Raw genomic sequence first — 72,089 nt, forward strand, 5'->3', positions numbered from 1 at the left:
AAATAAATTTTAATAATTTTAATAAGTTTTCATTAACAAACAATCAGTAACAAGATTCACTGATACTTTATTCATAAGTAAATTCCATACACGAAGTGATATAAATGTTGTTTTCATTTTTTTTAATCACTATCTGCCATCCCGCAGTAACATGTGTAAAGAACGTTAAAAGTACTATTTCAGAATGTCGACCCCAGATATACTCTAGATAATCCACTTTAGATACGAAAGTTAGGTGTAGGAGTTTGTATGCTGCAGTTCGATATATTAGTACTGAACAAATTTTGTGGAAATACAATGGAAATATATAATGTAACAATAAATACTTTCAACAGAAAGTAACATGTGGTTTCTAAAAACGATTTTTCTCTTCGTCATCTGCCACCACGCGGCAAGTGTGAAAACGTACGCGTGGTGCAAGTTCAAAAAGCACGGGTACACGTACCTGGTGGAGGAGGGCGGTGACGTGGTGGGGTACACCTACCTGAAATTCAGGAAGAACCAGGTTCAACAAATCGACTTCGATGTGTACGATTCGTATGTTAACAAAAAACTCCACTGCAAGAACGATATCGAGAAGTGGGTTTTTCGATTTTTGCTAACAGCTTTTAAATTGCTTTTGCCTGTTTGGTGTTAACCAATCAGCGTTTGCACCTGACTTAGAACTTAGAACCGTTAGTTAGTTTTGATAGTTTTAAATGAAATGTTTTTAGTGCTGTTAAATTTATGGATTAATTAATATTGTTTTAATAGTATTATTAGCTAATAATATATGGCTTATTACAGGACTAAACAATTAAAAATTAAAGTAGCTTAAAACACTATGTACTATAAAAGTATTTTCACTAAAAAAATGTATTTATTGTCTAAAAAGCTAGCATATATAACTACGGGTAGTTTATATACTACATTATTGAAAAAACAGACAAGAACACTTAGGTAGAGTTTCTAGCTTCACGCCAGACGAAAGTAACAAAATAGTAAAAAGTGGCTTTGTCGTAAACAAATTAAGTCGGCGGCTGGAAGACCTTCAAAGTGTAGCCATCATGATGCGGCTGAAAGACGGAAGGAAAAAGTGCTGCCCCATCATGCTTCAAAAATCTGTTGCGAAACCGGCAATTAAAAAGTTAAAAGAAAAGTTTGAAATAAAGTTCAACACTTCATCTGCTGTCGTAAAAGATGAAACGGAAGACGTGACAAGATCTGTGACAACTACAGTTGCCATGACTACCGTTGCAAACAGAATTACGGCAACTTTTGGCGTAAGTAAAACTTCAGCCTCGTCTGCGGAAGACAGTGCGAAAGAGACCTACGCGAGATGTAACTTTGGAAGATTTGGGTATTTGTACTTCAAGGAAAATGGTACTAACCTGTTCAGATCCGGAAGTATTTATCTGGGCAGAGAAGAAACTGGATCTCTTGTTTTTAACTTGTTCGGATCCCATTTAAATGAACACTATAACTGTCGACAGAATGTAGATGAGTGAGTGGCAAATTTTAATTTATGAAGATAAACTCTATCAAAATTTTAACAAATTTAAACTTTTTTAGTTTTCACTATTTATTTCTTTTTTAGTACAGTGTTAAAGATGTATTGAAAACATATTGATAAATGAAAGATCTTTATTTAAATGTCTTAAAGTAGTGTTATTCTTAGTAACTTTCGGGTAATAAAATAACAATAAAGAGTACATTATTAACCAAGGCACTTAGTTTTATAATCACAGTACACTCTTAGCAACTACGGGTTTCATAATCTACGGGTTTGGTGAAATATCCAGATATAATTTGAACGGTAGGAGAACAATAACTGAAACGAGCTCAGCCACGCACCTCAACGTCACAGTGAAAGAAATGAGCGGGTTGATTGTTCAAGCGAGTTTTGAGAATGAAGTCAAAGAGTGCTGCACTGTCGAAGTCGGTAACTACAAAGAACCAATGGTAATGTTTGACAGCGCGTTCGCGCCTGGAACCACTGCAGAGTCCGTTACAGCTCCTAGTTTTGAGGCTCCTGACGCAACCGATGTGCATCTCACCGCCATAGAGGCTAAACCGAGTGTGACAGGCGTTCATGGCGAAAGCAACTGTTCAGAGGCAATCTCAAACGCTACCAAATGCGAAGATGCTGAGTGCTACGTCACAATGACGAATGTTTTAGCTAAAATGAACGTTGAAGTAGACCCCTGTAATGGTTTGTTGATGTTTTTTGCTAAAAAAGTTTGAAAAGTTAATTGAGAAAAAAATACACTAAAAAATTTTTCAATGCTAATGAAAACTTTCAGTTCTTATTTTTCAATAAAGTCTGAACTAAGCTGCATATAAAATGGATAAATTTTTATATATATTTTATCGAAGTTACACTTTAACTGAGGGATAAATGCAAAATTGTACTAAACTTTGTAACTTACAAAATTCTCAAAGCTTATAAAGTTAAATTTCGTAGATTTTTATGAGTTTTCCTGTGGTGGGTGGTTAAGATCTTCAGAGATTCCCCTTGATCGAAACAAAATTGGTTCGGAAAGCGATGTTCATGCAAAAACAGAAGATAAATTGGTAAATATGCTTGTCGAAGGAAGGAAAAAAGAAAACTTGACGCTTGTTGAGCAAAAGGTGACTTGAAAATGTTTAGTAATACCGTGGTTATAAAATAATTAAAAAAAGGTTGTTTTGTGTTCTTTAGCTTGCAACGAATATTTTTAGTTAGTTTTAATTATGTTTATTAAAACTCTAAGTCGTAATATGTTATATAAACACAAGTAGTTGGTTTTGATACATATTTTTTATTTTAAACTAAACTCATAAATAATATAAAAACAATACTTAAGTTAAATGTCAAACTAGTTTTTTAAAGGACTCTAAAGATTTAAAACTTTTGTTTCTTTTTATTATTAGATTAGATTAAATTATTACCTTTATTTACTTTGCATTAAGTCGATATTACTTTTTAGGCTAAATTAATCAAAGTACAAATTTGCTTAAATAATAAACAATATATTTTCTAACCAAACTACACTGCATAACAAAAAGTTCTAAAGTAGTTTCAAGATTACTTTGTTAATGAGAGACAATAGACTACCAGATTTTATATTTGTTTAAAAATGTACTATCTTAATACAGATGGTTGATTTCTTTACTTCATGTTGTAGCAACCGAAATTTGAGAGGTAATCAAAACCTGCAAATTCATAATCTTCTTAGAAGAGTATTTCCTGAGTTATTCGAAAATCAAAACGAGTATGAAGTCATAAGAGACGATGATTACGTCATAGATTGGAGCGACTGGGATATTCAAGCATCAAGTTGCGCATCTCTCGATGTAAGCTGTCTTTTCTCCTTAGATGTCAAAATTTTACCTGGAACTGAAACAAAAAATGGACAAAGTTATGTTGCTGAGGTTTATTTTGTAAAATTATAAATTATATTATAAAAAACGTTTTACTCACTTTTAACTTTGAAATAATCTAAGTGCTTAATCAGAATTTAAATTCAAATTAAATCTAAAGTTGTGCGTTTGGATATGTGTAGGTATAACTTGAGAACTGCATTTCATTGAAAAAATAAAGCTAGTAATAAAATTTAAGTTTAAAAACAAATTTTAAAAATAACTAACGGTTAAAAGTAAAAATAAATGTTTCCAGCACTTAACATACAGTAAATTGTCGAATAACTTTCTATAACAGATTTCTTCAAAAAACATTTTGACGTTGCAACACAGTTTGTACTTTGAAGAAATGCAGCAGGTGAAAATAAAGTGTTTGCTAAAAGTAAAACAAACAAAACAACTAACAATAACTGATTATGAATTAAGACTATAAGACGAGAGTTTCGAAACATATTGAAATAATACAGTCCTTGATTTTAGTGCCATAAATATAAAATCACTAAAATTACATTAGCCGTTATCTAACAAAAGTATATAATAAACAATGAACTTGACCGCACGATCAACAACAACATCATCATCCGAGATTACATACGACCGGTTTCGTCCTTGTTAGGACTCATCAGGCAGGCATAATCGCAAGAAACCGCTGTTGTGATCCAACCAAGCGGGCATATTTGCATAAGCACTGAAGCGACCGTTTGTAGGTTGTCTCGGGTGCTGTTGTTATTTATCGTGCGGTGAAGTTCATTGTTTATTATCGATGGCAAAAACATCTCAACTTTGTTTATGATGGCCGAAATAAATACTGCTAACAAAAGTATAAATGGCACAAAATTATATAAAAATATTATTTTAACAAATTTAATATTTTACAGTTAAATTATTGTATATTAATATGTTTTCAGCTTTAAAGCCTTCAAACTAAAAAAGTTAATATAGCTAAGTATGTTTAATGCATTTTTTAAACGTAAAAATAAATAAAGTGATTGTATAAGCAGGAAGAAAACCAAATATATACGTGTAACTAGTCCAAATATATTTTTTTAAATTGAGACTAATATGCAAAAAATAAAGATGTTTTGTCCCTGCTTTTATTTCAAATTATATGTCAAATCAACTGAATGTTATTGCTTGGAACTATACCAGAAAAATCAACTTTATCTTGTTTATCAAGCGCTGAAATTTTTTAAATAATAAAATTATATATATCGCGGTATCAACTGTAACTTTTTCTTAACACATATGCTTTTATTTCAAGTACAAAGGTCAATCCTATTAACAGAATACTTTTTATATACTTGTTACGTTTGTTACTTCTAGAAAACAAGCTACATTGTTTTTTTGTTAAACATTTCAAATTAACTTTTAAAAAAGATTGTATTGAGTTTGATGTTTGTAATAAATGTTTCTATAAAACAGGAAGTGAAAATAGTTCATTTAAAACAATAAAATGTTCTGTTTTTCAAGAATATGAAATTATTTACAGAGAGATACAAAGTTTTTATTTTTTTATCATGTTTAAATTATAAAAAAATAATAGGTTTTGTTTCAAAAAGTACATTTCTCACTGTTTAAGAATAATTGTTGAATTTTAAACTGTCCTTTAAGAATAGAAACAACCAGTTAATAATTTTATTAACTTGTTATAATTAAATAAAAATATTTTTAGTTATGATTAATTGTCGTTAAACTATAAAAGACTAAATGTACAACGACGTACACCTAATTATTACTATATATTCCTTATAAAAAATACTTTTACTATTATAGAATCATATTGAATACAAATCCAAAATGAAACACTTTATGGAAAAAACTTATAGAATATTGGAACTTCCAATTACAGTTGAAACAACAGCTGTATATCTTTTTGAGCAAAAACTTGCAAAGGTTTGAAAAAATGATGAACTATTTAAAAATTATACATTTCCTAAAGAAGGTTTTAATTCTCTCCTGAAATTCAAATCAATTAAAATATGTAATTAAAATCAAATGCGTTTCAAACTTTGTTTATAGTTTTACATTGTAATCGTTTACTCTCAAACTTGTTAGAATGTAACTTTCTATGCTAAGCATGTATTGAGGAATGTATGACAATATGAGCAAACTTTGTTTTAGATCATTCCAACATCATATGAAGTTAGAAATGGAAATTATGAATTTGTAACAATCAAACAACTTAGAATAATATGTCCAAATGTTAGTTTGTACTTATTTAAAATGACTAATCGCTACCTATAAACAACTTATTGCAAAACATTTTTTAACGTCTGTTTTGTATAATCAACTTTGCTTTGATTACTTAAGATTTACTTGAATTTTTTTTATTTACACTAGAGACAAAACATAAACAACTCAAAAGTTAAACAAAAACAAACATCGTTACAGTTATTAGAAAACATTTTTATTTTCAAAAAACTCTAACAAAACCTTATTCAGAAATTTATTAAATAAACACTTTTTATTGTAAGTTTGTACTTGTTTAAAGAAAACACATTTATTTAGGTTTGAAAAAACTAAGTTTTTTTTTATTTGTAGACATTATAGTTTCCACCTGTTTTTTACTAGTAATGTTTTACCAAGTAGTCGTAAAAAACTGTCTGAAAGTACGTACAAACACTTAAATATTTCAGATATATTTAGACCTTTTAATGTAATTAAGTACCATTTAACTACAAGACAAACAAATTTTTTCATTATAAACTTTATTAAAAACTTAAGCGCTTTCGGAATGTCCAAATTCCCTTATCAAAATGCTAAACACTCCCTAGTTAAACTAACACAAAATAAATTGAGTGAAATTATATCATTTGTAAAAAACACAACTAATTAAAACGACAAGTAATTAACAAAAATGGATTTTTATAAACAATTAAGACAAAATGGATTATTTAAATACATTAATAGTTACTCTTGATCCTTTATCAGGACCAAGCTGATTATTCAAATTTGGCTGGAATTTTTTAATTAGTAGAGCTTCTGAAGATAATAATTCATTATACGAATTGCACATTTTAATAACTTTGAAACAATTATAAATATTTTTAAAATTAGTACAAAGTACACAATTTTCAATATGTTTAAACACCGCACTGTTGGTTGGAGTCGCATGTTCTTTAATTCTGACGAAAAGTTGTCTTTCTGTCTCACCAATGTACTGGTTGTTCAGATCACCTGGACACGTAAATTTATAGACAATACAACTTTGATACAAGCTACTTATTGAATCTTTTAGAGAGAAATATTTCCCTACTTTTTCTGATCTATAAGTAATGCGTACTTTTACCCCGATGCTTTCAAATACTGCTTTTATGTTCTTGGCGAATTTCTCTGACGTCTTTTTAACATATGGTTTTGTAATGTATTGTTTCTTATCATCTTTATTTTCAATTAATTCTGTCTCAAAGGTGTCTTTCTTTTGTATTTGTTCATCGATAAACTTGGCCGGAAATGAGTTTTTAATCAACAGCTCTTTTACCTTTTGCCACTCGTCATTTTGTAGATCTTCTGTAACGAGATTTTTTATTCTGTGATTCAGGTTTTTTACTAAATATCTCTTCCACGACTGCGGTACACACGAGTTAAAATTCATGAGCACGCCCGTGCTTGTTGGTTTTCTGAATATTGATGTTATAAACTTCTTGTTTTTTATTGTCACCTGTGTATCGAGATATGGTAGTTTACCTTCTTGGCAAGTCTGGATTACAAATTTCATGTCTTGATGCATATTGTTGAGTTTTTTATCAAACTGATCTATTTGTTCTTTATTTTGGAAAATGCAGAAAATGTCGTCAACATATCTGCAGTACATTCTAGGCCTTGCAGTTTTGTTGAGCAGCTCTGTCTCCAATTGGCTGAAAAACCAGTTGGCCAGTAAAGGGGCAAGAGGTGAGCCCATTGATAAACCGTTTGTTTGTTGATATATGGTCCCATTGAACACAAAGATGCTTTGTGAGCATGCTCTTAGAAGATTTTTAAATACTGTTTGAGTCATTTTTGATCGAGCAAATATTGAACTAGGATTGTCTATGTCTATGTATACTTTCGTAACTTTATTAATAGTCTCCTCCAACGGGACGTTGGTATACAAATTTTTTACTATATTTATTTTACTTACAATTTTATTTATTCAAAGTTATATAATACAAATGAACAGATAAATTGGATGAGAGTTGTGTCAAAGTTAACAAATAAAGTTAATGTTGATGACAACACAGTTGTAAGAGTTGAAAATTACAATTCATTTTTTGCAAAGTTATCACAAGTACTTGATCAAACTCCACCAAAGTTTGTAGATGGTATAGTTATAAAAATAAACATAAATATTAATTGTTTAAATCTTGTTAAGTTTTATCTAATGTTTATTTTTAGTTAGGTTTTTAAAGTTTTATTGTGTATTGAAGCTTATGTGAATTATATCTACAACCTACAATTACAGTTGTTAAAAATAAATGTATTAGACATGTTTTAGGTTTTCTAAATAAAAATGAAAATCAGAGTTAGTTGCTTTTTAGAAATACTGTTAGATTTAATTTATTAAAGTTTTGATGAGCTAATAAGTTAGTTTATATTATTAATCTATTAAAGTGTTATAACATAATGTTTTTCTTGTATAACTACATTTTAAAAACATAGTTTCTAGATAGACAAGCTTAAGAAATAAGTTGAATTTTAAAGAAAATATTCTTTAATTAAAATTTATATTCGTTTGTTTTTTGTTCTTTTTTAACATTACTAGACTTATGTTAACTTACAATATTTTGAAATTAGTCTCGACATTTTTTTAACCAAAACACAAATAAGTTATGACTTTTATTCGTCTTTGTAATTTGGTATCTTTAAAAATTAAAAAAATTATGAAACTTAAACGTTTGTTAGGTTTAAAAATAGTTTCTAAAAGCGACTAACTGAAAAAATAAATCTAAAAACTTTTGATGTAAACCAGTTAGCTATACATAAATAAAAAGAAAGTTTTGTTATATCCATCAAGTTCATAACATATGATAATACTTTTAGAGTTATTCAACAATACTTTATCTGGAAAATAGTTTATAAATTTGCAATGAAAACTTCGTATGAACAGAATGAAAATTACAAAAGATATCTAAATAACCTATTTTCAAATGTGAGTTTTTTTCAAATTATTTTTAAGATTTTTTGAAAAATATGTTCAGTAAATGAAATAAATGTCTGCAAGTTTTAGATGAGATTTAAATACAGGTTTAACAGTTTAAAACTTAGTTAACTTTTGCTTATAATAGTAAACTCAATACTTTAGTTTCAACTAAACTAAAGGATTTATATTTTATTATAACTAAACAATTTTAAGCTAACTAAATTTTTCATATATAAGGAGCATAAAAAATTACAAGAATGTAAAATAGACTTAAACTACATTAAAAAACTACTAAAATACTGTAAAAAGTAACAACTTAAAGCTAGTTAGAAAGTAAAAACCTAGCACATGTGTATATTTTGTTATACTACTTTTATTTTTAAAGTAGACATTTTTTTCGATTAAGCAAATATTCAGAAATAAATAAAAAGAAATTGTGACATTAATGTTTGTAATCTTTTGGACAATTTTGCATAGTTAATAATGCAACAATTTTGTTTTAATTACTGTTGTAAATTTTACAGTGGAAATATTTCCACTATCCGAAGTACAATGGGTTCGTTCAGCAAAAACTAGAAGAGTGTTTGTTTCTTGTAAAGAAGTTTTTCAGACTTCCACTTGGCATAATGTACGCAAATAACCATTTCAACAGCGTTCAGAAAAATCATGTAAGTTTAATAAATAATGTATTTATGAAAATTTAAAGAAGGAAACAAAATATTGAAAAAAATGTATACAAAGTATAAATGCTTTTATAGCTAGTTTAAAAAGGTCTTAATTCTTTTTTAGTGATTTTAACTAAAGCATTAAACCTTTTTTAAAAGAAAGGATTTAAGAAAAATTGTTTAAGGTCACTTTTATAGATCTTATTTATTAATTATATCTATAAAAAAAAGTTAGAGTTAATCTCAATTTAAACAGGTCGATTTAAATTTAACGAAAATAGTTTTACAACTCTAATCAAAAAAACAATTAACTTAAAAATAACAAAACCTACGTTTTAAGAAACCGATTATAATGATGTTTTTGATTATAAAATAAGCAAAAGTATTTTTTATAGTTTAAAAAACTATTAAATTAATCTACTTTAGCAAGTTAAGAAAACAATTGTCCTCTTTTAGTAATTTATGAAATTTAATCAACTTGCATGTATTTAAATAAAACTTATTTAACTAAAGTAATTTCTTTATTTTATGCTCACCGATTAATGATTAACTACTTATTTAGATTATTGAATTAACTACTAAAAAACTTAGCAGCAGTTTAGATAGTATGATACAAACTAATTTTATTCTATATTCTCTAACATGACTATATAAGGTACTTTTCGATGTTAAAATTGACTTGTTAATTTTACTACAGTATTTAATTTCTGTTTAGAAACTAGACTATTTCTTAATTTGATATATACACAGATTTTTTAAAGTATAAAATCATTCTTTTAAGAACCATATTATCATGTTTTGTTTCAGGTAAAAGGTCTCTCAGACATTGCGAAGAACATGATGTACGAACAAATACGACACAATGACTGGCTGAGTGAAAAACCGAGACAACTTTTGCTTGAAAGGGTATGAATATATATATGTATATATAATTTATTGTAGAAGTAAGATTTTAAAAATACTGGTACATGTGTTTCATAAAGCTTTAATTTTTATAAAGATCTAATCATCAGCCAGTTCAATTCAAAAAAATTAAATAATAATAAATAGATTAAATAATAAATTATTTAAAAGCCGAATTTATTTAAATATATATGTATACAATATATTCATATACATCTATATGTATGTATATATTATATTTATATACATATTGAAACAACGGAGCAAAAAACTAAAACGAACAATAAAATAAAGCGATATATATTGTTTGGTACAATCCCTCATTCTGTAGTTCAGTCAAAACAAATGTCGGCAGAGAATTTATAAATCTAGTAAACTACATTTCAATAAAAATAACCCCTTATTAAAGACCTTCAATAAATACAATACACAAATTAATTTTTATTGTATGGCGAATTTGGAGAGATTAAATAAGTCACACAAACAAAGGATTTTTAACAAAAGTAAGATAATCAAATATCAGTGTAATTGCGCTAGTGGCTGCAAATATCATTTGAAAGGGGACAATTGCCGATCGGGAACATTATTTACAAGGCAACAGATAACTCTGACCTTGAAAAGAAGTTCGAAATCGGCTTATGCTCAACTCAGTTCAGATTCTAGTATGCTAACCATAAAAACTCTTATAACGATGGTGTATACGAGATGAGAATGAGCTTTTAAAGTTTATTTGCAGCCGAAAGCGCAAAAACATTGATTTTGAATTAACTTGGGAGGTGATAAAAAGAGCACAGCCAATAGCAGATGGTAATAACCCTGTTTGTAGGCTGTGCTTAAAATAACCAATAGCCGTTGTGTATTCGTTGAAAAAGAAAGATTGTTTAAATAAGAGGAGTGAATTCATATCGTCTTGTCGACATATGAAAAAACGTTTGTAGTTTTAGTGAATTTTAGTTGTTTGTTTAGTTAGATTGAAGATCAATTTTTGCACCGAATATTTGTAATGTACAATATCAACTCTTACATCATATTATATTTTGTTTTTTTGTATAACATTTGCATCTCTGTTTAACAAAGTGATTTTTGTTTTATATTGAACCAGCTGAAGATAAAGACAATCTTTTTTTGTCTTTATGGAACATATGTTCTGGAATTTTTTAAATCGCATTTTCCTAATAAATTATTTAAAAGCCCTTTAAGTGGGCTAAGTAGAAATTAGTTGAGTTTAAATAATCACCTTATTTTTTAAATGTATGTATATATACATATAGAAAAAAAAATGTAGTTAAAAAAACTTAAACATTTTCCACAGAGCCCACTTTAGAAGGGCTTTTAAATAATGTATTAAGAAAAGTAGAATTTTAAAAAACCAGAACAGACGTTTCATAAAGCTAAGTTCTTTAATTATCAGCTAGTACGGTTTGAAACATAATTTCTGTTTTTTTAATCTACTTTTCTTAATAAATTATACATATATACTTAAAAAATGTTACTGCAAACTCATTATTTTACTTTTTTTCAGTTAGAAAACTTGCAAGTTAATATTGGATATGATGATGTATCGTTACCACTGTTGAATGAACGTTATTTTGTTAGTAAAATTTTAAAAACTTTGTTCGTAAATATACTTTAATACGCTTGAAACTAAACTCTAAACATTATAAAACATATTTCACAAACTTTTAAATGCTTAAATTTTACTAACTGTCATAACTTTACTATGCAAAAACAAAAAAATGATGAAATAAGTTTATTTTAAATTTTAATTTTAACTTTTGTAACGCACAGAAAAATAACATCTTTAGTAAGTAAACTTCATAACATTTGCTTTTTTTCTTCATTAAAGTTATACTTAGTAGTCAAGAATGATGCATTGTAACAAATATATAAGAATTTATTGTGAATGTTCTTACTGAGTAAATATTTTTCACTAAATATTTTGTTGTATATATTAGAACTAGAAAAAACTTTAACCAATTAATTGAAAGTAAACAATAATTGAGTAGATATTATTTGTCTTAAATATTTCTTAAATACGTTAAACTATTACAAACTTTGTAAAATAACGATGAATGTTTTCAAAACACTTTTTTATAAGATGTACATAAAAATATAAAGTTAGTTAGTTTGTTTATTTTAAAGTATTTTGTAGTATGACTTGTTCAGTTTTTCAAAGCTTTAGTCAAACTAATTTACATTAAAAATATAAGTATCAAGTACATAGCTTTGATTACAGTTGTAAAAGGTGTTCCGTAAGAATATATTGAAAATTTATTAAGTTGTGACTTTATAATATCGATCCTATACGAGTACATTAATTAAAAAAATATAAAAAACTGCTATACATGTTAGTTTAATTATTTTCTACAAAAAACATCTACACTATCACTTTTCAGATTTTTAAATTTTACACTAAACCAGACCTCGAATAAGTTTAATTGTTAGTACAACTTCCGTCATTTATAAACTTTTAGTATTTTTTAAATATTACTAATTTTATAATGCCTTATAGTATGTGACCAAACAATTAAGGTTATTCTAAAAACTTAGATTCATATTTCAAAAGATGAGTTTTTTAGCAACTACATTGCTTTAATTAGATGGAAAAGAAGCCAGAGAATTGATAAAATTACCAGTGAATCTCTGAGTACAGATAAGTAAGTCAACACAAATCAATTAATATCTTCAAAAACTCTTGAAAATTACCTTGTTTTTCAAAAAGCAAAAAATTTCAAACTTTCATATAAAAAATCAACAATGTTATTACTAAACGTATAACAAACTTATTTGTGTAAATTTATGCTAACTTCTTATCAACAAACAGTTGGAAAATTCCGTTTTATTCGACGACTCCATATTATGACAGATTGGAAAACGCTGCTTATATTCCAGCTGGTTTCTTTCAACCTCCGTTTTATTTTCAACATAAAAACATGTAAGCTATTTTTGAAACGTTGTTTTTTTATTTCCCTCATAAGCTAATATTTTGACAAAATTACTACATATTGTCTGCTGGATAATGTCTTGACAAAAAAATACTTTTTTTAGAATTATTTCTTTTGTAAAAACTATATATTTACAGTTTATGCAAGAAAAACAGTGTTCGTGACTACTTTACCTGTTTAATTTTCACTAAAAAAAATTTGATTTTGAACTAAGCTACTTGTTAACATTTCTTGTACTAACAGTGAACAAAATTATGGTACAATAATGACATCACTTGGACATGAAATATCACACGCTTTTGATAATTTGGGTTGGTTCAATGAACTTTACTGGAAGTTTTAATTAAATACTTTGGTATTTTCATAAAGAGTGGGCAAACTTAGTTTGCTATACAAGTATAGTTTTAAAATTAAACTTTAAACAGTTAAACTAATGTTTTGTATTAATAATTTTTAGCACAATGAATAAGTTAAAAATTTGGTAAATTGTCGTAAAACTCTTTAAAGCTTCTAATCTATTAAACGAAGATTGGTTTGATGAATATAATGGAAATTACGCTGATAAAGCTGATTGTTTTGTGAACGCTTACGGAATTCATCCTGAGGTTTAAACATTTTTTTTAACCTTTAAACTTTACTTTTTGATTTTCACTAAGGACTTTTTAAGTTAGAAAAGTAAAACTAAAACAACTATTTTACTAAACATATTTTTGAGACTTAATATATAGCAAGCGAATAAATTTGAAAAATAACAAAAACAACTATTGAGAGTTGCTTTATTGATTTAGTTCCTACATTTTTTTACTCACTTAACCTTAGCAGACAGTTATCATTGTTATGTTCTTAATACATTTTTTTTGTTATACAGGTAGACGGAGGTTATACTTTATATGAAAACCTGGCTGACTATAATGGCTTAAAAATTGCGTACAAAGTTAGTTTGTTTTGTATGTAGAAATGTGTTTATCGATAACATTTTATGTTTAAAATGACTAGGTTTGATCAAAATTTTTAAAAATACTAAAAAGTTTAGTAACTATAAAGAAACTAGTGTTATGTAACACTTTAAAAGTTCACTTATAAATACATAAAATTTGTTTTGTTTAAAAATCATTAAATAAAATTCTCAAATCACTCGCTTTTTTTTAACAATTACTTAATAATCGTTGTATATATACAATAGACTAGAGCTAAAAGGGTTTTTGAATACAAATGTACTTTTGATTTTTAAGTAAAAACATTAAAATAAAGAAAAGTCGTATTTTAAACCAAGGATGTACATAACTTTTTATTAGTAAACTTTTAGTAATACTTTATACTAACATATATTTAGATGCAATTGTTTATTAACTATTTATTGTTTTACTAAACTGCTAATAGTGGTACATTTTTGTAATTAGAAATAATATGCGAAACTGTTTTATTTTCACAGCTAATTTATTTTAAAAATTAAACCAATTTTAAAGAGATAAAAGTACTAAATTTTTAATGTTTAAATTTGTGTGTTATGTTTTTATTAAATATTTGTTGTCTAAACTTAAAACATAAACTTGCTAAATACTACAATATTTTAAAAAACTAACATTTACTGACAAACAAGTTCATAATACAAGTTCTAATACATATAGAAAAACAAATAAAATTTCAAGGCACTCCAAAAATTAAAAGCACCAAATTTTAAACCAAACGAAATTCTCAACTTGACGAGAGAGCAGCTTTTCTTCGTGTCTCACGCCCAGAGCTATTGCTCCAAAGAGAGAGATCTGTACAGCGGAAGAAGAAAAGCAGGCCCTCTTCCCACCCACTCCCCGAACAAAGTTCGAGTTGTGGAGACGCTTTCGCATTTGCAAAAATTTTCCGACGCGTTCCAATGCTCAGTTGACAGTAAAATGAACAAATCTGATAAGTGCAGCATGTGGTGACGAAAATTTTTATATGGAGAAAAGTACTGAAATGTTTCTTGAAACTATAAAATAAAATAGTGTAAATTTAAGCTATCAATCTTAACGGATTTTTTTTTTCAGTTATGCATCAAAAAAAAATTAAAACGTTTAAAAGCTAGTTTACTTTTTTAGTTGTTTAATAAATTATCTTATTTGACTAAATGTTGACTATTTAGTACAACTATTTGTTTTTCTAGATTTTCTTGCTTTAATTTCAATTTCACGCTATTAGCATTTTGAAATATAATATATGAGAATATTTTTATAACCAGTAAAAAAATATACGTATTTTTCGTGGTTTGCTTTAGACTAAAAAAAAGGCCAAAACGTCCCACTTTTTATGGGCACTAGCACTGACCCAAAAAACCCAAACTCATAAAAAAACACAGAACTCATTTTAGCTGTATCAAGTTCTGTAAAAAATATTTTTTAAGAAAAAATTAATATTTGTGTGTTAAAACTTTTCAGCCAAGAAAAATGCTAAAAAAGAAAATTTCCCCTTGTTTTTGAAAGGTTGTCGTTTTTACTAAACTGTTTTAGAACTTTTGAAAGATCTGCTAAAGAGGATTTTTAAAGTAAGGTGTTATAACTATATTTAAGTTAGATTTTCTTGTCAGCTACGTAGCTTATTCATTTTTAATGTTAAAGTAAAACATTTTCAATAATGACCGGGTTAGAAAAGATCGAGCCAGATGTGATCAGGTTAGAAATGATCAGGTTAGAAAAGATCAGGTTAGAAATGACCGGGTTCGATATGACCGGGTTCGATATGATCGGGTTACATATGACGGGTTATAAGTGATCGGGTTAAAAATAATCGGGTTATATGTGATCGGGTAAGATATTACCTGGTTAGAAATGATCGCGGGTAAGAAATGATAGTAAACCATATATTACTACCTCAATGTGTTTTCTTAAACACTTAACTTGTAATTCAAAAAAGTATTTTTAGTAACTTAAACAATTTTTGATATGTTAAAAATATTTATCTATTTAATGAAATAGGCAAAAACTTTTTTTTAGTTGCGTTTTACAACTTCTATTAGATAAATGTTATTAACTCAACTGTTATTTCAAATACTGAAAATCATAATAGTTTACAAAAATTTGATGCGACCAGTGATTCTACCTGGAATTATTTTGTTACTAAATGTAAACTTGTTTTAGAAAAGGCATTTTGAAAATAACTTTACAAAATTCTAGCGGCTCTTAAAATTATTTTTACTTGATTATTTCTACATGGACGCATTTTGGTATGTGTAAAACACCCGTAACATTTTCTACAGGTAGGTTTACAAAAACTCTTAACATAACTATTTCTGTTTCTAAATGAAAACGTTTGAGCGTAGTAGTGTAACTAATCCCTGAATAAGACAATCTCTTCGCTTTAATTTCAGCGGCAAGAACTTTACGATTAAATTCAGTCCAATCTGTTAATTAATGATAAAGCGTACAAACACTCAACTCAAGTTGCTCTATTACTTGCTTTAACTGCTTAAAAATGTTTTAAACAAATTGTAAATTGTGTTCTCACAAATAAAATTAAAAAACTTAACGAGCTTAAATTCTCGAACCATTTAGCAAGTAATTTAAGTTTAGATAAGGTTTTATTTCACCGTATTTCCGTAACCAGACGACGAGCTAAAGCTGTAAAATGTTTTAATACTTCTAGATACAGCAGTTTTTGAAAACACTTTTGACTAAGTCATTTATGCTGCTTACACAAGAAAAATAGCTGTTTAAATCATGTGCTTATATAACATGTGTTTATATTTATATATACTGTCTATTCATATATTTTCTTGTAATATTTATATGTGATATAGTGTTACGCGCTAAGTCTGCTTCTATTTTTGTTCCATTTTCAAATTCTCGGATGAGACTGCGGCAAGTAGTGTTTGCTTCTTCTACCCAGCTGTTTTCTGACCTGATGAAAAAGTAATTTTTTGCTTTATATGAAAATGGTGATAGAATGTTACACAAGCACCACTTTGAGAAATATACCTATTTTTGTACTTTTTTTTACCATATTATTTAAATAAAAAAGATTATTAATAGTGTTTTTTAAAAAGGCGTAGAATATCTTTAAATTTAGTTTATGTTATTATGTTTACATCTACTTCAAAAAAAAAAAGATTTAGACTGTAAAAGTCTCTAGCTGGAAAAATATTTAAAGTGCTAAAAAACAAGATGTGAGCTTATAAATACTAATTATCGTTATTATCGATAACTACTATAGATTATAAAAAGAATTAAATCATTGTTTATTTATTTGTACCTTAGGATCTGTCCAGCCGTGAAATTTAGTTGTACCAAATAAACGTAACTGACCACCAGTATCAAAAAAATTTTTATTTCTAAATTATTAAAATACAAAAAAGTTCTATTTTCAAAGCATATCAGAAACATTTCAAACCTTAAATTTGATTAAACTATTTTGCTCAAAAATGTTTTTATATTCAACCAATACCATTTATAATTATAAACCGATTAACTCACTCGTCACAATCCTTCCATTTACAAGGTACAAAATAACATTTCTTACTCCGTCATTTCTTCTTCCAACAATTCTCTCAACATCATAATCCATATCACCTTTTTCTACTTCATTAGCTAAAATGTTTTTTTGAAATAAAGTTTAATTAAAAACACTCACGGTTTTTTAAAGTTGAATTATTGTGTTTTTGGGAATGATACTAGCTATCATACAGCAGTAAGTACTAAGTAGTTAAAAAGCGAAAATTTAAAAGTGTAGTGTATAGAAAATCATAACTATTTTTTTAGCCAAAAGGGGGATTTTGAAAATGAGTTTTGGAAGCCCTGCCTAATTAATTACTGAAAATTTAATTACTAACTAATAACAGCTTTTTTATTATTAGTATAACCAACTTTAGGTCAAAGATAGTTTAGTTTAGATATATTTTTGGCTTTTGTTTTATTGAAATTAATTAACTTAACTAAATTATTTTATATTAGTCAGTCATGTTTTAATTTTTATTTTACATTCATTATTGATTATAAACTATAATATGTTATACCTTAAAACTGAAAAAAAATCTAACTTGAAATATGTTTAACATAAATTTTTAACTTGAGCTTATATCAAACAATGTTTATAAGTGTTCCTTATAACAAGAATAATGATTAGAATTTAATCTTTTAATTTATTTCACAACAACCAAATACTTTTTATCACTTATTAAATATATTTTGATTTAATTTATTTATCACTTTTTTAGTATTTAAACAGTTAGTTATAAAAATTACCAAAGCAATAGCATGAGCTTAAAATTTAAATTCTAAACTGATTCAACGTATAAAACTATTTTTATTTGACATGTTCTTTTAAAACATTTATTTAAGCTCTCGAAACATTATTAAAAATATTTTTTTTTTGATTATCAGATATTAAATTTTTTAAGCAAATGTGCAGTTTCTAATCATTTTTTTTTATACTACAAAATACAAATATTGAAATAATTTTTACTTAAGTGTTCTTGCTTTTATATAGTATTCTAAGTCAATAATTTTCACTCATTTTAATTTCTTCATATTTTAAATAAGCTTATGGTTAAGTAAATGTTTAAGTTCAAAATTTAAGAGTTTTCCAAGTGTTATTGTATTCTTAGTATTTATTTTAATGTATATCGTTTGATTCCTATGAAAAATAAGAAAATCAGTTTATCAAATGCGATAGATTAAACGACGCTCAAATTTTCTACTTAAAGAGCTTGGTTTGTAGAAAGACTATAGATATTTGTTTATCGAGCTACAATTTAGTTTTTACCTGATCTGTCTAGTGCTAAAATAATATTATTTGTAACTGTTTAAACTTTTTTAATAAAATTAAAACATATAAAAGATAAATAATATACACTAAAAAAGAAACAGAAAAAAAAAACTCAAAACAACTTTATTTTTTTCTTTATTACTTAACTTAATACAGTACAACTTTTGACAAAATAAATTAAGTTTATTGAGACACTTCTTGTTTTTTATAAATTTTCTTATTTTTGGTTAAAAAATAAAACATTTAAAGTTCAAAGACAATAAAACAAACACAACAAAATAACAATCAGGTCTAAATTTTACTTAACTTGGCCGAGGCGACCCTATTTTAAACTATATGGTCCTTGATAATATCAAAGCTACTGTACAGAAAATAAAAATAGTCCAAATTCACCCAAGCTAAAAATCTGTTTAAATTTAACAATATTAGTCAGGAATGGAATTTTTGACCATTTAAAAATTTAAAGTTTTTGGTTAATTGATGTTTGTTTATAGACCAAAGAAAAAAAAAAAGCTATCAAATATTTGGTCCAAGGACCTGGTGTACGAAAAAACCTTTCGGTTATCGAGTCATACACCAGGATACAGTTTAAAGTCATGTACCCTACTGCAAGTAGACCTATTTGGGTTATTGTTTTAAATAAAATCTCAAAAGGTTAAAAATAAAAAAGAAATATATATAATTAAATATTTTTACAACCCAAAGTTTCACCAAAACTAAGGTTCCCATTTTAATCAAAAATTTTACAGTTTATTGAACCACAAAAAGAAGACACTCAAGATATTTGGTCATACAAGTTGGTGCACAAAGAACCTTTCGGTTATTGAGTCACACACCTCTTTGATACCTTTTAAGGCCATAGGGGGGGTAGGCCATGTTTTTTACAAGTTGATCTTATTTTATAGAGTTTTTACTAAGCTTCAAGTTGCTTTTTACCGTTTTTAAAAATTTGAATTAGTTTTTAAGATATGACCGGCCAAAGTCGGGCCGCATAACAGGTTCCTTATGGGGAAGGAAAAACTAAAACGGCAAAAAAAGACTAATGCATTCAAAATCTATCTCCTCCTTCATTTTTTAAGCAATCTTCTTCAAACTTTCACAGTCTATTCTTTATACAATAACAAAAAAACGTTATTTGTGACTTTAAAAAATTTTAAGTAAAAATACCTTTTTTTTGAAAAAAAAAAATTTTTTTGATAAAAAATCACTTTTTTTTTTTTATTGTTGTCATAAAATTTTTATTTTTTAAAATTATTAAAATTCACAAATAACGTTTTTTTCTCATAATGTAAGGAACATTTCCTGAAAATTTGAAGAAGATTGCTTGAAAAATGAAGGAGAAGATAGATTTTAAAGCCCGTTTTTAAAAACTCGAGAAAAACGGCTTTAAAGTTACCCTTTATATACCCTTTATATAAACAACCCTTTATATAACCGGTCATAAAAAAAAAGTTACTTAATATTTATAAAATCTAAAAAAAGCATCTGAAAGATTATGAAATTTACTATAATATAAGTCTATATGTTATTTTTGGTCAAAAAATGGCTTCTACCCCCCCTATGGCCTTAATGTCTTGTCCAGGACACATACTCCAGATATATTGAAAATTGGGGTTACCCCTCATGCAGATTTGACCCTTTGTACAGAGGTGTCGTTGTGCATGTTTGACCTGTCCCCTTATATGTACACCAGGGTCTTTATGCTGGGTCTTTATGTTTTATGATTATCTGGTCAATAAAAGAGTGATAAAAAAAATTGAAACCAATTTGATATAAAACTGTATTTTTTTAACTTTTTTTATTTTTTTATTTTTTTACTGAGTTATATTTTAAGTTAGTTGATTATTTTAATTATTTTTTTTACAACTAGAGCTAAAAGTAAAATGTTAATTCAAGTTTAGTTTTACTTTATTTTTTTGAGTGTTATGGTAAGATATTACTTAGAAACTTTTAAAGTGTTTTTTTTTCTAGTTTTTTATATTTATCATGTATAAATGTTAATATAAATGTTAATAGTTTATTATTTTTCTTTTTCTCAGTATTTCATTATTTACTAAATCTATTTACAAATTAATTTATTTACTTAAGTATTTGTTTATGTAAATTTGCAAAAGCAGATAGTGAGTTCACAATGGTGGCAGTTACCACACAATTGGATTGTTGATGTATTATTTTTCTTTCAGTGTTGGTAGATACTTGCTTGGAGATCATGATTTTGTTATTTTTAGTGATGAGATTTCAACCTTGTGAATGTTTGCCAAATGATGTATCACCAAGGTTTTTTAGTTCAGTTAAATAGCTAGTAATTTAATTTTAATTTTTTGGTCAGTTTAATGTTTATTTTAAAGGGCAGGTAGAATTACAGGTGATGACAACTTGCTTGCTTGACCTTCATAAATCGTTTATTGCTTAGAGGGAAGAGTAAAGCTGATTTTTTTTCTAATACCATAAAAAATATGGGATTTACTTTGATAAAGTTCACAAAATCAATACTTTTTAGATTTCATACTTTTAAAGTTTTATTAAAACTATGATATTTTTATGTTTTTATAGTAAAATTAATAGTTATATAATAATTATTAGCAAATAAGCAATTGCCTAGCATCAAAACTATAGTAAAAAATATTTATCAATTTTCATAAAAATATACTTTTGTTAAAATATTTGTGGAGTTTTTACTTTTTTGTTTACTATTTATATTTTACTATAGTTTATTGAACAAAAAAATGAGCGCTCAAAAAGTTTGGTCCAAGGACCTGGTTTAAGAAAAAACCTTGTGGTTGCCTGCTAGATATTAAAAACTAAATATTTGTTGGCCTCAGTTATAGTTTTTAGTCTTCATAACAGATCCGAAATATCAAGTGTAATTTATAAATTCTCTGTAAATTGTTTCCTTTTTTTTTTTTTCAAACCTTAGTATATTTAGGGTTAGTTCATGAATTTTATTTGTAGATCACACTTTTACCCTTCATTGATGGAGTTTCCTACCCTTGATTTACATACTAAGTATACCCTTAAATTACTGTTTCTTTATTAATACTTTAGTAACTGCTATTAAAGTTACTTCTGTTAATAACTTGTGTCAAATGGCTACCTTCATATAACAGACTGCTACACACTAAGTCTGAAATCTTTAAAAAACTCAGGCTAGTTTTGATAGTTGTTTATAAATCTCAGACTAGTTTTTGTTTGACTTTAATTTTACATTTCTCTAAAGCTATGATTTTATTAGGTCCTTTTGTTTTTATGTTAGTATTTTTGGTATTTAAACTTGTTTAAGGGAATAGGGGGAGGTAAGGGCTTTTTTTTACAAAAATTAACATAAGCTTTTATATTAAAGCTTGTAGTATAAATAAAGTAAGTTTTTTAAAAAGTGTTAAAATTTGTTGTCATTTTTGTGATATGTTTTTGATACAAATGTATGGACATCAGTTTTTCATTATTCATTTACTTGGATATTTAAAAGTTCACAAAAAAATTATCTTCTCTTTCATTTTCTAAGCTATTGACCTTAAATTGTCAGGAATTGTTCCTTGCACTATAAGAAAAACCATACTTCAACAATAAAAAAAAGTTTAAAAAGAAAAGATAAAATGAAATTAGTTTTTATTTTATTATAAAAAAAAAACAGTATGTAATATGTCAACTAAACCTTTTTAGTTGTACATTTTATTTTATAAAAGTAACCGTAAATTCTATAACAAATAAGAAACAATAGTATCATATAAAAGCATCCAACAAAAGTAACTTAAAGATGAAGATAAACCGGAGCTTACCTCAGTGTTTCTCTTACTCATTAAAATTTGTGCCTAGTAGATTAAAAAATGTAGGGCACTGATTATTGTAAAAATGATTAGAGTAAAATCTCAAGTTTTTTTTTTTTAGCCTAACTCATTAACTCGTTCAAATCAAGCTAGTTTATTATGTTTTTTTTTACTATATAAGTCAACTTTATACAAATAGCTGAATTAAAGGTTAAAAATAACATAGTTAATGTAACTTTAAAGTTTTACCTTGAAAATTAGGGTAGTATAGGTATTCTTGCAATCTAAATTTTAACTTACCACAGCTAAGTCAGTGAAATGTTCTTATGTTTCTAAAAATATTTGTTTAATAAAAAAAAATAAAGAAAACATTGGGAAACATCCAACAGAGCTTAAGCTTATACTAATGTGTGCTGTAAGACAAGCTCAATAATCCTGATCTCAGTCTACCCAAAGCTTTTGATCTGATGATCAAAGTATTATAATCAAACCTTTTATATAAAAAATTATTAGAGTTGATTAAAATGTTAGGTATAAGAGTCAATACTTCTGTTTGTTGTGTAATATTTAAAAGGAATAACTTAAGTATTTAAATTTATTCTAATTGTTATCATTTAGTTTGCTTATAATTTAAGAAAAATTTTATTTACCTCAAATGTTTATATAACTTTCAAAGTAAAGTAAAACTAGAACATAAATTATGCATTTTCATTGTTAATTGTTAAAAATAAGTTATTTTAGAAAACAATATTTTATCAATTTTGTTAATTTGTTATAAGTAAATGACATTTATTATTTTATACTTTACTAAAAAGTGATTAGTTTAAGTTTGAAAAATATACTAATATTTGTTTAAAGTTTCAATATAAGATAATTTTTATATATTTTCAAAAATTGTACTTCAATAAAGTCTGTTTTTATAGCTTAAACTTGAAATAAAAACTTAAAGTCAAAAAATATAAAATAAAGATTTTAACCACCTTAGTTGTAATAAACAAAATATATTTTTTTGATAATCAACTTCAAGTTTTTTAGGTCATTAATTTACAAAAATGTCTCAAGTTTCCAAAGCAAAGGCGAATTTACAAAAGATAAAATTGAAAAAAAGTATTTTTGATGAAAACATGGATGTGCTACAGCGGCAATCCAAAGACCCTTATAGCGCTGGACTGCAGCTTTACAACTCCTCCTTTGTTGACCCCAACATTCTGTACTCTGATGACAGAATGCATAAGATAAGAGCTGAAAGAATGGTCAATGAGGTGGTTTCAAATTTGTCCCACCAGGTTCAGAAAGAAATAAAACAAAAACGTCCAGAGATAAGTAGACAAGCGTATAACTATATAAACCGTAAAAATAATGTACCATTAAAAAATATAAATAAAAAAGCAAAAGAAACAAATAAAAGAACATATTTGTTCCCTGCTAAGCCACTAATCACAAAAAGCAGACCAAGGCCTAAACAGATTAAAAGTGAGGAAGATTTGAATTATGTTTATGGACAAGCTGCTCATTCTAACAACAGACAAACTGTGTTTAACCCTTACATTCATCTAAACTCACCAGAAAAAGAAACCAAATACAGACAAAAAAAGGTTTTAGAAACTCTAGAGGTAAACAGGGTCAGATCAGAAAAGGTACAGACAGAAATTGCCCCTACAAGTCCAAAAGATGCAAAACCCAATCCTTATAAAGTTACCCATTCAAACAATCTTTTAACATCAGCCATTCCTATTGGACCACCTCAAATAATGGACAATGGTGAAGAGGCCGTTGTTATTGATGCCGTCAAGTATTCCTGTCACATGAGCACTGAGACTGAAAGCTTATCCACTCCACCATGCTCACCAATATTAAAGCAGAAAAAATATCATGATAGTAAAAAAGTTCCTAAAGTTGCAGCTGGTATCAGTAATGATGAGTTACCCGGAAACTTCACAAATAATGATGATGATGCCTCAAACAAGAGTTTGCCTGTCCGTATCCAATTAACAGGTGATAGTTCTTATTTGTTAAATTTTGACAACCAAATTTTAATGAATAAATGTGATACATCTTTGCATCAAGTAATAGATTGAATTGTGTATGAAAAATATATTTTAGTATCTTCTTACTTGTCTTTCTTTGTAAATTTTCTCTCAGTTACAAGATTGTTTTAAGGCTTAGCATAATTTAAAGTAGATTTTGTTATAAGAAATCAAAGCTCATGACTTCAGTATGAAAGATCAAAAATGTTTAAAAATTATATTTCTACTACAACTTTTAATCAATTTTTTTACCTTTCATAGTTTTTTAATTATTTTTTAGTTACATGAGGAAATTTATAAAATTATGAGAAAAAGTCAACCACTTTTCGAAGTGAAAATATTTTGGGAAACTTAGAACAAAACATTTTAAGTTTTTTCAAATGTCCAACATGTGAATGAGTTAAAGAAATATTTCATTAATAGTTTCAAAGTTTTAATAGTTTCAAAAAATAGATACACATTTTAAGTAAGTTTTTATATTTCCATAAAAAATTAAAATCTATATTTTTTGAAAGTTACTATACCTAAAAAACTAATCAATCTTTCTAACTAATTTTGTAAAATGTAACTTATACTTTAAGCTTTTGAGTAAAAGTCAGTTTGATATTTTAAAAACATATAACTCCTTTATGATCATAATTGTTGTTTGAGTTAATTTAAAACACACAAAAAAAAAGTTTTTAGCGTGTTTAAACTTTAGTTTCCTCAAAATTTTAGTTAACTTTTAGGGAAATTTAAGTAATATGACATTTTAAGCGTTTAATTAAAAAATCTTAATTAACTTTCTGATATCTAAATCAACATAAAAGTTATTTTTAATGTTTTGAGTAAATTTATTTGTATTGTTTTTTATAAGCATTTTCACTTTTATACTAATATTAAATAAAAAAATTAACAATTTCTTCCTCTTATTATTTATTAATTTGATACAACAAAAGTAATACTTTATTAGTAATGATGTTCAATATTAGTGTTAAGAGTTAATAAGTTTCCTTTCAACTAATCAATTAAGACACACCTTTGTTTAATTCATACAATTAATTTGAAATATTAGTATTTGAACTTTAATTTATTTGAAAGTTAAACTGTTATGAGTAAAAAGTAGTAATGTTTAAAAAACATTGTGAAAGTTAAAGTTTTATTTATTTCAAATTTAATTTCTGTACACTTAATTGTTCAATTAGCTTTTCAAATTAAAAAATGTATCTCTAGAAAAATAACTTGAATTTGATATTTGCTAAAAGGACAAATATTTTCATTATAACAAAAAAAAGCTTCATTATCATTACTATAGTAATTTTTTAATTTTTACTGTAAAATGTAACTTTTATAATCAACTTCAAATTTTGTGTAGTTTCGTACAGTAAGCAGAATATCAAAGTTGAATTTATTTAATTTTTTTGAAGTTGTGACAAAGCTTAGTTTCAAATCATTACTTTTTACTGATTGAGTTAAAAATTGTAAATTCAAATAGGAATAATTAGTTTATAGAATGAATATTTTAAGAAGTAGAAAATTGGTAGCTTGTCTTAAGTAAACATTTTATCACAAATAAATGCTGAACTTATTAGTTTTTATTTTATATTTTGTAAGTTTTAGGGTTGCTGGAGAAGTTAGGTTACTATTACAAGTTGCTAAAACATTTGTAAAATTTTCAAAACTTGTTTTATTTTATCAAGTTATATATTATTATTTCATGTTATAACAGTGTTAATAATTTTGTAAGCAATTTTTAAAATTTTTATTTTATTCTAACATATAAAAAAGTGTTAAACTTTTGAGATCGTTTTAATTTTTGGAAGCTTACCTTTTTTCTGTTTACAATGCTTTTAATCAGTTTTATGTGTTATATTGTTGATGGTAAATAAGTTTGTTTTAAAATAGTTTGCAGAGAACTGTTTTTAAATATTATTATCATTTGTTTTTATTATAAAATTTGAAATTTTAGTCAAGCACAATAGAAAATAGTTAAAGACTTAATAAATGTATTTTCTCTTATAAAAATATAAAAAAGTAGAATCTTGGTTTTGGAAATTAAAATAAACCTTCTAAGTAGTTTTGGGCGTAAGAAGGTAAATTATTTTTTGTAAAATTTAACACTAACTCTAATATAAAGGCTTAAATATAATTTAAATAAAATTTACATTTTAAAAATTAGATGTAGTTATTTTGTAAAAAGTTTCTGGTACAAACGTATTGACCTTAGTTTTTTGTGATTTCAAAAATTAAAAAACCTACTAAAAGTATATTCTCTGGGTTATTTTTTGAGCTAAGGATTAAAAATTTTTAGAAAACTTTTCTTATGTAGTTTAAAAGATGTTGAATTATAGTATTAAAAAAAGTATTGAAACATAAAATACTTAAATTAAAAACTGAAAAAAGTAGTTCTTGTAAAAAAAACTTATTTTAAAAATAAAAAATGTTTTTACTTTCAAAAAAAATTTAATATTGGTTTAACATTTAACAAGGACCTAGTGTGAAAACTTGAAGATAATCATTTTGAAAATAAAGGGAAAAAAAGATTTTTAGTAGAATAGTCTTTTGTTAATTTGTGACTTCCATGGTTAAACTCACTGACTTTGATGGCTTATATCTCAAAAGATACTTTGAAGCTTGTTAAGCCGTTAAAAGTTTCTGATCGCTAAGATATAGCTCTACAGAACAAGCTAGAACCCTATTTTATGCCCTAAATGCTTTAAATTTTCATTAATGAAATATTGTGTTAGATATTTAAAAAGTTATATTGAGCTTTAGTTTACCTTTACAAATATATTGATGTTTTATAATTTTAAACTATTAAAAAAGAATTTTCTGAATTGGCTTTAAAATTAATAAGTTTGAAAATAGCATAAATGTTTATATTACAGTTAGAAGTTTAAATATCCTTTGAAACTTCACAAAAATTTCTTGAAAACCAACTATTTTCCACGATCTGATTATAAGTTAAAAAAAATATTTTAACATTAAAAAAAAGTAAATAAAAAAAGTATAAGTAAAATAACTAGGTTTTGTATGCTCAAAACGTTTTAATACGTCTTACTAACTAACATAAAAGTTTTATTTGAAAAAAGTTAACTAAACACGAAGAAAAAAAGTGTTTTCATTTCTATATAACATAATTTAAGTAGTAATTGGTGGTCTTTTGTTTTTCTATTAATTACAGTTTTTTAGTTTATGTTCTTGAATTTTGAATAGTTACAGTGTATTTGAAATTATGTTATAAAACATTTGTGTTCTTTATGCTTTTTCACAGCTGAACTTTGTATTTTAGCAAAAGTATAGTTTTGTTTTATAAAACACTTTTTTTTAGAAAATTGATTTAACTTTAAATTTACTTATAACTCATAAAACACTTAAAGTTTTACATTGAAAAAAAAGTTGTTCTCATTTTAATATTGCGCATCTAACCTTTCAAAAATTTGATACTGTTCTTAGTAAGGGTAAACTTGTTTATTAAATTTGCAGTTTCATAAAAAAAAGAGTATGCTAAAAACAAACTATAAATTTGTTTTTTGGTACAAAAGTTGATTTATTTTTTATTTGGAGTTCCAAGTTTAAAACTATTCAAAACTTATAAAAAATATATTGTAATTAAAATATTTTAAATAAAACCCCGTAAAGATGCTGTTTGAATGACTAATGAAACACTTAAAAAATCATTTATATCGATTATAAATTTTTGAAGAAGTTAAGTATCAAAAATTGAAAAACAACTGTTCGCTCTTACCTTCAGTAATTATCCTTAAATTTAAATATCATTTAGTAGTATGTTTGTAAATATTGAAAACAATTCTAATATCTGAAGTTTTAGTTCTGCTTGTAATTATTCAATGCTTTGATTATAAATGTCTAAATTGATTCACAAATATATTTTATCAAAGTACTGCACTAACCACTTAACTTTACATATAATCGAATCATACTTTATACTACTATAGAAATATAAGGCTAACATTATGAGTAAGGCAACCAGTAGTTATAATCTTAGGCGTTTTAATGTTAGTGCATAAGCTTTTAGGTTTTAAAAAGCATCATAGATTATTCGCCCCACACATAAACCCCACCTTCATACTTTTTAAACTTTAACAATAACAATTGAGAAACTCAAACGTTTTCCAACAGGCTCGCAGCAAAGAGAAAAAGTAATACTGGAATGCCCCAACATGCTGTGCTCTGTAGCCCCACCCCGCGGTGAAAATAAAAACGAAGACAACGTGCCGATAGTGAGGAGGTCAAACAAGGTTTACAGGGACCCGTGCGAGCAGGAGACGACGGAGTGGGTGGAGAGGGAGGTGATGGCGAGGGTGCTCAGTGAGATGTATCCCAAGAAGGGGTGGCAGCGCGAGAAGGAAGGAGGGAAAGAGAGGATGGGGTTAAGAGAGGAAAGGGGACTCCCCTTGACCGTGGACCCGGGATTCTCGCTGCCGAAGAAGTCGTTGGAGGCGCTGATTGACGAGGAGCTGAGAGAAATTATAAGGCACATGATTGGTTAGTGTCAATGAAAGTAATTGATTTGAGTTTGTGCAAATATTATTGGTTTATAAGCTTACTAAATTTTATTGTTTCTTTCCTTGAACCTAACTTTAAACTAAAAATAGACTCAAAAATGTGTACTTTTAAAACCTGGAGGAAATTTTGAAAACCTGGATAAAATTTGCCAAAGACATTTGGCAACCCTGACAATTGCAATTAAGCTGAATATATGTAGATTTACTTTTAATTTAAGTAATCTAAGATTAGCTAGTAGTCTTAATTGCTTTTGTGTAGAAAAAAAAGTCATATGTTTTATTTTTTTAACTTTTTTAAAAACTTTTGACCATGTTTGTGCTTCATGTGTTCCTAAATTATTCCACCTTTAACTGAATTCATCACAAGTTTAAAGTGTAGGCGTCCTGATTACTTTGCTATAATATGTATGATTCCTTTTTCTATTGAGGATTTTATTAATTCAGGTACTTGAACTGGTTTTGTGAATATTTTTAAGCTCAATTTTGAATAAGTACATGGTAGTTATTAGCATAGCGGGGTAAGGGTATTTTTTTCACAAAAACTAACATAGTTTCTTATATTAAAGCGTTAAATATCAGTATAAGTAATATGTCAGTTTTTATAAAATGCAGAAAGTAACCGATACAAACGTATAAACCTCAATTTTTTCATCGTCATTTTACTCGGAAATCAAAAATTCACTAAAAATATATCTTTCCTTCATTTTTTAGCTTTTGTTGTCAAGTTTTCAGAAAAAGTTTCTTGCATTATAACAAAAGTCCTATTGTAACTAGTAAAAAAAAAATAAAAAAATAAATTATTTTAAACCAAAAGAATGAACAATGACCACACGACCAACAACAACAAACCAAAAACTGGTCATGGGTGCTGTTGTTGTTGGTCGTGAGGTGAGTTTACTTGTTTTTATAAAATCAATTAGTTTTAAGTAATTAATAATATTTGTTTTTGATAGCACAAAACATCTCAACTTTGTTGATGATGGCCGGAACTAATACTGATTATGACCAAAAGAAAAAACATTTTTTTCGAAACTAATTTTTTCCTTGTAGTTTTTTTAATTATTACAGAAATCACTGACAATAATGCAGAAGCAAATATTCAGTTTTTTTTTTTAAGACCGAATTTTACAATGAAAAAAGGCAAAGTTTTAGAAAATCTTAAAATAAAAATAAAAGTTATGCTTTTGAAAAAATAAAAATAGTTGAAAAAAAAGTTGTTTAGTATTCTAAATGATATAGCAAACATTATTTAGATAAAGCAGTTGAAATTTAATCTGTAAAACCTATTTAAAGCAAAGGATGAAATTAAACTGAATACATGTGTTTATTAAAATAGTTTACTGAATTATATTTATATAAAATGACAATTTATAATAAAGTGAAAGCTGTCAAAATAAATTATTCATGCACTATGTCATATAGATTCTAGTCAAATACTATGTTTTATTTAATAAAATACTTATTAACACTTAAGTTTTTTGAAAAAAAAAACAAAGGTTTTATTTTAAATGGCATGCAACTTTATTAAATATATATTATCTATTATTAAATACATTGCTGTTCTCGATACATAGTAAAAAATAACTTATAACTTCAAACAAGTTATTTTTATAGAAGATTTTAAGTTAAATTAAGATTTACCTCTTTTTTACGTGTAATTACAGGTTAATTTTTCAGATTTGAAAGTTTGAACAAACTTAATTTTCCAAAAAAAAAAAATTAACATATTTTTTCGCCTATCACTATTTTCTATTTTAAATGTTTTAAAATTTACAAATTGCTGAATGTGACAATAGCAAAGTACTTTTGCTTTCTCTCACCCCAATCACACAGTCTGAGAGGAACGTGCGTCAACTCAAAAAAGTACTTTGCAAATTTTGTTTTAGTTTTAAAATTAAGTGACTGATTAAATCAAGTTTTTTACAATTTTCAGGTCAAAGTAAAATCTCATGTCAACCAACCCCCAAACCACCGCCGCCAAAAAGTCCCCCTCCGCCCAGGAGAAAAGACTCTCGAATAATCCAGATTGAGACCCCGCCAATCACTCCGCAATCGTCCATAGTAGAAAATTCCCCCGAAGCTGAAACTTGCGCCACCCCTCCGCAAACGACCGCCAGCATTTCCGAGGAAACAACTTCACAAGAGTTCAGTTCTTACAAACCCAAGCAGCTTTCCTGCAACCTCAACACGACCGACGATGACGTCAAAATGCAAACTCCCGACGTCACTCCGGCGTTATCCGTGACCAGCCCGCCAAAAACTCCGCCTCCGAAACAAAAACCGGAAAAGAAAGAGCCGGTTTTTGTCGACCCTTGGGAGGGTGTGGGTCACCCGCTCGAGTTCGAGGCCAACCCTCACCTGGGCCACCGGCCGGCGTCGCCCGACGTCAGGATTGTCAGGGACGACGTCTGTGACGTCATAGTCACGAGGGAGGACGAGGAAGTGGCGGACGCGGGCGTGCAAGCCGACACTTCCGAGTCTTCGCTGGACACTATGACCGAATCGCAGACGGACCAGGTAATATCGCAGGGAGAGCTGGTCATCAGCCACGGCGAGATCAAGCCCAAGGAAATTCCGCACCTTAACAAGCTGATGCCGTACCACGACGACGAAGTTTCGTCCAATCAGAACGAAGAAATGTCTGAGGAGAGGAGCGAGGGGGAGATCAACCCGCGCAACCTGAGGAGAAAAATTCCCGGAAAGTGGCCGCCGCAGTTTCCGAGCGTGTACGCGCGACCCCGCCGCCCCCTGCCGACGTCAGAGTCTGTTGATGACGAAATAAGCGTGGGCGAGGTCGTCGCCAGGAAGCCTCGGGGGAGTTCAGGTAGCAGGAGTAGGGCGGATGCGAGGAAGGAGAGGTTCGAAAAGTGGAAGGAGCAGCGGAGAGTGTCGCAGGATGAAACTGACGAAGACGCTCTGGCCCACGTGTCCGTCGGTGAGTACCTAGCCGATGACGACATAATAGATAACACTCAGGATGACGTCATCGACGTTTCCGATGACGTGGTTGATAACACTGGCATCATAAACGTTGTGCCTGCTGATGCAAGTGTTTTTGATGACGTTGTGGACACGATACGTGTCGGTGACGTCATACAGGTGGAAGAAATGGGGACGGGTTACGGTGTTGCCATGGAGTCGACGCTGCAAACGACGGGGAATTCTCAAATTCCGATAGATTCGTTGGACGAAGTGGCGGGAAACAAGGTGGCCGCCGAAAATTTCCCCTCGGTTATTTTGGAAGATTCCGAGCAAGATTTTTAAAGTTAGTTGGTTAAATTTAATACAAATAATAATATATTGAAATAATAAACTTAGCTTGGCGAGCGTTTCTCTTCACTGAATTTAATTCAATTTTTTTTTTCTCACTTCTACATCAAGAATCAAACATATTTTGCATTTGATTTTTAAAAGAACATATAAACTGAAGTATATTCTCACTGAAATTTAAAAAAGGTCTAATCTTTATTTTGCTTACTTGGTTAATGTTAAAGATTTAAAAAAAAAAGGTATTTATTTAAAATTTCCAGCAGATAAATCGAAATTTTTAAAGTTTTTTATTAAATTTAATGTAATTTTTTAGTTGTAAAACTTTGTTGCTTAATTTTATTCATTTTATTACGAAATGTTTTTTCTTAAATATAAATTGAACAAATTTTAGTTTACCCGAAATAGTTTTTAATTCTGTAAAACATTTTGTAGTAGTCTACTTCAAATACGTTAACTTAAAAAAATTATTAAGTTTATAATTGTGCTGCTTTATGATTAAAGAACATTATCATGGGATAAAACTAAAACTATTTTTTTTTTTAAGAAATATAATTTGTATCTTTTTAATGGTTTTATAAAATCAATTGATTTGTAAGCTTTTAACACTAGTGATGTTTATTTATTGTGACTTGTAGTTTTATATTTTACTTAGTTTTTTTCATTTTTTTAAATAAAATTTAATCTGATTATGTAAAAAACCGTTCACCTTAACATTCTAAAGTACCGTTTTGATTATTTTAAGTATTTTTTCCTACTTTTAAAAAATAATAATTACCATACAGTCAATGTTTTCACTCAGGATAACTCCAGGCTAATTAAAAAATTGTTTTTTTTTTTAATTTTGTTTATGCAAAACTCAGACTAGTTTCCAAAACTCATTTTCATTATCCCCTTTCCCCCTTTACTAAATATCGCCCCTTTACTGTTTTATTCATTATCATTTTCGGTATTTTTCACTAATCATTGTGCCCTAATATCCAAAATGTTGTCCACTTTTTGAAGCCCTGTACTAGACTTATACTTTTTTCAACAAAACAACTTGTCGGATATTTTTAGGCTGATGGTTTGTTTACAAAGGAAACCGCTCAGTTCCAACCAGGGATGTCGCGTAGGGTGGAAAGCTGGAGCTGTAGTTCCACCTAGTCAAAAGGAAAAATAATTTTTTTGATTAATTTTAGCTTGCTGGCTTGTTTCGTTGAAATTATTTGATAAATTCGTTAACTTTTTAAGTATATACATTCGACCTTCAAATATTCAACAAATTGTAGCTGCAAACTCAACCTGTGTCACCTGCAATTCAAACAAACTTTCAATACAAAAAGTTGTTGAAAAGCTTAATTCTGGAGCTGTGTTGTACTTCAGCACAATGTGAATTGTATAACTTAGTTTTGAAAATTATACATTGAAAAATGTAATAAATGTAAACAAACTAAATATACTGAATGTAAAGTTTACTTTCCGCGTTGAAAGTTTTAAGATCAAAACCCAGTGGTCAACACTACGAATACAAAAAAAATTCTATGGATGCCAAAAATTATAACAAGTTATGATAAGGCATTATTGTTAAAACTACAAAACTTTATATTTTTGTATGTGATCAATTGACAAATTTTTTGGTAATTGTTCATAAAAAAAAAACTAACCATCTTTTTCACATTTCAGGATACCTTAAATAATTAAATCAAAATAAAGACTACCTATCATATATACATAGCACACTTGGATTTTTTCTAAAGATTAAATAAATTTGTTTTTGATAATTTTTACTATTGAAATAATAAAAAATGTACCAAACAAGTTACATGCAAGTTTAAAATTTATTTGCCCTATTGATAGTATAAGTTGTGTGAAAAATCTTTTCAAAAATGTAAAATACTCATTACAAATAAGTTTGGCATTCTTTAAGTTGGTTAAATTTTCTGCAATAAAACTAAATAACATAAAAGTTAAAACTAAGGTGAGATCCACAAACTTTTATTAATTAAGGTGAAAATATTTTTTAAAAGTTATTTTGTAAATTTTTAACTAGGCTACAACTTTATTTCAGTGATTTAAAAAAATTAGATTAACCTTTTAGATAAGGTCAGTCAAAGTAAGAAACTAACATAGATCTCTTATTGGAGAGGAAAACAAAACAACAATTCTTTTTTTAATTAGTAAAACTCATCTCCTTTTTTATTATTTACCTATAAGTTTCAGGAAGCGTTCCACAATTTAACACAATCTTTCTTGACATAATTTGAAAATATTAAGATAACAATTATTGAAAAGTTATAAGAAGAGTTTTTTTTAAACTTAAAATGAATTACTTTAAAATTAAAAACTATTTTTCTAGAATTTTACTGAAAAACTTGGTAAACATTTACTTAAAAATTAAGGAAAAGATATGATTTTAGTGAAATAGTATTTTTTTTTTTTTTCAAAACCTTCCATAAGGATACTGTTGCCCTCTCTAACTTTGACAAGCCACAACTTATTTTTTTTTAGTTTTAATTGTTACTAGCCACTTGTAGCTTTATTGAAACTCTAAAAAACATACCAAAATAATATATTCTTAAAGCAAGAAAGCTTTTTATTAATAATTTGTCTTTGAGATCAATGATAAGATAACATATTTCAATTAAATTTCAGTATGCTTTTAACTATAGAAAAACCAGCAAATTTCGAGACTTATATATAAAGCTTTTTAATTTCATATGTATACTGTGCAAATAAATAAATTACTTTAAAAATTAGAGGTTGATCTTTTTTTTCTGTTTTAATTTTCTTTTGCATATACACATTACCTAGTTGTTAAATAGGTTAATGGTATATAAAGGTGTTATATAAATACTTTACGTATGTACATTTTTTCTCGATCACAAAGACGTATTTAAACTAATATGTTAAATATTTTTTGCTTAAAAGTTTGCCATAGTTCTTTTTATTCCCTTTATGTTTTTATGTAAAAAAATTAAATTAGGAGAGTTTTTAAATTTTATAAATTACATTTTAGTTTATTAGTACAAAAATCAACTAAATAGCTGTGTCATCAGCTAACAAAATTACTTTCTATACACTATTAGAACATTAGGTAGATTTTTCTTTATCAATATTAACTGTTTTTGAATTTGTTTTAAACTAATTTCTATAATCTGCATGATTACCGCTTGTAGATTTGACTGATTTACTTATATTAATTAAGTAAGAAAAACTATAAACAAGAATATTATCAGTATTTTTAAGTTAAGTAAACAATATTTTTTTTAAGTTATAAAACTATGGCCATATATATCAGTTCAGGTTTTTTTTTAAACATTAAAAAGATGTTTTTTTACTATTAGTTACTCAACACTTCTGAAAAGAGAATTTATTCATAGTAAAGATTAATCAATCACCAAATGTGTCAATAGTCAAGTTTTAAAATATGGAACAATTTACTTTGAAAATATTAAGCTAAACATAAAAAAAGACATAAGTTTTTGATAAGGTTGAAAACTGGCTTTCAGATTATTTTTCCAAGTAAAATACTAAATTTCGTTTTCACTTCATCTTTCAAAGTCATGAACTGACAGACGTCTTTTAAGGGTTTCGGGTAAAGCTGGTATGAACTGTTTCGGGATCAGATATCCAGAGAGTTTGGAAAAGTCAATGAATACTTTGTAACGGTCTCTAAAAAGGTATAAGTTATTTTTTTCACACACTCAAAAAATATTGTTTTATTAAACTAGTTAAAATGCAAAACAATGTTTTTAGAAGTAAAACTACTCCAAGTCAGTTAGTGTTTTTGTTATAAAAAACGTCTTATCGATTACTATAAAACAAGTTTTTTTAATGGGCTACTTAGTTTAAGATATGTACTATAAGGAATTACAACTACTTTGATGTATAATTTCATATTGTTTACGTTAAGGAAAATATAGTTTCATATTTAGTTTTGCTTATAAAAAAGTTAACGGAAAAATGTTTACAAACAACGAACTTCACCACACGACCAACAACAACAGCATCCGAGTCAACCTTAAACCGGTTATTGGTTAGTCGTGTGGTCAAGGCTATTGTTCATTATTAATGTGGTGATACATCTCAGCTATTTTGTTAATGGCCAAAATAAATACTGGTTAAAACAATAAAAATAAGTTGATGTAATCAAAAACTTTTCTTTCGGCTCTTAGATTAAAAATGACTAACTAGTTTAATTTAGTACTAACTAAAAATCGCATTAGTAATTAAATGTTAGTTTGTAAAAAGTAAAAAATTAATAGAATCTTTATATACAAAAATTTTAAAAAAACTTTTACTAATTATTTTTCCAAAATAATTTGCACTCACCCGGTAGTAGCTCGTAAATATTTGCATCCCGATGAACCGTAAGTTCCAGAACGGATTCCAATCATCTTCTGCACCATGCTAGCGTGGTTGACTGTTTGACAAAAATACTTTAAACTTATGGTTGACAGTAAGTTTTAAATCATACAAATATACAGTTTTAATATTTAGAGAGCTTTTTCATGTTACCGAAGTTTTTAACACCAACACAATTGTTTTAGTATTGTGCGACAAACTAAAAAAATATTATAAATACCAAAAAATTGCTTTGTTTGTATTAAGAAGAGAAAACATAAGTTTTGAACTTACAATTTTTTTTATCATATCGCATCAAACTTTACTTAAGAGTGAGGTAATATTTAAAAATTTTTTTTTTCGAAATAAAACACAACACATTTTTAATTAAACAGAGCAGTTATTTTATCTTACATCTGAACTTGCAGAGCTGAGAGTCAAGTTCCATGAGAGTTTGTATGATTTGGTGTGGAACGTGAAAACGGGGCTCTTCATTGTAAGTCAGTATCATCAAAGCACCCTGAGAAGCAAATTGTTCTAAATAAATCTTTATAATCAGTTTTGAGTTTTTGTAGAGAATTTTTTTTTTCTTTGAATCAAAAAATGTTTCATGTATACATATCTAAAACAAAACGCAGAGAACAATATAGCAAAACGATTTAAGAACTGTTATTCTTACGTTTCATATCTGACAAAAGTTGCTTCCTTAAACAATTTTATGTTTCTTATTTATTAAACTTAACTTAAAGTAAGAAAATAGATGAAGAAGTATTTATTTAAAATACTTTTAGTTTGTTACAAATGTAGCTTTTGTTTAAAAAGTATTCCTTTAAATATAGATACTTAACTTTGAATGTTTCATTTGGTCTTGACAATAAATTAAGGATTGTAGCTTACCTTTTTTATATATTTCCAAATAAAAAGTAATATAGTTCAAAATCTTGCTGACAAATTATGTTTTCTTTTTGTTTTCATTTTGTATTAAATCAGTTGCAAACAAAGCTTTTTTAAAACTATTTTTAGTATATAACATACAAAGTAAGCTAGAGAAAAAAAAATAAATAAACAAACTGAGTTTTAAAACTACTTAAATGTATATAAAGAATTTTGATAACAATTAATATATATATGTTTTCAAATATTTGACTTCAAAACAAAAAAAAGTTTTGACAAATTATTGTAAACTACGTAGAATACAAACTTGCATCGCTTTGTAGGAAAGACTTCTATCCTTTTTGGCTAACAACTCTTCATATAAGATTTTGCTCAAAATCGGTTTGAAATTATCTTTTGTTTTATCAACTAAGTCTAATAACTCTGATTTTTCTTCACCAGTCTTCGTCTTAAAGTATTTAAGTTAAAAATAAGACTGTGAAAATCCGTGTGGAAATTCTTTTAAAAAAGGTGTTATTCAGCTTAAAAAGTATTTAATGTGTTAAATAACAACGTAAAGCTTGTTTTGTTTTTTGAAAAAATTATAGTCTACTTCCGTAGACCTTTTTTTAGTTAAATATATTAAAACACATTAACTTTATAGTATTACGTACGCATTTTGAATTACAATTTAAGTTAAAGCTTACCTTAGCTCTTTCTTTAGTAGTATTTATAAAAGATTCGACTGAGTCTCGATATTTGTTAAAAAATTTGAAACTGTCTTCTTCTATGCCCGGTGTTCTACACAACCAACCATTTACATAGCCAAACAAGGACATCTCGCTTTTACACTTTTCCATGAGATCTCTGTCTTTTTTAAGAAACGCTGTGCTATAATGTCTCTCTTTAACATCGGTTCTAGATTCCTACATTTTTTAAACATGAATTTTTTATGACTTTGCCAGATATTTATTTGGTAAATAAAAGCAAACTAACATCTTGCATTCCTAGCCTGATTTCAAGCAGTCAACACTGAAGGCTTTGATAACCGGAAGCGTCTTCAAGCATGTCTCTGAAGTTATTTTAATAAAATAATCATTGTAAGCTGATACGGTTTATTAAACAGATCAAACAGATAGTTTTACTGTTTTTGATTAACAGTTGTTTAGCTTATAGCTAATAGTTTTTATAAGAGCAAAAGTTAAACTGTTTCAAATTTTACCAGAACTTTAACATTAGGTAGCAAAAGTAAACAAAAATAATGACTTTTTTATTCAAATTGAGTGTTTTATACTTTGTAAATAGTTTGTCTTTTGTGAGATCGCAATTTGTCGTACAATAAACAATCAAAAATAAAACAAAGTAATCTACAAAGTTAGTAAATAGTTTTAACTTCTAATAGCTAAATGTCTTATAAAACAACAAACGTTAATTGTTTAACAAAGCTGAAGGATTGGCTTTAGCAATCAGTTTTACAGTCTTACAATATATCTTATAAAAGTTTTCAGTATTTTAATAAAGTTTTAAATATTTTATTCAATAAAGTTTAAAGTTTTACCTGAAATTGTGAAATTGTCTAGCTGTCATTGTTTCAAGAACTGCAAATTGACTGTTCATCAGCTGAAGATATAAGTTTGATTTTTTAGTTGCAATAAAAGTTACACTACTAGTAAACATTCAAATGTAGATTGTAATATGCTTAAATACTTAAAATTCTTTCAGTATTGAAATAAGCAAAAACAGTTTAAACGCTCAGTTTTCTTAAATACTTTGCTAACATCAAGCAACAGTTTAATAAAGAATTTAGGCTTTTTACAAAAAAATAAGTAAAAAAAATGAATTTTTACTCTATTAAATAGTTTTATGTATATTAATAAACTAAATAAAACATAAAAAAGTACCGAAACACTTTTTCTTTTAAAAAAAAATATTTGAATATAATCAAAGATCTTAAACATCATTTTATCAGTAGCTTGTACGACTTAAAAACACAACTTGTTATGAAAAACTATTTAAAACCTTTATTATTTGTACGATGCGGTCGAGTCTTGTTATAATCTTTATCATGTTTCTCTCTTGAACATTTTTATTTTCACGAAAAATTTCAAAAATTGATTCAATCTCGAACAGAATTTGTTTGAACCAAAGCTCGAAGGCTTAATTAAAATTGCATCATTTTAGTAAACAAAATCTTTATAAACATAAAATACAATAAACGAAATAGAAAAATATTTATTAAATGTTGTCTTAAGTTATTTTTTTTTTATCACAAAGACTTTTTAACCAAAAGCAGTAGATACCAAAACAAATACAATAGCGAATTTAAATTCTGTATAATTTAAATACAAACACATTTGTAATCTAAGTATTAATGTTTTGTTTATAGCCCAACACAAAATCACAGTGTTATGTACGATTGGCTAAAAATCAATAATGTGTAGTGTTCGAATTCCGACCACATAAGATTTTTTGCAAAAAGATAAATGTATTGTTTTCAAATTTTTACACAATATTACTATTTATGATCTGAATGACGATCCATGCTTATTTGATTAATAGATAATATGGATTACTTTGTTTATTACGTTTTTTTATATCTATCATAATCTTTACTTTCTTGTTCGGACAAGATGTTAAAAGGTACCCGTGATGTGCGGTACGATAACCTAAAGGTTCTTCGTGTACCAGGATTTAGGACCATACTATACTAGTTAAACTTTTTAGTATATATTTCTTAACTTAAAGTTATTTTTGGGATATTTCCCTTTATTTTTTTTTATAAGAATCTGAACTAGAATTTTGAAATCTTATTAGTTTTTCAAGTAAGTGTAAATTATGATTTAAAATATTATAAGTCTAAACTTATATAGGGTTAAAACTTAGCATTAAAACAAATTAATCAAAGTAAAAGTGTCCAATCTGCTAAAAGTCTTAGCTTTTTATAATTTTTCTTTACTAATAATAGCATTTGACGCCTACTTTGTAATACATGAATATAAATGTACTTGTTTGTTTAACTCTCAAATTAAGAAAAAAACACATTTGAATGAGATAAACAATTATTTTGTTGTATTTTTTCAGTTTGATGTTACTATAAAATATGAATTGTAATTACATAAAGTTTGTATTAAATACCTTGGTGAGTAGTTATGAACAACATTTCTTCGTGCACTATTGTTTTCTTGATTTCACTCCGAGGTTGCTGAGATGATAGCAACTTATCCAGCTGAAAGTTTTAATTGTAATGTAGTACAAAAAGTTTTAGTAATCAAAGTAAAAATGATTATATTTTAAAATAAAAACTGACACTAAATAAAGCCGTACTAGCCATAATTTTGTTTGCTGTATGTGTAGTACATACTTTTGGTATTAATGGATAAAAAGAAAAGACTGACTTCATAACATGTTTTTCAAAACGTATTTACATTTTATCTTAACTAAATCTACATAATACAAAAAGATATATACATCACAAAAAGTGACTTTTATAAAGAATATTGAATAACTTCTTTAAAGTTCGAGAATACTAAAAGCTTACACAGAGGTATCTGCAATATGTCAGCGAGTTGTCTTCATTGGTATTCTTCGAAATTTTTCTTTTTTTTCTATGAAAAAATCTAACTTAAACTTTTTGCTACAAAAAATAAGTGTTTTGTTGCGTTATTTAGAAGTATTCAAGAGTTAAGCTTACGTTCAATTTTTTGTTTAATGCAATTTAAAGTACGTATAAATTTCTTTTGTTCTCTTGTTTAAAAATATTGTTTTATTTAGTATAGTACAAGTCTTTAAACAAAAAGTTCTACGAGACCACTCGTTAAGTTTTATAAAGTCAATGGAGCCTAAAATTTGCATATTTGAAATGACACTTAACTAAGCTACTCTATTCTTAATACATATCAATATTTATAAATTTAGAAATAAATTTAGTTCTAAATATTATTTTCCGTAAAGTTTTAGTTCTTTAAAGCAACATTTTTTTGTAAATTCTACTTAGAACGTTTAAAAAAATCATATTTATTGCTTTTAATCTCTAAATCTTATTGACTTTACATAAAGTAACATATTTTTAACTAGTTTTTTTCATTTTCAAAGATTTTTTTACCTACTTAAGTAATAAACAAAGTTATCTAGTTTGTTTTTAATTAATCTACAATTTTTTTTTGTAAAATATTTTATTGTGTAAATAATGCTAAAATAATTTATACATACAAAAAATCGAAAGTATAATAACATTAAAGTGAAAAATCTATAGGAAATATTCTAAATATTTAAAAAAATACTAACCCTTTAAACGGACAAGACATCGTTTTAGACTAGCAAGCTGCAAAAACAAGTTACAATGATTTAGATTATATTTTTAATTTTTTGATTATATTATGGTATCATTTATTACAGATTTACGAACCAACCTTTAAACATTAGATAGCTTAGCTCGTTTAACATAATGTTGAAAACAATTAATATAAAAGTTTTAAACGCTGTAGTTGGGTCATGCAACAGTACATTATTATTGGCTCGTATAAACAAATCTCTCATGAATTTTTTACAAACGAGAACTTAGAATTGTTGTATAGATTACTGCATTTCAAATTGAAAAAGTAAACTCTATTTAAAAAATGAACAATAACAAGCACAGGTCAGCAATACTTTTTATTGTTTTTTAGATTAATAATTTTAGTTTAAGCTCTATAAATAATATATCAAGTTTTACACAATACTTAGTACCAAAAAGTAATAAATCGTTTTTGGCCAATAAATTTTTTAATGATTTATTCCAGTGCTTTTGAACCAGTTTCTAGTGGCGGAACCCTTTTCCAAAGTTCAACTTTTCCGCGGAACCCCTAATTTCAATTTTACATAAAATGTTGAATTAAATAAGTGTACTTTTTTAAATTTCGAAAGGCTTCGCGGAACCCCTGAGAGATGTCACGGAACCCTAGGGTTCCGCGGAACCCCATTTTAGAAGCACTGATTTATTCAAACTGAATTAATTTAGAAACCTAATTATGCCTAACCGTATTGTTCCTTTTATAACTAAAATATTTCTTTTTTCTCACATATTACTACTAAATACTAAAGTAATACTAGTATAAGAACTATGTTTTTTTTTCCAACTTTTTTTATTGTTAAAAAATTATTTTGAACCATTTTGTTTATAAGTTTTTTTGAAACATTCAAAGTGAAAAATGTTAAGTTTAAAGATAAACAGAAAATATCATACTAATAATATTTACTAGGTTTTATAAAAATAAACTTGTTTACTTATTTTGATATATTAGCATGCTTAGTTTTAAAATAACATATATGAATGCTTAAAGAACTTCATAATTATGACGACATAAGTTTCATAGAAAATTATTGAAAATAATAATTTTTTTTTATTTCATCATCATCTAAAACGATTAACATGTGTTTTCAAATCCAAGAACAAATTGTTGATATGTCAAATATTTCAATCTACACCTTCTTACTTTTTAAATTTGAAACGTCATGTATTAAATTAACTTAAAATTGCAAAAAAATGTTGTTAATTTATTTTTTTATATAAAAAACTATAAACTGTAATAATAACATAGATTCTAGGACTTATATAAAAACAAATTAATTTTCAACAAGACTAAGAAAAAAACACACAACATAACTGGCAAACTATATTTTGAATTTGAAAGATTACAACACAGACCATAAAGCTAAATGGGAAATACTAAACAGGACAAAATAAAAATTTCATACTAAATTCGGCTCCATACTTTGTAATTTAGAAAAAATCGAAACTGATAAATCAGACAAGACTATAGCACTAAACAAGAAAAACTAAAAAAAATATATGCATTCATTACTAGAAACATTTTTTAGCATGATTAAACCCAATTAAATTTAGAGAAAAGTAAAATTTAGCCGCGCATACGAGTAGTTTAAGATATTTTTCTAGTTCAACCTTTCCTTTCCAGACTTTATAAAATTTATAATAGTAATTACTAAAACTTTTCAAAATGCACAAATTCTTAGACCAATAAAAAAACTAAAAGCAGCGCATTTTTTAAACTAAACTTACTGCACGAAAAACCTTCATTGTTATTAGGTCATAATATCTATATAAAAAACTAATTCAACAATTATAAATTCTGGATTTTTGCAAAACATGTTTAATAAATTTAAGCTTTACTGAGGATTATATGACATAGAAATATCTCATATATGAAACAGCTGTACAAAACTGTTGTTTATTATGTAATTAAATGTATATACATATTTATATATATATATTATCCAAGAAAATTTATTAAATATTTTTTATAATAAGAAGTATTTATTGTCGAATATGATACTGAAAAAATGTAACTCTAAAATATATTAAGAATATCTTAAAACTACCAAGATTAAGTTAAAAGATATATAGGAGTTTTAATACTTATGAAACACATTTTTGTATTGTTAGTTTAAAATAATTTATTTGAAAAATATACTGTCTTCTTAAAAAGCAACAAATACTTTTTCTTAAAAAATTTAAGGTATTTTGTAGAAAAATTGTTAATACTACCTTAAATTTTATATTTTTTGATCCACTAGGGGTTTCTAGTAATTTAAAAAAAATTGATATTTTATATACACAAAAACATATATGTTTTACATAATATATAAAATGACCTAACTTTTCTTAATAGTAACTACATCTTACTAACATATTAAAAATAAGACACAAAATTGAATAAAAAAATATATTTCTCATTGGTTAAATAAAAAGCTAACATGAGATAAGATTTTTATACTTATTTACAAAGCAAAAATAAAGCAGGCAAAAAAGTTTTAAAAGGACAATGCAATTAGCAGATATTGGAAACTATTTGATTTTACTTTTTTAAATTAACTTATTTTTAAGACACAGGTTAGAAAATTATAAGATGCAAAGTATTAAGAAAAAGTATAATTAAATATTTTTGTTAGTTATATAGGTTTCCTTAAAATATTTTAAATAGTAATAACAACAATTTCCACAGTACTTTTCTTTATTTATCTGACGTATGTTCCTTTGTGTTAAACAATTAACTCAGTTTCAAGGAGTTCTGTAAAAATAAGTACTTTAAAAATAATAACATATAATAAAGATGAATATATGTATTTTCTAAAATATAAGCCATATTTCTTAGATCAATAACAAGTAGTGCAATACAAACTATATATATTAATCACTTACATTTTAGAATAGAGTAAACCAATAAGCAGTAATAAATAAGTTTAAACTATAGTATCATGGAAAATTACATGTTATTTGAAAAGTTATAAGTTACAGCTTTCAATAGTACTTTAATTAATTAATTAATTAATCTAATTTGTTTTAAAATGTGAATGATTTACATGTATTGTATCTACTATTAGTTATTTAACTGTAACAGTTGTGGCTTGTATATAAGTAAACTTTTTAGAAAGTTTATATACTTATATAATAAATTATTTAATTCGCTTATTTTTTTTATACATCGGGTCATTTGACAGAAATATTAGGTCAGTACTTTATTGTGTAATCAATAAACTAGCTTTGTAAAAACGCAAATCAAAAAATATTAACCGAAATAAAGATATGAATTTTATTACTTTAATTAATTTTTTGTAATAAAAGTAACAAAAAATATACATATAGTCCTTAAATCTTTTTGTACAAGTAATTTAAATAACTTCGTTTTATGTATACTAAATTTAATAATAAAATTAAGTGTAAAATTAAGTAGTGCTAAATACTTTCAGTAGTAATCTACCAGATCAAGAAAAAAAAAACATAGAACTTCTAATAATTTTTTATACCTAAAGTAAGTTATGATTATATTTTTTGCTTTTGACAAATTACATAATGTTAGAAACAACTTATTTTTTAAGATTTTTAAATACACTTATTAAAAAAAAGCAAGTTATACTTAAAAAACATAGTTTTATAAACAAGCAACTATTAAGTGTCTGTTTTTAAAGCACTTCACGTGTTTCTTAAAATCTAACAGAAAATATTAGGTAACTATTGTTGTTCAAAACTTTTCCGACTTCCATTGGACTAAATAAACTTGTATTAATTAAAGAAAAAATATTGACTCTAAACCAACTTAATCAACTCCGATAAGCATAAAAGTTATTTTCTTCTCAATCTTCAGAAAAAAATTATATACTAATCATTTTATAGAAAAGGTTTTTATAAAGGTAAGCTATATAAGTCAACTATTCTATCAAAAAACATATAACAAATTTCCATTGGAACATTTAAAAAGGATATTTCTTAGTTTTAAGTAAAGTTTTAGACAACTGAGTATTTCAAATCATTTCCTTCGTAACTAAATTTGATAAAATAGTTTTAAAATGAAGTTTTTATATGCAAAAACTTTTATACTTGACTTATAAATGAGTTGACTCATAGTAATCAGTTTTTGTTAAAATCTCTGATTTTGCATAAGAAACACTTTTAAGTTATCTAGTATAAGTTTAAGTTATCTCTACGAGATTAGAGATATCAATTAAGGGTATAGTAAACTAAAAGGTCAGTCTGAGCTGAGCTGAAAAAAGCTGAGTTAGCAAAAAGGAAGCTTTTTTTAATGTTATTTTAATTTTTAGTAAATAAAACTTTAAGTTTTGTATAGTTTTAATATGTTTCGGTAAGGTGGGTTAGGGATAAGGGTACAAATAAATTTTGAAAAAAAACTTCTAAACTTCATACAAGGTAAAAATGCACTAATTTCGTGATATGGCTACCTTACAGTTTTTAAATAGATTTTACCTGTTTGAAACCAAAAAATAGGTAACCCAAACTTAATTTTAATAAAAACTTGATCTAAAACCTTAACAGAATTTGCTCGGTAGTCTAATGTTATAAGTTATAACTGCCTGTGTGATATTTGCACTAATCATACAAAAATCATGGCTTTTGTTGGTTTAAATTCATTTAATTAATAAATTATCATACTTTTTTATTTTGTTTACATGCCAATAAATTTCAAGGTATAGTGCGTACTTTAAGTGGTTGTTTACCTTATCGATATCTCAGCTGAACTAAAGAAGAATGTTGTTAAGATGTTTTTTACAAAACGCAAAAATAAATTCTAAAATTGTTGCGTTCTTGTTCTTCGTCTGATAGTTTAAAAATGTTATCATCAAATACCAAGCTTTCAAACCGTCAGAGTACTAAACAGTAATAATACATACATAAAGTTACGAATTTATCTAAAAGTCTAGCCAAATTACACTTAGAACTGTTAATTAAGAAGCTTAAATTCAGCAGTTAGATAAATAACTTAAAGCAATAGGTAAGCAACCAAAAATTATGTTTTATAAGGTTTATCTATATTTAGACCATCAATTATTTTACTTAAACTTCTAAAAGTATTTTTCTCACTGTCTTAAACTATCAGGATAAGCCCTTGCCACACGTATTTAAAATACTTGTGCAAGTTCAAAAGTTTTGGAAACTCTGCTAAATGTTAAAGTTGGTTTTACTCAGGGACTTTTCTTTTTACAGTAGTAAAGAAAAAAATTAATAACTAAGACAAATGCAATTAGAATTATTGAAAGAAAGAAAAGAATATGAGTGCTCGCAATTAAGGTCAATGGATTGGTGTGGAGAAAGACCTTCTGGTCATTGAGCTGCGCACTATTTGCTTATAGTTAATACTTTGAGCTAATTTTTGAGCAATAATGAAAACAAAAAATAAAACAAAAAACTTGAAAGGTAATTATATATGCATATAAAAAATAAAACTATTTAAGTTTAAAAATGGCATGGGCTCTACTATGGGCTCCACACCGTCTCCTCCCTAGATTTTAATTTTTATGATCATTTACATTCACATTTTTCTTGTTACCCTTTCTACAAGAGCAACCACAAAAAATGCAACAAACAACTCAAAGTTAAATAAGAGGGGAAAATTGGTAATGTCACTAAAAATATAATATTTAGTATAATCATAATACTATAAAAGAACCATGTATTTTTAAGTAGTATCTAACCAGTAGTTATTATGGCTATCATCAACAGAGTTAGGTTGTTTGCCATCAATAATAGTTAATGAACTTTACTGCAAGATCAACAACACCAGCATCCGAGACCACCTACAACCTACTTAGGTACTATGCCTGCCTGATGAGTTCTATTATGGACAAAACCAGTAGTAGGTTGTCTACAATGCTGTTGTTGTTGATTTTGCAGTAAAATTCATTAATTATTAAATAGTATCTATAAATTTGTAGTTCATGTGCTTGTAGGTAACAATTTAAATTTATTAAGTATTTGCTTAACTGTTTTATTGATTGTAAACAATTCAGTTTTGATCAATAAAATCTGACACTAGTAGTTGATTAAATTTATTAAAACTGCAAAAAATAAAATCACTCTTACTACTGAACAGCTAAACTTAAAGAATAAAAAATAATAAAACTTAACAAAAATTTTGAAAAATTAAATAATAAAATGAAAAATTATTATATAATCTGATGTAATGTTAAGTCATCAATGTTATCATGTTATATTTAATTGTTTGTTTGTAGTTGTTAGCATAACTTACTTCAAAAATAAAAAAACTTTATTAGTTTGTTGGTGAAGTTTAATGTAAAAATAATTATAATTAAAGTTTGGTTGATGTGGTAGTGCATACTAATAAAGGCTTTTTGATTAAACATCACAAGATCAAAACCAAGTGGTTTTCAGTAATATCTAAAAAATGTCTGAAGTCAGTCCGAAAACAAAATGGTTTTCCCATCTTTTTTCCTGCTCTTAAGTATAAAAAAAAGTTAAGTGAGTCAAAGTGTGGCCAGTTTTCTGTTTTTATACAAATTAAAAGTTTTTACTAGTTTTACCTTTAACTAATTAAATTTAACTACTTTATGAATTTTTTATAATTTTTTTTAGATGTCCTATATAGTTTCTGAGAAAACATGATTAATTGTTTGAGTAATCATTTAATATAAATATATTCATTTAGTTTTTTAGTTTTTCTTCTTATAGCTCAAGGGGGGAGGAATATGAAAGTTTAAGGGTACTGAAAGTTATATACAGTCACTTCTCACAAATCTGCACATTGTTTCCACAGCAAAAATGCGTCAAGAGAACTAACTAAACAAGTGTGTAGATTTGGAAAAAGTAACTGTAGTGTATAAAAAAAACCACCAGAAAGCTTGCCTCATTTTTCCAATACTAAAGCACATATTGTTAGGAAGCTAGAAATAAATCTACACATTTTTATTTTCAAGCAACTTTTAAAAACAATTACAAACTAAAAAAAACAAGTTTACAAATAACTTTTCATGTTTTTTTAAACACTGCACCTCATCAAAAAAATGATAAAACAAATAGTCATAAGTAAGTATTGAAATATTGGCAGCCATTTTTTGTTAAAACTATGAACTACTTTGAATAAGTTTTCAACTCAAAAGTAGCAAAGACTGTTTTTTTTTTAAATCACAATACTTGTAAAACACTTAGAAAAAGAAATAAAATAAGACAAGAAAAAAATAAATTCAGTTCTATCTTATAATACTTATTTTGATTATCTAGTCAACAAAATAGTCAATGTTTACTTAACCTTTAATATCAGCCCACTGCGCAATAGTTAAAGTTTAAAAGATGAAAAAAATTGCTTGCTATGAAAATTTGTTAGATAAAATTATAAAAAAGTTATTTTTATTACCTTGAACTTAGTTTTCTATATTTCTTCATAAATAGTTCCTTAAGTTACAAGTAAAGTTAAAACGCTCTTTAACTAAAATTTTTCTTACTGCTCTTAATTTTATTTTGGTATTTTGTTTTATAAAAAAATAACAAAAAGTAGTTAAAACTAAATTTAGTCAAAAATTTTTTTATGGGACTTTTATTTGTGAACTTGTATATACATTTACTATGGACAACATGTAACACAGTAAATAGTTTATTTAGAATGACTCATTTGGTTTTTAAATAAAATTTTATTTAGAGTTTATGTTTCAATACAATCTGTTAATTTTTTTTTATGTTAATTATTTGAAAGTAAAATGTTAAAATGTTTATATGTCTAAATTTTTTAAAACAAGTTTTAGAACATAAAAGTTGTTAATTTGTAGATTATTTAAAACATATCTGTTAATCAAATTTCAAGTTTTAATTTTAAAAGCTTATGTATTTTTGGTAACTTTTTTTGTACTAGTGGTCATATGCCAAATGTAACTAATACTAATAAAGTTTATATTCTTACTTTTTTGTAAACCTTTTACTAACTTTAGCTTATTAGTAATTACTTTTAGTTGTGAACAAACATTAAAAAAAAACTCAAAATTTTTAAGTATTCACATGATTTCACATAAGTTAATTTAAATTCCTACTTTTAAAACAAATTATTAAACAAAAAAGTACTTTAATATGCAAAGTTACAAGTTATTTTTAACTGTTCAAAACTTTAACAAGATATTTTTTCTTAAATGCAATAAACAATATAATTTGACTATTTTATTATAAATTATGCTAGTTTTATTTTGTTTAAATAAAGTTTGTAAGTTATTTAACATTTTTTAAGGGTAAAAAAAATCATGACAGAAATTTAAAATTATTTATTTGCATTATAGTTCAGTTTTGAAATATTTTTTTTTGTTTATTTTCCTATCAGGTTTATTCATAACTAATTTCAAAACAGAGTTTTATATTATAAAAAACGTTACAAGCAATGACCTCCTTGTATAGGGTACTTTCTATACAAAGCCATGTTGTAAGAGGATATGTAGGAAACCGTTCTGCTGTGTTCCCCCTACAAGTGAGTAAATTTTTGATAAACTTGGCAATACTATAAATACATTTAAAATTCACATATACATTAAACAAAAATATTTTTAACCTAATGTGGTATTGATGTATTGATATTTTTTTTTGTTTTTTGTCAGTTGTGTAAACACCTAATTTTTTTTTTGCTTAAAAGCTCCAAAATGTCTTACTAAGAAATAATTTTAAAAGCCAAGTATTTAGTTTGAATGTTTAAAGTCATAAAAAAATTTAATCTGTTTTATTGGAAATTTAAAAAAATTGCATTATTTACACAAGGGTTTCCCAAACTTGTTTTCGAAAGGCCCCCATTAAATAAATTAAAAAAGCCATGACTTCTCTAACAAGATTTCTCAAAAAAAAATCCATTAAAAACGTCTTTTTGATCTTCATCATCAACTCCAGAATGTCTAGTGTTAAGTTTCAAATTGTGGCTTTGTGGCTCCCCCTTCTTTTTTGCTTTTCATCTTCAACTCCAGAATATATATGGTAGTTTTTAAATTATGTCCTCATGGCCCCCTTGTGGACCCTTTACTGCTCATGCCCCATGTTCTATAAACAAACTATTAGTATTACATTAAAAATTCCTTTAAATTTTTTTACAAAAGTCCTATTTTCTTGCTCTAAATAATGATTATAAAAAAAATGTTAAAATTAGACTGTAAGATCTACCATGACAATCCCTATTAAGCGGTTAAAGTTTTTAGTTTTCAAAAGTGTTTTTTGACAGCTGTTGGATTTTGAAGTGGACTACATCAACTCAGTTCAGTTTTCGAACCACACGGGCTACCCGCACTGGGGAGGTCAAGTTCTTGGCTGCAGCGATGTTGAAGAGCTGTTTGAAAATCTCAAGAAAAATAATGTTTTGAAGTATGACTACGTCTTGACTGGTCAGTTGTTGGTTCTTGTTGTTTCTAAACATAAAATAAGAACAAATAATCAAACAAATGAACTATTTGCATGGTTGAATGAAAATGTTTAATTTTTTAGTAATAGAAACATCTGGTGTTGGTCAGCTAATTTAAAACTTGATCTTTTTAACCTTTGACATTTAGCTTATTTAATATTTTTTTAATTTTGCAAACTTCTATACAATATCACTGATACTACTTTCTATATTTATTTTACTAGAAATCTAAAAGATAATCAAAATAATTTTATTTTTAATAATTTATATGCCATATTATACTTTTTATAAAACAGAAAAATCAATGCAATTTCATATATCAGGATTATCCCTCTTTGAGTCAAAATAAAACGTCCTGAATAAATTAAAAACTTTCCTAAGTGACCTTCAACTGTCCTGAGTCATTATAAGTTTTTTACAAGTTCTTAAAAATTTTTCTTTTGTTATTTCTAAAGTAAACAAAATTGGTTATAAAACAACAAAAAATGCAACTCAATCTCATACAAAATATATGAAAAAAAGTGTTCTGTAATTTTTAAAAAATACTTAAATATTTTAAAAAATACCTGAAATATAACCAGTTTTATAAAAGTTTCTGATACAAAACAAGTGTTGAAAAAAAACAATTAAAAGTCAATTTTTTCAGAATTTCTTAAAATAATCTAATTTTTCTTTATTTAAAAATCAATTGGTTTGAAATTTTTAGACAATAGTTTTTTTAATATCACAAACAGTATTGAAAAAGCAAACTTTCAAAACTAACATTTTGAAAGTTTATGACCAAAATTAAAATATATCAATTTTTTGTTTTAGATAAAATTTTAATTGATAAAAAATTGAAAGACTGTTTCCTACAAGGTGTTTAAAATTTATTTATACTCAACTTTAAATTTTCTTTTTCAAATATATTTATTTATTTAAACAGAATTCAGAGACCATTCTTTTGAAACAGCGGATTTTAGTAACAAAATTTTAATTTAATAATGATTTTTTTTTTATTCAAACGTACTAAAATTTTGATCCTTGAGTAACCAATAAAGTGTTTAAACTTTATTTTTTCAAATATATAATTACATAAAATAAAAATAGATTAACTGATAGAAATTAAGAGTCTTAGGGAATATTTTTAAAAAAACAAGTGAAAAAACTAGTTGAGTAATTTGCTACAATAATTGATAAGTTTTCAACTATAGTTGTTAGTACAATTACAATTATTGATTTGTTCACTTTTTAAGTAAATAAGAAACTACTCTAACTAAAATTTTTAAGTTTAAATTATAATTTTGAATAGTGAGGTTGACACTGCATTCACAGTATGCACTGTTTATTTATTATTTATTTTAATTACTACTATTATTATTATTGTTATTATTATTATATATATTATTGTCTTTTTTAATTTACTTTTATTTTATTAAAAGTTAATTATTTTTTTTTTTTGAACATTTGTTTGTTCTTGAATCATTATCATAGTATGGTTTTAGCTTAATGGTTTATTTTCAATATGTTAGTATTTTTCCTTGTAATAAATTCAATTACAACTGTTATACTACCACGGTGCACAAAATTCACTGTGCACTTTTTCAATCTTAATTTATATGGAGTTTATAAGTTTAAAATAAATTCCTTAAGTATATGTACCAAAACCTGTACACAATGCTATCTACGCACAGGCTATGTATATTTAGCATTCAAAAAATCGTTTAACTTTTCGAATATTACACAACCATAGTCGAAAAAAAAAACAAATTAAAGCAGAGAAAATAAATGCTTGAATAAAAGTAATAAATTGTATACTTATTTTCTTCTTTTTTTTTTTAGGAGGCACGCATGCGCCAGTGTCCTTTTCGACGCTGCGCCTCTGCCCTTAACAGTATGTTTTTTGTATAGTTCAATACTGTTATATGATAACTTATCAATTAGTTTTTAACATAAATTTGATAGAAATAACACATGTCTTAACCAACAGATATTGCTCAATTTACTATTTTATTAATATTTTACAGGGTAGTAATTTTTTCCCACTGAAACCTGGTAAAAATTAAGTAATTTAATTTATACTTTTATTATTAACATTATATAGAAACAAAAAATAAAGTATTTCATATGACCTTCAATAGTTAACAAATTAACAGGTTATTGTAGAGATAAGAAAATGCTAGAAAATATTGTTCAAATTATAAAAGAATTAAAAGAAAGAAATCCAAAGTTGATATATGGTTAGTTGTTTACATAAAAAGTTGTTTCTGTTGTTTTGTTTATTTTGGTCAAGCAAGTTTTTGTAGTTAGCATATTACAAAACAAAGTTATATACACCCACACACATATCAGTTGAAACATAAATCTATTGTTTACATTACTTTATTCAATCATTTTTACTTTTGTTTTCGTTTAACATTTTTTGAATATTTTTTGGTTACCTGGTAATAAAATATGTCAATTTAAAAAGTTATTTTAGATGATTTTGTGCAATTATTTGTTTTTGTTTATAATAATACCTGTCACAATTTTCAGTGTGTCTTTTTTATTTTAATAATGTTTGTTTTTGTTTCGTTTATTTTAGTGAACAAACGTAATTAGTTACTATATATAACAAAGTTAAACATACGCAAATATTATGTTTTAGTCAAAGCATAATTATTACAAAAAAATGCTATTGTAATACTAATTTTTATGGTAATTGAGTAATAAAACTTTTCATTTTTCAAAGTTTTGTACTTTAGATAATTTTATGCCGTCATTCATAAATATTTTTAGTTTTTGATAACACCTTTATTCAGTGTGTGATCCGGTGATGGGCGATACTTGGGACGGGAAAGGGTCCATGTACGTTCCGGAGGACCTTCTGCCGGTTTACAGGGATCAGGTCGTCCCAATAGCCGACATTCTCACGCCCAACCAGTTTGAAGCCGAACTGCTAACTGGTTTGTCAGAAAAATTTGCTTAATTTTATACTGTAAATTTTGAAAAAGTTTAAGTAAACTATTGTTATTCACTGCATTAAGCTTAGAATTTAGCAATATTTATTATTATTATTTCAATAATTATTTATTGCACCACTGTGTTTAGAATTTTTTTCAGCTATTCACAATACTGTCGTTATTATTTTTATTATTGTTGTTGTTTTTGTTAGGTACAGTATATAAGAAAAAATAATTAAAAGCTTTATTTACTGTGAAATAATTTGTACAGACATGAAAATTGAATCAGAAGCAGATGCTCAGAAATGCATTATTACTTTGCACAAGAGAGGGCCGAGTACTGTTGTTATTAGCAGTTCAGCTCTTGGCCAACCTGATAGAAGTCTAAGCAGTTACGCAAGTAGAACTCTTGAAAGTAAGTTATCATATTTATTCTGAAAAAAAAACATAGGAGTGATAAAGTGTTTTACAAGTTGTTTCAAATTCAAGATCTGTAACTAAGTTTACTTTTTTCGATTTAAAAGTTGAAATTAGTTTTTGAGATATAAGAGTACAAAATTGGAGATTTCTATATTATCCTCTTAGAAGAACCAAATTAAAGTAGCAAAAATTATTTTTAAATAAAAATTTAACTTCCTTGAAAGTTTTTATTCAGCACTTTTTAAACACATTTACTCTAATCATAACTTGATATAAAACAATTTTATTGTATGAATTTTTTTTTAATTTTGAGTAATTTGTTTTTAGATAAAAAACAATAATTGTTTCACTTTTTGTCATCAAGTATTTTTTTTAAACTTTACAATACCATTTCTTTTTGTAACGCAAGGAGCGCTTCCAAATGAAAAAATAGATAGGTTTTTAGTATCTTTTTGATTTTTTTAGAAAATTACTAACAAGAAATGTCTTTTTAATGTTTGTACCAAAAACTTTTTACTAAACTGACTATATCTCAAAAGTAATTTATATATTTTTTTATAAAAAATACTTAATAGTGTGTTTTTGAGATTTTAAGCTCAACTAATCTTAATTTTGTAAAAAAATTGACCCTTGTATACTCTACCTTATTTTTTGAATGTAATTTTTTTTGTATTATTCAATAAGGTAAAGTACATAAATTTTAAAAATAATAAAGACTCTACTCAATATTATACTAAGTTTAGTTTCTACTATTTTCAAATATAAGTGCCTAAATTTATTTTTAACGAAAAATTCTCTAGCGAAATATTGTTTATAAAACTAATTTTTGAAAAAAATAGTCTCAACATAAGAATTATGGCTTCCAATAGTAGAATAGTTCGCTTACAAGCCAGTATTTTTGTATTGTTTTTTTTTGTCAAAAACAAGTTTTGTAAACAAGGTTTCGCTTAAGAGCTTGTAATTTTTATAAAAAAAAATTATAAAAGATTGCAAGCAAGTTGAGACAAAATACCAATTGTTGAAAGGTAGCAGACTGCCGGACGAGATGATCAAAGTGGAGATGCCGCTCATAGGCAAGTCGTTCGTGGGCACGGGTGACCTGTTCGCCGCCCTGCTCCTCGCCTGGACGTCCCGACACCAGCACGACATGAAGCTGGCCATGGAGAAGGTCATCTCGACCATGCAGATCATCCTCAGAAGGACCCAGGCTGCAGCTGAGGGTTGGTTGCAATCAATTTGTTTTGTTTACAAATTTGACAATGTATCTTTCTTTAATTAAAAAAGTGTTTATTACGAATTCAGACTGTTACTAAGTTTCAGCGTTGGATTGTCAAACTCCGATCTTTATTCTAATAGTATAAGTTTTGATATGTAATAAAAAAAGTTATAATACAATCTTCAGTTTGAATTGTAAATCTGTTTTAACCATTGTATGATATTTCGTTTGAATTAGAAGTGTTATTTAAGCAGCCTAACAAGAAAACTCCTTCTAAAATCAATAGCACCCTCCATGTTTTTTGATGCCTTACTTTTTAGACTGTTATTGTTTTTTTCAAGATACCTTAGAACAGGGTTTCCCAAAGTGGGCCATTACAGAAGTTTAGGGAGCAATGAAGGGGTCTCAGGGGAGACTTGAGGTCATAATTTGAAACTTACACTAAATATTATTGAGTAGATAATGAAGAGCAAAAATAAAAGGTCTTGGGCGTTATTAAAGGTAGTTTTGAAACTTATACTAGATATTATGGAGAAATTTCAGGAAGTTTAGGGCGCCGCAAGGCCATAATTTGGAACTTACACTAGATGTTTTGGAGATGATGATAAAGAGCAAAAAAAGGTCTCAGGCGTTTTTAAATGGTAGTTTGAAACTTATACTAGATATTATAAAAAAATTTTAGGAAACTTATGGTGCCATAAGCTCTAAAAGCAAGGCACAAGGCCATAACTTACGCTAGATATTTTGGAGTTGATGATGAAAAACAAAAAAAAAAGGTTTTAAGCGTTTTTAATTGTAGGTCTTTAAGAAATCTTTTCAAAGGGGGCCATAGCTTTTCTAATTTCTTTAAACGGAGCCTTATGAAAAAAAGTTTAATATACCCTAAGTGGATTTCAATATCTAGCATTTAGTGTATTTTACTGTTTTAAATTCATATATTAATTTACAACTGTTTGATATAGTTTGTGTTACTAAAGTTATGAAGCATTTGTTGATAATGATATTTAAAAAAAAAATTTCAATGATTTTAATTATCATGAATTTTTTAATTTTACATTTTTATCATAAGCATTTTTAGATAATTTTAAGAGCAAACTTCATAAAATAAAACGTAAAAACACGAAAGATAACAATATTATGATAATAGGATTAAATTTTATACCAGTTTTATCTTTATTAGTTAAGTATTTTTAAATTTTTTAAATTTAAATTAATACACTCATCACTGAAATTTCAAGGCACTATCTTACAAATACATCCATATCAAATTAATTTTTTTACATGTAGTTTAAAACACCCAATTGACAAGAACTCAGTTTATTGAAAATTGATAACACAGTTCAACGGAGTTCTGAAAAAGTATAAGTACTTAAAGAAATAGAAGATAAAGAGTAGACGATAACTTCTAATGTTCTTTCGAGTACTTATATATTTCAAAACCACACACACCTGTGTTATATTAATTTAACATAGAGAAGCGTCTTTGGTTTTTGTATAAATTGAGTGATTTTAAAATAGGTTAAGCTGTTTTTTAATGAGGAGATTGTTTAGTTCGACCTTTTTTGAGCAAACCTTATTGAGGGTTAATAACTTTTAAACATTTATTGACTTGTAGGTTATCCTTTAACTTAACTTTGAGTGCACACATTTGAAATGTTTGGTGGTAATTATTGTTCAAAAATAATTAATTTCAGATTTACGAAAACTATTATGGTTCTAAAAAAGTTGTATATTTAGTGAAAATTCTTAAACATAAGTTACTCAAATAATGTTTTTGTTTGAGTTTTTTGCTTTCATTTTCTGACTTTATTTTATTTATTTTTTTCTGCACAGTTAGTGAAAAAATATTTATAAACTTAATTGATTCTTAATGACTAAAGGAAGTTATTTTTATGGTTCGCATGAACTGCGTGTTGTTATAAAACTAATACATTTTATTATGTTTAAGTTTCACCACAAAGTGTAATGAGGTTTATGTAAACATGGTGAAACGTGATTTTATTCAGCTGTATGCTTGTTGTATAAATTTCATGTGTTAACTGCAATTCTTATCTTTATTTTTTGCACGTTGAAGATTTTGTTACCTTATATACAAATAAGTTTATTTATTGCTAATATGTATTAAATAAAAGTATAATAAGTACAATAACTTTTACACATAATGTAATGTTATTTTTTTTAAACAACTGTAGTTTATTAATTGAAACAATTATGCTTATTAGTAAAATAATATTTTAAGAGTATTATTTTTTCTATACAAATAAGTAATTCTTCTTAATATTGATTATTAATTCTATTTACACAAAGGCAACGTCGTTTCACCCTAAATTGGGATCTTCAGGCCTGCTAAGTAAAAAAAAAATAAAGACGATGGATAACTTAATAAATAATGGTGCAAAATGATTTATTAAGCATCGTCTTCATTTTTTTACTTTGCCGGCCTGAAAATCCGAATTTAGGGTGAAACGACGTTGCTTTATAAAAAATAAAAATAATACTAGTATTGTTTCGAAATAATTTTTGTCGAGACCTTTTGTATTAAAGGAATACTCTTTACATATACTTAATATAGATTACAGTGTTTCAACACAATTTGCTTTTAAAATTAATTGTTGCCAAAACAAAATCACTTTAATTTTTTTTTAACTTCTAATAGCATAAAGTTAAATGAGTAAATTTTTAATTACTTTACTGAAATTCTAAAGTTTTTATCAAACAGCTCAAATGAAAGATGGTGAATCACCAAAATTTGCTGACTTGGAGTTGAGAATGGTGCAGAGCAAAAGAGACATCGAAAATCCGAAGCTTTGCGTGGAAGCCACCGTACTGAAAGTCGATGAAATTTTAAAGTGATTCACATTTATGTTTTCCTAAACTATTTTGTAATCAATTTCTCTCTCAGGTGTTTTTAAACTTTTTTCAATCAGTTTTTTATTCCGTCATGCAACAATACGCTTAAGAAAAGAACATTTACAATATTTTAAACAATAAGAGTAAATAAGTATGCTTTGTTAAAAAGTCCTTACACCCTTTTATATTCAAACGCTTTGCTTATACTGAAGATAAAACAAATATAGATAAGATTAGTACGTGTTTCATAATGCTGCTACTTTGAACTACAACACTATATTGTAATTTTAATTATAGGCTCTTATTAACTATATTTTTAATTTTTTGCGCATATTTATTACTTTTGTTGCAAATGTTTTTGATTCTATACTAATCATAATTGACTTTTGATATTTATTCATTTTGATAGCTGTGTGCCAAATCAATGATTATGGTATAATTTGTTTTATGTTTCGTTTTTAAAGTAATGCATTAATTAATTCAAGTTGGTACAAAATTTAAAATACACGTATACTCAGGAAACGTATTTTTTATAGAATATCTAAATTAAAATATTATTTTTTTAAGTGTTTAATTTAAGTATATATTTATGGTTCTATAACATAATTATAGTTTGTTAATCTACCAATAACTATTGGTAAAAGGCAATTCTGAAAAGTTAATACTATTTTATAAGATAACTTGTTTTATATGTCATTGATGTTTATATAGTTAAGCAGTTTCAACAAAAGTAAAAGACAACATAAAAAGCACTTAAGTGTTATTTTTTAATCGAAACAATATTCTTCTTTAATTTGAATGTCTATTTTCGTTATCATTTTTAAGCTATACTTATGTAAAATAGATAACCTAATTAATTATAAAAAGTTACAATTAAACTGAAAGTCGAATATTTTTGAAAACAAATTTACTCACTTTTTCTTCTTTAAAGCAATTCTCTTGTTAAAAAATCTATACCAATTGAAATCAACAATAATTTTTTAATGCTTATCAAGTAATGTGCTAAGTAGGACAATTGTCTAATAAATAACGATACTAGTTAAGTTTTACTTTAAAATGCATTTGTTGTATAAACTAATAATTAGTTTCAATTTTGAGTGTCACTACCCCTAAGTTAAAAAATATTTTATAAAATACTTATAAAAATAATGGTAGTATTTTAGCACTAAATTAATTAGAATTTCACTATTACAATGAAATATCTGTGCATAATATGTTAAGTAAACGAAGAACTGATGTTTTGTTATTTTTGTTGTGTTTTATTTCCCAACGGTCTGCTAAACAAATTAAAAAAGAATCTTGAATTAAGATCTTATAAGGCTTTATATATTTTTTTTCAACTTGAGAATAACCAGTATTTATAACGGTTATCATCGACAAGGGTTTAGATCAGGGGTCAGCAAACTGCGGGCCAAATGCGGCCCTCAAAGGCAAAATCTGCGGCCCGCGAGCTACTTTTTACCGAAAAAAACAGAATAATAAACAGTTTTGCAATAGAAATTTACAATAAGGCTCTTAATTTTATAAATAATCTTTATAGGTGCTATTTTACTGCTTAATTTGTTATATTTTGGTTGAAATAGTATTTTTATACTAATTACTATATTTGTTTTTAAATAACTGCAGCCCTCAATTTATTATAAATTATTTTCTCTGATAAAATTGGCCCGTGAGTTACAAAAGACTGCCGACCCCTGGTTTAAATATTTGGCGCCATCAAAATTATAAGATGAGCTTTACCACCGCGATTATGGCTACTATGCTGCCTGATGATTCCTAATAAGGACGAAACCGATCTCAGGTTATCTCGGATGGTGTTTGTCGTGTGGTAAAGTTTATCATTTACAAAAGAAAAAAAAATCACGACACAAACATTATTAACAACTAAAAAAAAATAGATTAAAAATATTAACTTAAAACAAGTAGACGAAACAACTTATTAAACTGCAATTAATACTTACTAGCAGCATGACTAAACAGCACGCTTAATTTATTTGAACATTTTTTAAGTAAGCTACACAAAAATTTATTGCCATAAGTACAAACCTGGAAGATTTTAGTTGAAAAATTAAAACAAACTGGTATTATTGTATGCCCCTTTATTTTTAGTCTAGCAAAAAGCTATTGGTCTGATGATCCAAGTGGTATGATAACTTGAGCTTGTCTAACAGCAGGCGAAAGTCCAGGCTTCAGCTCTGTTAGACTTTCGCCAATGTTTTATTTGACCTTTGTTTTTATGGGAAGGCGTTGAAAATAAAGTGTTTATGTTGAGATACACAATTCACAGTAGTTCTTTGAGATAACGTAAGTATTTTAGTTTGGGTTTAATTGTTTTGTCGCTTTTTTTAACTTATTCTAGTTTACTACGAAACGAAGGGTAAAATTTTATAATTTTTGTTTGATGAAAAAAGATAACTATGTCATAGATAATTTTTAAAATCCTACCCAGTACTAGTTTTTATTATTTCCCCTTGAAAAATTTTTAGTTTTGGGTGTGCTTAAATTATTAATTAAGGTGTGCTTTAGGTTTTTAATTTTTTTTACTCATAAAGAGTAATTGAATTCATGTATTTAGTTTTCTGGATATATTACTTTAATCCAATTTATGCTTCCCAAATAATATATTAAAAGTTACTTATAAATGTTTTTATATTGATTTTAGCTTGTTTGTTTCCTGAGATAGAATGACCAAATCTGGGTGTTGAACTTCAGTTTTGTAAGTAAGTAAGTAAGTAGTCACTTAAAAGAAGTAATACTACTACTCAAAAAGAAAGTTACTTGAGTTTTTGTGTAAATATGTAGCTTTTAGTTGTTCCATTTTAAATAGTTAACTTGTATTTTTGTTTATCAAACTACAAAAGAAAAGCGCTCAAAAAGTCTGGTCTAAGGATCTGATGTACGAAGGAATGGCTTGGTAATCGAGTCGCACCATATTTTATGTTTTTTTAAACTAGTAGAATTAAGTTTGTAGTTTTAGATATTATAAACCTAATCTTTATAATGTTTAGTTAATATTAACTTTATATCACTAGTACATTTTATCTTAGTACAAATATAAGGTAGTATGAGAACGACTATATTTTTTGTTTAGTCTGCAAATATGTTATATTCCTTGAAAAGCCACCCTCCATAACAAAAATAATCAAGTGAACTATAAATATATGTGTGTTAATAACACTACCGTGGGACACTCCACAACAAACTGTTAAAAAGTTTAAAAATGTTTAAATGAGTTCTTTTTTTCTTTTATTTCTTTCAAAAACTAGCTGATTGACTAAAATTTTTGAAGTATTATTTTTTTGGGTATTTGATGTTAAATAGACAAATCAGTGTGTAGACATTTTTTTACAATAATGTTTCATAATATCTATATATACATATATAGATATTATGTATATTTAAATATACATATACCACAGATGTTCTTGTGTTAAAACTTTATTCCGACTAACGGCGTTTCACTGCTCTCAAATAAATTTAAGAACAGATCTACGGAGTCTCAAAAAGCTCTAAGAATGAAAAAGAAATAAATAAGAATTTTGAGACTCCGTAGATCTGTTCTTAAATTTATTTGAGAGCAGTGAAACGCCGTTAGTCGGAATAAAGTTTTAACACAGGAACATCTATGGTATATATTCCGATAAGCTTAGCTTATCAGGATCTCCAGGATTTAACGCCTTTTAAAGTTACATCTTGTATATAAATATTTATATATAAAGTATAAAATAAGGTTATTATTCAAACTTGAACACCTTCTACAGAGCCCACTTGAAGGCCTAAAGCGCAAAAAAAGTGATTTTAATTAACTTGTGAGATAATAAAAAGAGCGCAGCCAGTAGTAGATGTTAATAACCCTGTTTCTGGGCTGTGCTTAAAAGAATCAACAGCCGTTATGTATGCGTTAAAAAAGGAAGGTTGTTTAAATAAGAGGGGTGAATTCATATCGTCTTGCCGACATATGAAAAAGCTCCTCTTAAAATACAATAGATTTTGAGGTATTTTATAGTAATTTAACTGTTGTCTTTGTAAATTTCAGTTCTTTGATTAGTTAGATGGAAGATCGATTTATGTACTGAATTTTTGTAATGCACAATATTACGTCATACTGTTTTATGTTTTTTTGCATCTATGTTTAGTAAAGTGCTTTTTATATCAAATTAAACTGGCTGATGATTAAAGATTTATGAATTCTTAAAGCTTTATGAAACATATGTACCAGTATTTTAAATCGTACTTTTCCAATAAATTATACATATATATATATATATTTATTTATTTGTTTTGAAAAAGACATTAATCTGAATCCGTGATGTTTGAATTGATAATCAAAAAGTTTTTTTTTTCTACACAAGGACCCTAGACCAAATTTTTTGAGCGCTTTTTTTAGTTGTCTTTTAATAAATATAAACACATTGCATTTATATACTGATTGCTTATAAATTTTAGAAACTAAGAACTTAAGCAGACTAATAAATGTGCGCATGATGACCTGTTAGGAAGATAACTAGGTTGTTTGAGTGTTATATACAAAAGGTGGTGGTTTATTGTTATCAATTTTCTTTTGATTAGTTTAAAATTACATTGCTTTGAATACCACATAGCATTCTTAAGAATTTGAAAAAATACTGTTTGACAGGTTTTTAAAATGTTTTGCACTGTAGAAGTAATAACAAGTTATAAACCTAAACAAAACAAAAAAAAAAAAAGCATTTTTAAGTAAAAAGTATAAAAATAAACTTTTTTTTAGACCAGTATTAGTTTTTTAGAATCTTAGTCTAGGCAAGAGTTGCTTCTATTGTTAAAAAATAGATATTTTATAAACTATTTTATTTTTCTTAGAAAAAAACATGTTTTACATTTTATTAAACTAAAAGTCAACTAAAAATTAGATTAATGGGACAGTAATTTAAAAGTTAAAAATTAATCTTTCTATAATAATAATTATTATCATAAAAATGCGATTTAGATACAGATTAATCTAGTACGAACAACTTATTAAAAAAAGTATATTTAAGTATTAAACAAACACAGATAAGGTGTTTGTTAAACATGAATTTACGAACTTACTAGTAGTTGTAAAACTAACAACATACATTTAAATCTAACTAATGACCAAAAATTTAAAAATATTACTAACTTATGCTTTAACTGTATTTGTCAAGCCATTTTCAAAACAGTAAAAAAAACCTTTTAAACATTCAATAAAGTGAATTCGTTCAAAAGTTTTTTTGTTATGTATATAACTCGTAAAAATATTTTCTAATAAGAATGTTTTTTGTATATTTACTTTAGAATACTTTATATCAGGGTTTTTAGAATTGGGTCATTTTTAAATTTTTAGAGGGCCATAATATTTAAAGGGGAGTCCGCGACTAGTAAAGAGGCCAAAGAGGGCACAATTCGAAACTTACACTAGACTTTTTGTAGTTGAAGATGAAAAGAAAAAAAATATTAGTATTCAAGGGTAGTTTTTGAATTTTGTAACTTACACTAGACGAGGGCTTCCCAACGTTGGCCATTTTAGAAAGCTAGAAGGTCATAAACTGCTATGGCAATAATTTAAAACTTGTACTACTTATTCTGTAGTTATTGATTAAGAGAAAATAAAAACGTCTTAGGAGTTTTTTAGGGGCGTCACTGCTTTTTTAATTTCTTTAAAGAAGGCGTTATGAAAAAAAGTCTAGGAAATCCTACTTTATATTTAAAAACAAAAAAGATGATAAAAAAATAAATCAAAATGAACAGATATACGAAGTTTATACCATTCCACAAGAAAAATTTTATGAAAATGTGCACAATTTATAGTTGTTATGTATAAACTATTCCTTCAATTAGTATTAACTAATAGATGTATATTGCTGCTTGTATATGATAAAAATATAAAATATATATCAAACTTTTTAAATTTTTCTATAATGTTTAACCTTTATATACTTTATAATATCATAGATCTGTTCAGTATTAAGTACAGAAAACCGTATTATTTAAGCAATACTTTTACGTGGTATAAAAAAATGTTTTTAACTAAAAAACGGTGTTCCAGCCAGGTCCTACCTGTCCAGCAAAAATCTCAGTTTGTTTTTATTTTTTAAATGATTTGTGAAATATCATTAAAACTACCTCACTAATAGTTATTTACAGATCTTTAAATTTTTTGACTAAAAGTAATCTGCATTGCTTATTCAGTGCTTGTTCCGGGCAAAACTTTAAAAGGTATCCGTGGTGTGCGACTCGATAACTGAAAGGTTTTTCGTGCACCAGGTCCTAGGACCAATATTTTTGAGCACTCTTTTGTCGTTTAGTAAACTATAATATGATTAATAGTTTATCTTCAATTTTGATTTTAATAGGTTCTTAAATTACTTTAGTTTAGTTTTTCCCACTTCCTTCAGAGAATTATTTCTCAGTTGTTTGGGTTGCAACAGAAGTTTTCTGGTAAAATCGACCTAGTTTTACAAAAATTGTTTGATTTTTATCTTCAGATTTTTGTCATATTAAAATTTATAAATTACTTACCGTAAATTTTTCGTTAAAAAATGATGCTAAATTTAACTTTTATCAATAGTTTTTTAGTTTAGTACAGGGGTCGGCAGGCAGTAGGTATTTGCGGGCCAAATTTCAAGTTTAAACGTTTTCGCGGGCCGCAGTTTTAATTTTAGTGACATTTGAACAATGTATTGGTTTTAGTTTTAGTCACACTAATAAAAACTTCTATTTTTATTTAGTTTATTATTTTAAATGACTTTTAGCTACACATGGAATGAATATTTAAATTTTACATATTTAATGGAACAAAATTTTAATTGATCAATATTTTTAAGGCTTAATGAACTATGTACTATCACTTAATAAGTTTAACTTAATATTTTTGCTGTTTTAATAATTTTTGCGATTTAAATAATTTGCACATTTAACAAAAAATCAGTAAACAGTTAACTGAATAAAATTTATGCCTATTTGTATTGTAAAAAAACTAAAACAACTTTTTTAAAATAAATGTTTGAATACTTCAATAAAATATTTTATAAGTAATTATACATGGTTGCCTTTTACATGGTTGTCTTTTACATGGTTGCCACTTTAAAAGCAAAAATGTCAAGTTACATCAAACCATTATAAGTTTCTTAAAAGTTTAAAAAGCCAAAAACTTGCTTTGAAAAAACAAAAGCTTTAATACCTTACTAAAATATTATCATTATAAAAAGGTACATAATATGTGAAAACAAAAAAATATTACAACTATTAAACTACACTACAATCATAAAAACTATTCTGAAAATTCGAAGATTTATTTGCACTATCCGAAACAACGTTCCCACAAACACCTGATTTAAAAAAATGTCTTCAACAGGTTTAACCCACTGTGAGATTTTAAAATTTCCAAACTAGCATGTTTTTTTTTGCAACACTGTTTTAAATAAAATTTATGAAATAAAAAAATAACAAAGTTTATTAACAGTAAAATAATTAAATACAGAAAAAAAGTATTGTAAGTCAGCTAGAATGGACAGTTAAGTTTCTTAAATATTTTTAAGATAAGTATAAAAGTTTGTTAAACCATTAATGTATAGAAAAACTTCACTTTTATTCAGCATTTTAGATATTACCCATTGCTTTATCTCCTATAAAAATATTTCTTAAAAAAAAAGAGTAAATGTGAAATATTAGACGAACTACAATAAATACAAACGATAGTTAGAAGCTGTTGCAAGATGCAAAAAAAAACAAATTGCTTAAGTCAGTTTTAACAAAACACATGATTATCTTCAGTAACTACAGTCTGATTAGAAAAGGTTTAGAAGGCAAATTATAAAAAAGCAAATTTAATTATTAGAAAGAAGACATCGTTTAGAATTAAGCATTTTTTTCAAGAATTTGTGTTGGCGGTAGTAAATTTATTTCTCCAATGACAACAAAAATTCGTTTTTAGTAAACGAAGATTATAAAGCATTATAAATCCAATTAGGACTTTATTCAACCTGTTAAGAAGAAAGCACTGATACAGCAAAAAATTATCTATAATAATAAAATAAAAAATAATCAACTTTCTTACCAATTCAAGTACTATTTATAAAATTTGTTCGAAAATGAGTATCTCTGTACATTGGTTTGCATAGAAATTAAGTTAAAGTTCACAGAAAAGTTTAAAAAAAGTCAATATGTGTCAAAACCGAAATAAAGTAAACCTTGTTTCTTGTTACTATGTTATTTTAATCTTTTTTGTGCACACTCAAAATATAACATATAATGATAAAACATCTATAAGAGAACCATAGGTATAAACTACATGTTGTACAAAATACGTAAGATCGAAAAAAATGGCATTTTAGTTAACTACTGTGGATTAAAATAATGACTACAATAACTTATGTACAAGGATTTACATACAATAATAGAAGATTATACTGCGAAACCATATAAATCTGATTACCTACACGGGATGTTAAAGATAAGAAAATTAAATTAGTTGGTCATTATACTTAAAACTACTCTTATTGCTTATTTAAAAAAATGTTTTTACTGTGTTGTATAAACATAACATATGTCAAACTAAAAATAGTTGTGCCGTTTTCAACCCTTAGAAAGAATGTAAACAGTTACAGGGTTGCCAAAGATTTTCGAGAAGTTTTTTTCCAGGTATTCTGAATATATTCCATGTTTTTTGATGTATTTTAAGTATAAAATTAAGTTTAAGGTATTAAAAAAACTCTCTAAAACAGTATAGAAACATTGAAAAGATACTGTTAGGGGATTCTAAATGTGCTTTTTAATAAAAAATTGGTGAGAAAAAAAGAAATATTCATATGATATTTTTTAAAGCTAAATCGTGTATCACTACTTTGCATGTAAAGTTGTTTAAAACTTAAGGTTTTTAAAAAAATCTCAAGTTACAGGTTTTTCCATATTTTCTTACATATAGTGTCAAATTCTAAGTTTTTCCAGTATTCAAGTTTTTTTAGCAACACTTATTGTTCATACTTATAAGTGTTTCAATGATATGAATAAAATTTCATATTATAGCAGGTAGAAAACTTAAAATTTAACATATATAATAATTAAAACCAAAACTGTGAATTGACCAAAACATACATCATAAGTTTACTTTACCACTCTTCATAGAAAAAAAACCGAGCTAGATAGACTAAAAGTTAGCCTGATACATTAGAATAAAACATCAATTTAAGCCAAATACTGAAAAAATGCCTAAATTGGCCTGAGATTTTAAAAATCTACAAACTAGCCTGTCTGAGTCTTAGTGTGTGGCAATGTTAACTTGTTTATTTAATTAAATTTGATCTGTATTGATTAACAATATACAAACTTAAAGTATTTACCATTCCTCAATCTAGTTTGTATTTAATAGGTAGTTCTAAAAAAAAATCATATGTGTTTGTTAGTATGCGATGCATAGAAATTAACTTAATTTGCTAAAAAAAATTGTTTGAAAAAAGAAAATGTATACTGAACAAAAACTATTTCAATTTATGTCATACATATTATTTTAAGTGTGTCTGTACACACTTAGATATTATATGTAGAAAGATTTATTTAGAATATTACGCTTAAACTACACTTAATCTAACTCAAGTATAAAATACAAAAGTGGTTAAAAAATGAGCATCTGTATACATTGGTGTAATTAGAAATTAATTTAAAGTGCACTCAAAACTTCTAAAACTAATATAATGTGTCAAAATAAAATATAACGATAAAATATCTATAAGAGAATCTTAATATAAATATATGTTACACAAAATACTTGCAAAAATAAGTAGGTATTATATAAATAAATTACTGATTTCCAATACTTTAAACACTGTTTTTACAATTCGTAAGTTGCTATTGTAAAAGAATAAATGATATGAAACTAATAAAAAACCTTGCTCGAATGCTAATCTGTCTTTTTCACATTTTCAAGCTAAAGCAGTAAAGTCTTTTTATTGTTTAAAAATATTATTAAAGGGATTAAAACAAAATTAATCAATATAAACCAAATTATTGAAAAATAAAAAACTTTAAATACTTTTCTGATAAGCGGGCCACATTTACATGCTCGCGGGCCGCAGAATTTGCTTTTGCGGGCCGCATTCCATTCCGAATAAAATCGTGCTCGCAGGCCGCAGATTTACCTTTCAAGGGCCAAAATTGGCCCGCAGGCAGCAAATGCAGACCCCTGGTTTAATATTTCGTATCAAATCAAAGTTTCAATAAATATCTTATTTATAACTTGAATTAATTTTGTGGTTTTTCAAACTTTGGTTTATAAACAATATCTTGTTTTAAAAAATTAGTTTCAATTGCTTAGAAAATAGCTGGTCGTTTTGTTTTTTTGAGACTTGTTGAATTAAAAAAAAAAATCTTGGATAAAGCTAACAAGTATTCGTTGTTAACTTTAAACAACAAAGCTTTAAAATACATTTTCTTAAAATGATATCAAATTAGTAGTATATTAAACGTTAAAAACAAAATAACAGACTATAAAAAACTCTAAACGTCAAAAAATTAGTTTGAACTATTAGAAAGTGTTTTATTTTAAAAGGTTGATAAATACATTCCAAAAAGTAAATTAGTAGTTTTCCATACATTTTAGCTTATAAATCTAAATCTCATTCAAGAAATAAATCTTAATGGCAATCGTAAGTTGAAAAAAACGGAAAAAAAGTTCTATCAAATATGTAGGCTATTTGTTTTTGTTCAAAATTTTTTATTTAGTAGTGAAAGGGAATCAAATATTATAATGATACAAGATAAATAAATATTAATATTTTTAACTATAGTTTAAAAAAGACATATATAAAATAAATAAAAAACATGGTTCAATTAAAAGTACAATTGTTAAACCATGTTAAAATAAAATAGCTTAAATGTATAAATAAATTAAAAAAGTTTACAACTAAAAAAGTAAAACATAGACATGCAGAAAAAACTTAAAATTTTAGTCAATATTTACATAAATTTTACGGAATAGTTTATATTATATATTGAAGAAGAAATAAGTGCAAAATAGTCTTTAAATCAAAGCAGCATAGTTTTCAATTTTTCCTACAGTTATGTTAAAAAGAATTTACGCTTTGTTCAAAATTCAAAATTTTCTTAACTAAGCAACCCTTTAAAATGAAGATTCAAAATCAAAAATTTATTTTCAAGTATTTCAACTTTATTTTTTGAAACTTCTGGAAATGTTCTGCAATATTACTTTTTCAATTTATGGCATTTTGATCAGTAGGCAGCTTTAACGTACAAAATCTTCAAATTTGTACTAACTGTTTATAAAAAATATTAGGTTTACAAATAAATAAACATATTATATAAAATAACTTAATAATAAAAAACTAAATTTGTTAAAGTTATAAAAAGTATCAAGTTATAAAATGTATTGAGACTTGTAGTTATTGTAATGAAAAGTAAAACTATTAGTTCAAAATTTATTTAACAAAAGCAAATTACAAACTAACTGTCTGAATTGCATTAGTTTTAACATTTAGTAAGAAGTATATAAAGTTTTGTGTACAAGTTGTTCAAAATATTTTTTATTTATTTACTTAATTGTATAAAACAAAAAGTTTTTATGATAAATAGTTTTTGCTCGTTGAAAAAACATTAGAGGAGTTATTATTTTTACTATAATAAATAAAATTACTAACAAGTTTAGACATTTTTTAAATTTGTCCAAAGACTTTAAGTGTAAATTTAGTGTAAATTCAAATTACTACAAGACCATAAATATAGTAAAAAAATTATAAGTGAAAGTTCAAAAAGTCAAAAGTATAAAAGTATTTAACTACAGAGGTTAATAAGCTTCAAAAACACAAAAGAAAAAAAAAATGATTTGCTTTAAAATTTTGTACATAATTGAATTATGATACAAAGCAACATTCATATATTTACAAAAACTATTTAAAGCTATTTTTTATAAAATATTATTTTATATAGGTTTAGAACATCTTACAGACATTTATCAAGTGGTATTTTCTAATTAGTCATAAAACAAAAACATCCAAAAAATTTAATGCATAAAAGAACTTTAAAGTACTTATAGTTAGAAAAAATATGAATTTAGTTTAATTTTTACATCATAAGAAAAAACTTTTAAAACTTTGTTTAAAGTATATAACAAGATTTTAAAAACATGTGCAGTTTGAAAAATTAACAATTTAAAGTTTTTTTATAATTTTTAAGTTGAAAAACCTTTCGATAAATCACATTATAATAAAATTTTTACTGAAGCCAATAATAACTTGTTAAAACTTATTTTAAAATAAATCAACCTAAAAACTTACTGAAAGTTTAATAGTGCTAATAATAGTTTTGATAGAAAATATGTTTGTCTTTTGCAGTTTTTTACACACTAATACTAAATAATCTGATAATTGGAAGGTAACAAAAGTATATTTAAAAAAGTATAAAACTTAATTAATAACCATATATCAATAGAGAGTGTATTAAGTTAAGATAACAATTTCTAACAACAAAGGTGTTAATTAATTATTTTAGTTTTTATGTATGCAAATTCAGCATCTAAACAATTTACTTAAGAGTATTACTTCGTAAATATTTTTCAAAAACATTTTACATTAACTTATTTTAAAAGATTAAATATAATATACTAATATTGAATCATAGAACTTTTAAAAACTATAAAACTTCAATTAAACAGTTTTACTTTTCCTTAGACTGAAAAATAATTGTACACTAAAATACTTTTTTAAATCATACAGGTTTAATTTAGTAAAATTTAAAAAACTTTTATTACTGAAGAAAAAAAGTTGGAAGAAAGTAAAAGTTTTTCCAAGTTAACATCTTCTGTAATTTAAAACAAATGAAAAAATTTTTAAACTAACCAAAATTTTGAAAGCAGATATTTAACAAAATCCAAAGTTTCCATCAACTGAATATTTCTGTACCAGCATTTTAATAAACTGTAAAAAAGATGCTTTTTTAAGTTAAAGGATTTGTAACTATATTTACAAGTTTGTTTATGTTAGCACAGAAAGTAAATAAATTTTTAACAGATGAAACTTTACTGTCGGAAAAAAACAAAGTTTACCTTACGACCATCAACAACAGTATCCGAGACAACCTATTACCGGTTTCGTCCTGATTAGGACTCATCGGGTAGGCATAGTCGCGAGAAACCGCTGTTGAGATCTAACCAAGCGGGCTTAAGTACTGAAGCGACCCTTTGTATAATTAAAATATTTCAAAATAGCTAAATGCTGGAAAAAATAAAGAAAAACTACTTATTTCCTTGATATTGTTTTTATTTTAGAATAGCCTTTAAACGGTTTGAAAGTACAAAATACATCTTAAATTAAAACTAAAAAGCATTTTACGATTTTTCAGTCTGAGTGTTTTCAGATTTGTTTTAAACTTATTTAGTTTTAATTTATAAAAGACTTTTTAATAACGGTTGCAAAAGTGTTATATACTTGTAAATAAAAAACAAAAAAGCGTGTAACTTTATGCTTTTCAAATAAAATAATAACTAAATATTCACAAAGATTTTTTA

General features: G+C 26.2%; 5 protein-coding genes across 5 annotated transcripts; 3 read left to right on the plus strand and 2 right to left on the minus strand.

Moving 5' to 3' along the window:
- Positions 1-6,351: 6,351 nt before the first annotated feature.
- LOC145828702 (uncharacterized) lies at positions 6,352-7,378 on the minus strand. Its single transcript, XM_082936457.1, has 2 exons — positions 6,671-7,378; positions 6,352-6,363 (listed from the first exon to the last, which is right to left on the minus strand). Exons 1-2 carry the CDS (start codon positions 7,376-7,378, stop codon positions 6,352-6,354), a joined length of 720 nt encoding a protein of 239 aa, XP_082792583.1.
- A 492-nt stretch (positions 7,379-7,870) lies between these two features.
- LOC145828703 (endothelin-converting enzyme-like 1) lies at positions 7,871-14,935 on the plus strand. Its single transcript, XM_082936459.1, has 8 exons — positions 7,871-7,882; positions 9,025-9,168; positions 9,973-10,071; positions 12,619-12,725; positions 12,893-12,963; positions 13,521-13,618; positions 13,882-13,947; positions 14,663-14,935. Exons 1-8 carry the CDS (start codon positions 7,871-7,873, stop codon positions 14,933-14,935), a joined length of 870 nt encoding a protein of 289 aa, XP_082792585.1.
- An 8,656-nt stretch (positions 14,936-23,591) lies between these two features.
- On the plus strand, positions 23,592-32,313 carry LOC145829373 (uncharacterized). The gene is made up of 3 exons (XM_082937143.1): positions 23,592-24,505; positions 28,660-29,025; positions 30,979-32,313. Exons 1-3 carry the CDS (start codon positions 23,635-23,637, stop codon positions 32,307-32,309), a joined length of 2,568 nt encoding a protein of 855 aa, XP_082793269.1. The 5' UTR covers positions 23,592-23,634; the 3' UTR covers positions 32,310-32,313.
- A 3,529-nt stretch (positions 32,314-35,842) lies between these two features.
- On the minus strand, positions 35,843-43,584 carry LOC145828704 (tryptophan 2,3-dioxygenase-like). Its single transcript, XM_082936460.1, is given in 10 exon segments — positions 35,843-35,966; positions 36,627-36,717; positions 37,053-37,158; positions 37,840-37,980; positions 38,219-38,437; positions 38,508-38,583; positions 39,070-39,131; positions 39,531-39,667; positions 40,647-40,737; positions 43,579-43,584. Coding segments are annotated over 10 exon segments (1,053 nt in total).
- Positions 43,585-50,141: 6,557 nt separating this feature from the next.
- LOC145849722 (pyridoxal kinase-like) lies at positions 50,142-59,104 on the plus strand. Its single transcript, XM_082954754.1, has 7 exons — positions 50,142-50,260; positions 50,996-51,155; positions 53,308-53,391; positions 53,953-54,096; positions 54,365-54,508; positions 55,539-55,733; positions 58,449-59,104. Exons 1-7 carry the CDS (start codon positions 50,174-50,176, stop codon positions 58,580-58,582), a joined length of 948 nt encoding a protein of 315 aa, XP_082810880.1. The 5' UTR covers positions 50,142-50,173; the 3' UTR covers positions 58,583-59,104.
- Positions 59,105-72,089: the final 12,985 nt, after the last annotated feature.

The sequence above is a fragment of the Thalia democratica genome, chromosome 2 (assembly GCF_965202585.1).
Source record: "Thalia democratica chromosome 2, ktThaDemo2.hap1.1, whole genome shotgun sequence".
NCBI classification, from domain to species: Eukaryota; Metazoa; Chordata; class Thaliacea; order Salpida; family Salpidae; genus Thalia; species Thalia democratica.

Excerpts from the sequence above, each read along its gene's own strand:
- LOC145829373 (XM_082937143.1), top strand. The coding sequence starts at position 23,635 with ATGGATGTGCTACAGCGGCAATCCAAAGACCCTTATAGCGCTGGACTG. Across the intron at positions 24,506-28,659 it reads TGTCCGTATCCAATTAACAG|GCTCGCAGCAAAGAGAAAAA; the intron begins GTGATAGTTCTT and ends GTTTTCCAACAG. Across the intron at positions 29,026-30,978 it reads AATTATAAGGCACATGATTG|GTCAAAGTAAAATCTCATGT; the intron begins GTTAGTGTCAAT and ends TACAATTTTCAG.
- LOC145828702 (XM_082936457.1), bottom strand. The coding sequence starts at position 7,378 with ATGACTCAAACAGTATTTAAAAATCTTCTAAGAGCATGCTCACAAAGC.
- LOC145849722 (XM_082954754.1), top strand. The coding sequence starts at position 50,174 with ATGACCTCCTTGTATAGGGTACTTTCTATACAAAGCCATGTTGTAAGA. Across the intron at positions 54,509-55,538 it reads CGCAAGTAGAACTCTTGAAA|GTAGCAGACTGCCGGACGAG; the intron begins GTAAGTTATCAT and ends AATTGTTGAAAG. Across the intron at positions 55,734-58,448 it reads GACCCAGGCTGCAGCTGAGG|CTCAAATGAAAGATGGTGAA; the intron begins GTTGGTTGCAAT and ends TTTATCAAACAG.
- LOC145828703 (XM_082936459.1), top strand. Across the intron at positions 10,072-12,618 it reads GACAACTTTTGCTTGAAAGG|ATTCATATTTCAAAAGATGA; the intron begins GTATGAATATAT and ends CTAAAAACTTAG. Across the intron at positions 12,726-12,892 it reads GAATCTCTGAGTACAGATAA|TTGGAAAATTCCGTTTTATT; the intron begins GTAAGTCAACAC and ends ATCAACAAACAG.